A 71,818-nucleotide genomic window follows, 5' to 3' on the forward strand; every position below is an offset into this window, starting at 1 on the left:
TTTTGAACTGTTTCACTTCCAGGCGTGTAAGAAAAAGCATCTCTGGCCGACCACCGGGTTCACGGGCGGCGATTTCGTAGCTGTGGGGGCCGTGGTGGTTGGGGGAGCCGGACGCGGTCCCCGCGGGCCACTCGCAGCAGCGCCGGGGCCCGGGCTCGGGCCCGGCCAGACACAGGTGGTTTGGCCGCTTCTGGAGAACCCGGGCTCCGAGGGCGTCGGGCCGCCGGGGCTGGGAGAGAGGATGCGGCGGCGCTCCTGACTCGGGAGACCTGTTGGCCGCGGCGGAGCGGTGCTCGCGCCGGCCGCTCCCGCGGCGCAGAAGCGGGCGTCGAGACCGCGGGCGCGGGGCTCCCCGGGCCGGCCGTGCCCCGGTGCGGCTGTCGGCGCAGCCTCGCCAGCCCGGTGGAGCCGGCCGGCCTCCGGCCCCGAGGCGAGCCTCTTCCCGGGGAGGGGGCTGCGCGGCCCCGCGGCTCGGGAGGCGGAGGGAGCCGGCCAGGATTGATGTCTAAATCAATGCCGTTTCTAGGCGCTTCTCTCGGCTCCTCTCCATCTTCCTCAAAGGCAAATCGCCTTCTGAGGGTGATTTCCTCTCCCTTCGCGAAGTCGGCGTGAGGGGAGTGGAAAGCGCAGCCCCACGCGAGACCCTGCGGGGCCGGAGGATCTGGAACAAGCCCGCAGATGGAGCTCCTCGGCGGGGTGCCCTGCTTGTCCCCAGGCCACGCGCGCTTTCTCCCTGCCCTGAGCTCCTGCTCCTTCACGCGCGGCCGCTCTCCCGGCGGCGGCACAGGACGAGGCCTGTCCCCTGGCGGCCCTCCCGGCTCCCAACGGGGCCCCCAGTTGGATGGGATCTGCTGGGGGAGACCCCTCGTCTCCGACGCCAAGCCGGGCCCTGGCTCAGGCAGGCCTGGCTGCTTCTGATTTAATTATTCACTGATGAATTAGACAGCTGCAATTGTCGTGAAAAATCAGCGGTCGCTATTGATTCCCGGAGCGAGTGGGGGTGGGGAGACCGCGGGGTGCGCGCAAGGGAGGGGAGTCGGCCGGGCCCTCGGGTGCCCTCGACCGCCCTCGACCGGGCGCCCTGGCCTGCCTCCCCGCCCGGGCCCGGGCCGCGCACGCCGCAGGGTCGGGCCGCCCGGGCTCGGGCTCCTCTCCTCGAGCTAGGCCCGGCGGGGTCGGGGTCCGGGGCCCAGGCTGGGATCCCTCCTCCGGCCTGCTCTCGTCCCCTCGGGAGGAGACCGAGGGAGGCGAAGGCACCGAGCCGGGAGTGGAAAGAGGCTCCCCCCGAGGCCTGCCGGGCCACGCCAGCGGGAGCCCCAGGCCAGGCGCGGCTCCCCGGCCCCGCGCCAGCCTTCTGGAGGCGGAAGGGCGGACCGCGGGCGCTTCCGGTCCCCGCGCTCCGGGCGCGGGATTTGTAGGACCGCCGCCCCGCTCCAGGCCCGATCCCGCGAGGCGCAGAGGCTCTCGGGGCCGCGGCGTCCCCTGCGCGCGGGACGCCGGGCCTGGGACGGCGGGTGCGGGCACAGGCCGTCCTCCCCGTGCGCAGGGTGACCCGCGTTCGGTCGATAATGGTGAGTTCCCGCCACCCGAGCAACAAGTCTCAGGTGTCCTCGAGGTCGGAGCCAGGAGCCCCGAGGGCAGGGCAGGCGGCTTCCCTCTGCTTTGCTCAGGAGCTGGGTCGGGAATGTGGTCCTGAGAAGGATTCTCGGTGCGCTCGGAGCCGCGAGCCGACGCAACCGTGCGGAGAGAACATGCTGAAGAAGCCATTATGGTTCTGTAGACACAAAAATGTAGAAGGATTTGATGTATTCAGAGAGTGTAGGAAGAGCTCCCCTCCCCCTCCATCTAGATCAGAAAAGCACTGGAAGCCAGTTTGGTCTATACAGTTTAGGTTCTCCTCTTGGGTCGTCTTAAAGCCGTGTGGTTTACTTTACCATTTGAAATTGCTTTTTATACCACGTTTTAGAGGAATCACAAATTATACAGGGAATGTATAGGCTACGTAAAGCAAAAGTAATAAAACGTTTAACACCCCTTATCCCCCGTGTTTCATTTTTCTCTTTCTCTCTTCTTAAAACTACTTTGAAGTGTTTACTATCCACTTTTGTTTGGTGAAATGTGTTCTTCAGACTTTATCCGGGAAAGAGTTGAGCTCAGGCTCCCTGGAGACCAGATATAGAGTCAAAAAGGCACTACATTGCCTGCTTCATAATCCATGGGGCTGAGTATAGGTCACTGAACACAAAATGGCCTTTCCTCTCTTGCTTACTGAGATGGTTTAATGGATTTTGTAATGGTTTCCAACTATCAGCCAGGGGAGACCTGGTTTTGGGGCTTTGTGTTCACAGAAACCGAATACAATGCACTATGTTAATAGCACTTTGCCTGATCAACGGAAATTGGTAACAAGGGAGTGGAATTTCTCAGGGCAATTCTGAAACATCACATTTTGATACACCACGTTTCAAACATGGCTTCTAAGTATAAATGTGCAAAGTCTTTAGAATTTTCCATTTGGTTGATTCCAGGCGTGAAAGATTTCTGAAAATCCTTTGAATAATCATATACATCTGCTAGAAAACTATGATACTGAATTTGAAAGCAGTTTTCTGTATGAATCCCTCCTCCCCCTTCTTTGAAATCAGGGGATTTTGTGGGGGAAGGGATGAGTTCTGGTTGATTTTAGCTTTCAGTGGAGTAGAGGTGGGGGTGAATGGAAACATTTTTAAGAATTCACAAACCAAGTAGGTTAAATAGAGCCATCTGATTAGCAAAGAGTTTTGTGTTGTGAAGGGACACAGTTTTTGCCTTTGCGAATGCTGTTCCTTCCAAGTCCCCGAACTGTTTCCACCCACAGTGCCCCTGCCCAATGTCAGCTCATATCTGAAGTTTCAGTTGCCTTTTTAAAGACTTTTTTGAATCTATTTCCAAATCTAATTTCTTTTGAATAAAATTATTTCACTTTTTTCATTTCTAATACTCACACTTGATTTTTCTCCCTAGCTCTTATTTTAAACTTCTCTTTTAGAGGTTTTACATCATCAACTTACTTATTACTTAAATGGTATTACTCACAGTGGTAGCTGACACCAAGAGATATTATGGCAGACTTTGAGAAATGAAGTCTAACCCTTGTTTAGTTAAAAAAATTTTGTTTTAATTTGATTCTTGAATTAAGAAAAACTTGCCTCGGTTAAATGTCATAACTTAAATATTGGAACATAAATGCAGTTGCAACCAGATGCAGAATATTGGGGCGTTCTTGAAAACTGTAAGTGTTATACAGAAAATTACGATGGTGGTTAATTGCTTTATTAATTTATTTGTTCATTTTAGAAATATTTACTGAATGCCTACTATGTGCCTATTAGAGGTTTTGGTTATAAGCAGAATCTGCCTTGAACCAACTGAAGTAGAAAAGAACTTTCATGGCAAAAACCAGGTAGCTCACAGAAGCAGTAGGAGTGCAGTTTGGAAAGCAGTGACCAGGGGAGACTAGCAGACATTGTTGTCTCTGTCACTGCTGCCAAGAGTAACTTCTTTGCTATCCCTGTGTTTTTATGTTGCCTCCACAAGAACCATCTGGGGGCTGTCGTAACTACCAGAAGGCGAGAAGAGGGTCACTCATTCCACCTATACTGCCTACTGTAGGGAATTACTTTAAAATAAGAAGGGTATTTGGATCATGGGCAGCAAAAACCAGAAAACAAGCAGAAAGACCCCAGAAATATGTTACCACATAGATGCTGGGGATAGAGCAACGAACAAGTTAGATGTGGACCCTGCTTTCATGAATCCTCTACTTTAGTGGAATATTTTATATTTTCAAATATTTATACTTATAATATTTAGTATTAAATATTAAAATATTTAAAATATTTACACTTTAAAAACGTCTTATAGTTGCATACAGCTTTATGTTTCTTGTATAAAGGAGGAAAAAAAAATCCCAACTATTCAGATCTCATCTCGAATTAATAGATTTAACCTCCTTCTATTTTTACTTATTTATTTATTTATTTGTTTTCTTCTGTTGTCTTTTGGATATGGTTTGATGTTGGTCAAGGTAAGTCAGAAAATACTGATGTAGGAAGTGCTGTGTGTAGTCCTCTACCCTCAGTCTCAAGGTCAAGGATGTGGTGGAAACAAACTCTGGATCTGGAGGAAGAGCCCTGCGTTCTGGTCCCAATCCGATTATTGTCTCTTGTGTGACTTTGAGCTCCTTTCTGTAGACGGTCTCTTCAAGTCTGATTTGATAGGGATCCCCTTTTATCAAAATAGGGTCTTTATGATGATCGGGTTAATTTTCCGAGGGCTTTCTTTTAGATATTCTAAATGCGAATCCAAATAGTTATGGGGCTTATAGCCTTAAAAAGCTACTTCTTTCTTTCTTTCTTTTTGAAGATTGTATTTGTTTATCTGAGAGGGAGAAAAGAGAGAAAGTGCATGTGGTAGACACTTAACTGACTGAGCCACCCAGATGCCCCTTAAAAAGCTATTTCTGTTGGGATAAATTTGTAACGATTAACTTCATATTCCAAAAAGCTTTGAAGATTTTCATTTTCAAACTGAATTTTCTTTTGTTTCTAATTCCACGTGATCTAGTTCAGTGAATGGGCTTGTTGCTTTCAGTTTCGAATTGCATTCTGGGTTTTTGGTTTGTATTTCTAATGAATTTTCAGCCCAAGAAAGGCAGAAGGAATAGAAGACAGGATGAGAGAACAGAAACTGTCATGATTCAAAGTAATTGGGGAGTCTAGAATTGCTTCAGAGTTATGTCATTTTTGGGATATTTACTACAAGTTTTTGAACAGGTATTGCGTTTGAAGAGAATTTTAAGTTTTATGTGAAAAAAAATTACTTGATGTGACAAAATCCTTATTTAAACCCTATTTCCAGGTGAGAGGATGGTGATATTTACTATATCCTCAAAATGTCCTGACTGGAAAGATGTGGGAATAGTTTCAAGGGTCATGTTTAACATTAGGTTTGTTACACAATATAAGCAAACAGAGGCAACCCTGGATATTTTGTGTTTGTGGTATTCTGAAAAAAAAAAAAAAAAAAAAACTGGGTGTCAATCACATGAACCCATATTAAGCCAGGGTCACTTGCCTTGTATGTGAGCCTTATGTGTGATCTGTGATCCATTTTATTTTATTTTATTTTTTAACTTAAAAAATCTTAAAAGATTTATTTATTTTAGAAAGAGAGAGAAAAAGAGGGAGAGAGAGAGAGAGAGAGTGAGCAAGTGACTAGTGGGAAGAGGGACAGAGGGAGAGAATCTTCAAGACAATTCCCCACTGAGCACGGAGACCCACCTAGGCTCCAACTCATGACCCTGAGGTCATTACTTGAACCAAAATCAAGAGTCAGCTGTTTAGCAGACTGAGCCACCCAGGTGCCCCTTTACTTTTTTATTTCTTAGAGTAATCTCTACACCCAACATGGGACTTGATCTCACAACTCCAGGATCAAGAGTTGCATGCCTGCACCAACCCCAGGATCAAGAGTTGCATGCCTGCACCATGGACTAAATTAGGCAGGCCTCCCCTGTATGACTGATTTTAAAAGTGAGTAATTCCTTGGGAAATCAGTCATTTAAAGACATATATACTTAAGATATTGATTTCTGCACATTGGGGTTGGGTGGGTAGAGTCAAGTTGGCAGCAGGAAGAGTTACATCTATAGGAGTTGTAGATCCATAATGGGGAAAGATTGTTTCCTTTGCTAATTCCCCCATTCCTTGTGACATTTCAAAATCCTACTCATCCTTTAATGGTGGGTTTGTAAAATTTCTGGGTGAGATCATTAGTAGGAAATGGCTGTTATGTTGCAACTCTAGTACAGATATATGCACTTTCAGGAATGAGATACATCCTTTTTTTTTTTTTTTAAGATTTAATATATTTGAGAGAGAAAAGAGAGAGATAGAGCAGGCATGAGCCCACACACAAGGCTGGGAGGAGCAGAGGGAGAGGGAGAAGCAGACTCCACGCTGAGCAGGGAGCCTTGGGGGCTGTGCCCCAGGACCCTGAGATCATGACCTGTGCCAAAGGCAGATGCCCAACCCACTGAGCCACCCAGGTGCCCCTGAGATATATCCTTTTAAATTTTAGTTAATGTAAATTTTAGTTAAATGTAGAGCTCGGTGTGATGGTTCTGAGCTGTGTTGTTTTCTTCTCTGTATAGAATCTGTTTTTCCTACTGCTCATTCAATACCTGTCAACCAGAGCTTGGTATTATTATTTGTGTATGGACTTCATTGGCTATTTTAGATGGTAAGCGCTTGAGGATGCCATCCAGGAGGGAAATCTCCAGTGGCATGCCATAAGGCTATTGATCCTATCTTGTTCAATGTTTTTATTAAAGTCTTTACTGGAGGTTAAGGACTGCTCATCAGATTTGTAGGTGACACAGAGCTAGAAGCCATAGCTAATATACAGAAAGGTGAAATCAAGGTTCAAAGTGAAATGTAAATGTTGGAATGAAAACCAACATGATGTAAAACCCCTTTACTGAGACCGAAAAATGTAAATCAAGTGAGATGTAGAGATTGATATACTATAAATGCAAAACAATCCAAAAGAATCATGCTGCATACAAAAAAACACCCCACAAAAACTAATGTAATTTTAGGCTGCATTCAGGAACATGATATATAGCTTACAAGGAAGATAACAGGTTCCCTGCATTCTGGGCTCGAGATTTATGTAGCTCTGGCTACCTCGTTTTATTATACACATTGATAAGTTAGAGATTGGTATGGGCTCTCAGAATGTAAGGGAAGAGGAAACTATACCTTATGTGGAAGAGTTAGAGCAAATGTTTAGCCTAGAGAAGAGGCGGATGATTTGGTATGTGATCACCACTTCAAATATTTGCCTAGCTGTCACGTGACAGAGGGGCTAACTAGAGTAGTTGTTCCTGCTCCCCAGGGCAGAGTTAGGACTAAGGGGTAAAAGTAACAGAAGATCTGACTTTGATTCTCATACCTAAGGTTTTCCAAAAGAGCAGCAAGTTGCCACATGAAGGAGTGAATTCTTCACCCATAGGAGTATTTTGCCAGGGCTGAGTGACTGTCTGGATAGGAATCTATTCACAGGAATCAGCTGAATTAGGTGGCAGTTTGAAATAGATAATCTCTCTGGCTGAATTCCAGAATTTGCTGAATTGAATACTAAAAAAAATATTTTGAAAGTGATTTTAGATAGATGATTTAAAGAGAGTAATATTAATATTCAAACTTATAAGAACTTTGCATGTACACAGTATTTTTTATCTCAAGGTACTATGGACCCATTCCCCTTTTTCATGAAAAATACAACTTTATTTTCATCTGCATTTTTAAAATCCTAAAAAAGCTCTGAAAATCACAAGTTTTTTTGAATCTTATGTTGAAATAAACTTAACTGAACTGATGTGAGACTTTCCTGTTTATTCCCCTTAGACTGGACATTCATACACACTTCTGCAGAAATAATTATTGTGTTTGATTGCAGGGGGCTGTCCCAGGCCCTGCTGGGGGTTCTATAATATACGACTTTTACCATGAACACCTTTCAAATAAATGAAGCATTTTCAATTTTAAATCTGAGCTTCAAAGGATTTGGTTAAGGGATTGTTACTATTAGCTATCCTACAACCAGATAGGTCTTGTTTTCTCAGGGTAACTTGAATCCATTGGCCAGAAATCTACAAAAGCTACGTTACTCCTCCATGCTAGAATGATTCTCCATAACTATTATCTGGTCCCTAAAACTTGTCACAGCAGGAATTTGCTCTACAAGCCAAATTTATACTATATAATGAAACAAGTTGCTCTGCCATTTCCATATTTATTTTATGAAGAGATCAGTGGCAGAAATTTTCAGTGTCAAGGGTCTGCTCTCAAAGCACATTTGATATGACTTTGGGCTGGCTCTGGGTGACACATCACGCTTTTCTGGTCTAGGTGGAGGATACAGTAGGATCAGCTAATTAATGGCTTTCATTTTGCAAATCTTTTCTATAGCAATTACTCATTCTGTAGACATTTATGGAACACCTACTCCAGCCAAACCCTAAGCCCGTCAACAGTGTTACAAAGAAGAATGAGATGAAGATAGTAGCCTTAATATGCTCACACACTCATTTGATCCTCAAAGCCAATGTGTAAGATAAGCAGGGCAGATATCACTGTTCTCATTTTAAAGATGGAAAAAAAAATGGGAGGCTCAGGAAGTTGAGTGACTTGCTTAGGATCATACATTTAGTAAGTGGTAGAATAGGACTTGAATCTAAGTCTTTAATCCAGTCTACTTAGTAGTAGTAGTATTATTACTAGTCATATAGCACTTTAAAAAATTTATTTATTTTTATTGTTTTATTTTTAAATTAACATAGAATGTATTATTTGTTTCAGGGGTACAGGTCTGTGATTCATCAGCACTCACCACAACACATACCCTCCCCAATGCCACCCCATCCCTCCCAAGCTCTTGCATTCCAGCAACCCTCAGTTAGTTTCCTTTGATTAAGAGTCTCTTATGGTTTGTCTCCCTCTCTGGTTTCATCCCGTTTCATTTTTTCCTCTCTTCTCCTATGATTCTCTGTCTTGTTTCTCAAATTCCACATATCAGAGGGAGAGCATATGATAATTTTTTTTCTCTGATTAACTTATTTAGCTTAGGATAATACCCTTTAGTTCCATTCATGTCGTTGCAAATGGCAAGATTTCATTTTTGATGGCTGCATAGTATTCCATTGTGTATGTGTATATACATATATATATATATGTATATACACATTGTGTGTGTGTATATATATGTGTGTGTATTATATATATATATTTTTAAATATAATTTTCTTTACCCATTCATCTGTTGATGGACATCTAGGCTCTTTCCATAGTTTGGTTATTGTGCACATTACTGTTACAAACACTGGGGTGCACGTGCCCCTTTGGATCACTACATTTGTATCTTTAGGGTAAATACCCAGTAGTGCGATTGCTGGGTTGTAGGGTAGGTAGCTCCATTTTCAACTTTTTGAGGAAACTCCAGTCTACTTATTTTTCATATATATGAGAACCTGTTGTTTGTATACAAAATGTATCTTCTTACTTAACCCTTTCATAGATATTTACTTTTATCTGGCTGCTCAGAATTTGTAGCTGCCTTTTGTTTGGAAAATGCTGTGTGAAATGAGTTTTTATGGAAGATGGGTCTCCACCTCTTCTTATGAAACCCAGAATGCCGACTTTCCCCTTCATCATCCTGCAGTAGTTGGGACTCAGGAGCATCAGCTAAGCTCAGCCAATTACTTACACTTCTTTGGAGGGAAGACACCAAAGAACGAAAGGATGGGGACATCGTAGAATTCATGCCGTTGATGCTGGTGCAACAATAGCTCTTTATCAGCCAGGCTGGTTCTTTGGCTCTGACTCCTTATACTTGAACTTCATTGATTTTAGACCATTTTCTGGATTTGGTTCTATACCCTTTGTTCTAGTCTATGAGCCATCTGATATCCTTTCATTAAATTTGTGTGCAGTTTTAGTCCAAGACTGTTACTGTTGTTTTCAACCAAGAATTTTGACTAAGTGAGATCTATCTTATAGGTGAGGTGATGAAATTGGTCCTATTTTGGACATATTTGGAAAAGAAACTTGACAGAATTTGTTGAGGGGTTGGATATGGAATGTGAGAGAAAGGAAGCAAGGATGACTTCATCATTTCTGGTATGATTAAATGAAGGAAATCAGCTTGCTATCAGTTCCAGTTTTTTATTAACTACAAACCACTCCTAAACTAGTGGACTCAATCAATAATGGTTTCTGTTGTGTTTTAAAAATGTTACCAGCTTGGGCTTTTTACAGGATTACGGTTGAAAAGGAGATCTTCCTGAGGATGAACATTCCAGAACCAGGAAGAAACTGCATGACTCCTTATGACTGAGCCTCAGAACTCAAATAATGTCACTTCCCCCATATTCTATGGCTAGAATTATGCACAGGCTGGTCCACATTCAAAGAGGTGGGGGCATTGAGGTATCAAAGAACTTGGAGGCTTGATTTAAAACTATCATGCCATTTATTAGAGAGTTCTTAGAAAGTTTTCTTTCTTTTTCTTAGAAGCCCCTGGAGGAAGACAGGGAGAGGAACAAGTTGAGACGGAGGATCATGTGTTTGAATGTGTTAAGTGTAGATGTCTGTTCAGTGTTCGAGAGAAAATATTAGGTTGGCATTTGGATATGAGTCAGGAGTTCAGGTAAGAAATTGAGGCTAAAATTATATATTTGAGAGTTGTATGTGTATGAATGCTTTGTAAAGCTATGGGACTAGTTGAGAGAGATCATATAGAGATGTAGTTTTGTAATGGTTTGAAATCAGGGAGTGTGATACCTCCAGCTTTGTTGTTCTTGTTCAGAATTGCTTTGACCATTCAGGGTCTTTTGTGGTTCTGAATGAATTTTAGGATTCTTTGTTCTATTACAGTAAAAAAAAATGCCACTGAGATTATTATGGAAACCATTGAATCTATAGATCACTTTGGGAAGAATGGATATTTTAACAATATCAGTTCTTCCATTTCCTGAACATGGAATGTTCTGCTTATCTGTGACTTTTAAAATTTCTCTTGTTATTGTTTTGTAGTTTTTAGTGTACAAGACTTTCACCTCTTCTGTTAAGCTTATTCCTAAGTATTTTATTTTTTTCAGTGTTATTGCAAATGGAATCGTTTTCTTAATTTCCTTTTCAGATAGGTTGTTAGTGTATAGAAACATAACTAATTTTTGTATGTTGATTTTGTATTTTGTTACTTTACTGAATTTGCTTAATCTAACAGTTTTTGTAGAGTCTTTAGGGTTTTCTATGTACAAGATCATGTTGTCTACAGGCAGATAGTTTTACTTCTTCCTTTCTAATTTGGATGGCTTTTATTTCTTTTTCTTGCCTAGTCCCTCTGGCTAAGACTCCTGGTACTATATTGAATAGGAGAAGTGAGACTGGGAATTCTTGCCTTGCGCTGGATCTTAGAGGGAAAGATTTCAACTTTTCCTTGTTGAATATGATGTTATCTATGAGCTTTTTGTAAATGGACTTTATTGTATTGAGGTAAGCTACTTCTATTCATAATTTGGTGGGAGTTTTTATCATGAAAGGGTGTCGAATATTGTCAAGTGCTTTTTCTGCATCCATTGCAATGACTGTGATTTTTAGCCTTTGTTCTATTAGTGTGGTATATCACATTGATTGATTTGCATGTGTTGAACCATCCTTGAATACCAGAGATGGATGCTACTTGGTCACGATATATGATTCTTTTCATATGCTTTTGCATTCAGTTTACTAGTATTTTGTTGAGAAATTTGCATCATTGATTTATCAGGAATATTGATGTATAGTTTTCTTTCCTCATATAATCTTTTTTAGCCTTGGTGTAAGTTTAAAGCTGTCTTCATAGAATGAATTTGAAAGTGTTTCTTCTAATTTTGGAAGACTTTAAGAAGGATTGGTTCTTTACAAAACATTCTTTAAATGTTTGGTAAAATGCACCCATGAAACCATCTGGTATTGGGGTTTTCTGTGTTGGAGGGTTTTTTTTTTATTACTTTTTAAATTTCTTCATTTGTTTTTGGTATGTTTAGACTTTACATTTTTTCCTTTATTCAGTCTTGGTAGGTTGTATGTAGTTAGGAATTTCTCCATTTCCTCTAGATTGTCCAATTTGTTGGCATATACTTGTTCATAATAGTATCTTATGACCTTTTTATTTCCGTGGGATCAGTTACAATGTCTCCTCTTCCATTTCTGATTTTGAGTCTTCTTTTCCTCTTTCTCTCTCTCTTTTAAAAAAGATTTTATTTACTTATTTAGGAGAGAGAAAGCATAAGAAGGGGGAGAGCAGCAAAGGGAGAAGGAGAAGCAGACTCCCCACTGAGCAAGGAGCCTGATATGTGGGACTCAATCTCAGGACCCTGGGATCATGACCTGAGCCAAAGGGAGATGCTTAACAGACTGAGCCACTCAGACTCCCCTCTTCCTGTGTGTGTGTGTGTTTTTTTTAGTCTAACTGAGGTTTTGTTGATTTTTTCTTTTCAAAAAGTCAACTCTCAGTTTCATCAATTTTATTTATTTATGTATCTATCTATTTATTTATAAGATTCTTATTTATTTGAGAGAGAGAAGAAGAGAGAGAGAGAGAGAGAAATCATGAACAGGAGGAGTGGCAGAGGGAGAAATAGTTGAGCAGGGAGCCCCTAGCGGGGCTCAATCCCAGGACCCTGGGATCATGACCTGAGTTGAAGGCAGATGCTTGACTGACTGAAGCATCCAGGTGCCTCTCATCAATTTTTAAAAATGTTTCTCTATTTTCCATTTCATTTATTTCTGCGGTACTATTTATTATTTCCTTCTTTCTGCTAATTTGGTGGCTTTGTTTGTTCTTTTTCTGGTTCCTTGAGTTGTAAACGTAGGTTGTTTATTTGAAATCTTTCTTCTTTGTTAATTTAGGTGTTTATTGCTGTGAACATCCCTCTTAGTACTGCTTTTGTTGCATCTTATAAGTTTTGGTATGTTATATTTTCATTTTAGTTGAGATATTTTGAGCTGTTTTCCAATTTCTTTTTTAATTTCTTCTTAGGCCCCGTAGTTATTTGAGTGTGTTGTGTAATTTCCATGTGTGTTTGAATTTTCCTATGTTCTTTCTTTTGTTGATATCTAGTTTCAATCCATAGTAATTGGAAAAGATACCTTGAATTTGCTCCATTTTCTTAAATTTGTTAAGATTTATTTTATGACCTAGCATGTGATCTATCCTGGAGAATGTTCCATATGCACTTGAATGAATGTTCTGTTACTGTGAGGGGGAATGTTCTTTATATGTCTGTTAGGCCCATTTGATATCCAGTGTTGTTCAGTTCTATTGTTTCTTCATTAGTTTTCAGTCTGGATGGTCTATCTATTTTAGAGAGTGGGTATAGAAGTCTCCTATTACTGTAATGTGCATTTCTCTGTCTAGATCTGCCAATGTTTCCTTTATATGTTTATATTTAGGTGGTTTGATGTGTGTGTGTATACACACATATATATATATGTATATATATATTTATAATTATTATATCTGCCTATTGAATTGATTCTTTTATCATTATTTAATTGTTTTTATAGTATTATGTAATAGCCTTCCTGTTGTATTCACCCTTTTATCTTACATAAGGCTTTTGTCTCTTGTGGCAGTTTTTTACTTAAAGTCTATTTCATCTGATATAAGTATAAACACCCTGCTCTCTTTTCATTTCAGTTTGCATGGAATATCTTTCTCCACTCTTTCATTTTCAGCCTATATATGTTCTTCAGTCTAAAGTGAGTCTTCTGTAGACAGCATATAATTGGGTCTTATCTATTTTATCTATTCAGCTGCTTTGTGTCTTTTGATTGCTGAGTTTAGTCCATTTACATTTAAGGTAGTTATTGATAGGTAAGGACTTAGTATTGCTCTTTTATTAGTTGTTTTGTAGTTTTCCTGTTGTCTTGTCTTTCTTTATGGTTTGATAATTTTTCGGTGATATGCCTTGATTCCTTCTTCTTTATCTTTTATGTATCTAATGTACATTTTTTGTTGGTTACCATGGGGTTCATATTGACCACTTTATAGTTAAAGCAGTCTGTTTTAAGCAGATAACAACTTCAATTGCATACAAAAACTCTTCAGTTTACCCCCGCATTTACACTTTATATAATCACTATCAGATTTTACTTCTTTCTGTATTGTGTTGAATTGACAAATTTCTGTGGTTATAGTTATTTTTACTACATTTACCTTTTGATTTATATAACCAGTGTTAAAAGTAATTTATTTGCTACTACTGTAGTCTTAGAATATTCTCTTTGTCTTTATATTTACCATTAGCAGTGAGATTTTTGTTTTCATATGCTGTCATTTCATTGATTAGTATCTTTTTATTCATCTTGAAGAACTCTCTTTAGCCTTTCTTGTAGGGCTCACCTAGATGAGATAAATCCCCTCGGTTTTTGTTTGTTTCCTACATTCTTTTTTATAATTGTCTATAAGAAATGTACTTTATTTTATTTTATTGATTTAATTTAATTTAATTATTATTATTATTTTTTAAGTTTTTATTTATTTGACAGACAGAGATCACAAGTAGGCAGAGAGGCAGGCAGAGAGAGAAAGAGGAGGAAGCAGGCTCCCCGCTGAGCAGAGAGCCCGATGCGGGACTCGATCCCAGGACCCTGAGATCATGACCTGAGCCAAAGGCAGTGGCTCAACCCACTGAGCCACCCAGGTGCCCTAATTATTATTTTTTAATTTAAATTCAATTAGTTTACATATAATGTATTATTTGTTTCAGGGATACAGGTCTGTGATTCATTAATCTTATATAATATCCAGTACCCATCCTACATTACTTTTTATTTTTTTTTTAAGATTTTATTTATTTGACAGAGAGATAGAGAGAGAGCACAAGTAAGCAGAATGCCAGGCAGCAGAAGAGAAAGAAGCAGGCTCTCCGCTGAGCAGGGAGGGGCTTGATTCCAGGACCCTGGAATCATTACCTGAGCCAAAGGCAACCGCTTAATCACTTGAGCCACCCAGGTACCCCACATCCTACATTCTTAAAAGACAGTTTTTCTGGGTATAATATTCTTGGTTGGCAGAGTTTTTTTTTTTTTTTTAAGTACCTTGAATATAGCATCCCATTCTCTACTGGTTTGCTAGGTTTCTGCTAAGCAATATGCTTTATAGGGTGTGAAAAATTTCCCTTGTGTGTGACAAGTCTCTTTTTTCTTGTGGCTCTTAAAATTTTATTTTTCTTTGAAATTTTTTATAAGGATTTTATTTATTTGAGAGAGAGTGAGAGGGAGCATGAATGAGGTCAAGGAGCAGAAGGAGAGGAAGAAGCAGATTCCCCACTGAGCAAGGAGCCAGGCTCAGGGCTTCTCAGGACTCTGAGATCATGACCTGAGCCAAAGGCAGATGTTTCACTGACTGATCCACCCAGAGGCCCCTCCTTTAAACATTCTTAAGCTATTTTAGTTCTTTTGTATTTTCATATACATTTTAGGATAATCTTATTTGTATCTACAAAAATCTTCCTGAAGTTTTAGTAGGAATTGTGTTAAACTTGTATACAAATTCAGGACTAATTAAAAAAATAAATTCAGGAATAATAGACATCTTTATTATGTTGAGTCTTCTAATCCATAAACATAGTATGTCACAATATTTATTTATATTTTGTTTGATTTATTTCATTTCAATGTGTAGTTTTCTTCCGTTCTTTATGCATTTTGTTATATTTTCCCTAAGAGTTTCATTTTGGTGGGTGATTGTAAGTTATATTGCATTTTTAGTTTTGGTATACATGTGCTCATTGCTATCTATAAATCTATGATTTTTTTGTGTTTCTCTTGTCTCCTCCAACCTTGCTGAACTTATTTATTAGTCTTTTTCTTTAAATGGGGGAGTCCTTGGGATTTTCTATGTGGACATTTATTCTCATCTTTAAATAAGGACAATTTTATGTCTTCCTTTATGATCTATGAAAATTTTATTTCTTTTCTTGCTGTATGGTACAGGCTAGAACTTCTAGTAGTATGTTGAATGAGAGTTGTGAGAATGGACAGCATTGTCTTGTTCTGAAACTTAGAGGGGAACACATTTAGCCTTTCATCATTTAGTATAGCATTACTCATAGGTGCTCTTTTAAAGTTGAGGAAATTCTCCTAAATTCGTCTTTTGATAGAGTTTTATCATGAATGAGTATTGAATTTTATCAAGTAATTTTGTCATTGCTTGATATGATCATATGATTTTTCTTCTTTCATTTGTTAATAAGGTGGGTTACATTGATTTTCTAATATTGAATTAGAAATCATCTCTTGCATCTCTGGAATAAACATCACTTGATCATTGTGATGATTATATGTGTCATTATATATGTCAACTTTAGTGGACTAAAGAATACCCAGATAGTTGACAAAATACCCAGATAGTTGACAAAACACTATTTCTGAGTATGTCTGTGAGAGTGTTTCTAGAAGAGGTTAGAATTTGAATCAGTGAACTGAGTAAAGTAGATATTCTTCCTCAATATATGTAGGCATCATGCAATCCATTAAAGGCCCAAATAGAAGAAAAAAAAAAAAGCAGAGGAAGGGCAAATACTTGTTTAAAATAAATTAAAGAGGGAAAAAGAAACATAAAGTAGGCGGAACAAATAGTAAACAGATAATAAGATGGCTGATACAGGTAACATCAGTAATTGCTTTAGATATAAATGGACTTAATGCTTTAGCTAAAAGACAGCCATTATAAGACTAGATAAAAACCATAACCCTATGAAGTGTTACTCAGAAGAGATATACCTTAAACATAAAGATTTGAAGATTGAAAGACAAAGGTTGGAAAAAATATATATAATATTCAACAGACTATACTTTAGAGGAGAAATGTTATAATATTTCACATAGGCAAGATTTTTTGAAGACAAAAGGGTCAATCCAGTAAAAACATAAAACGGTACTGGGAAATTTCAACCTGTCTCTGTCAATAGTTCATAGTATAAACAGATTTAAAAAATCAGAAATCTTTTGGAAGACCTGAACAACATTGTAAAGAAACTTGACTTAATTGATATATATAGAACCCTGCATTCAGGAATAACAAGAATGAACCTTAGATTCAAGTACACATAGAACATTTACCAAAATTAACTGTATGCTGGGACAAAAGTTAAATCTCAACAGATTTCAAAATTTTAATCATCTGGAGTATCATCTCTGACCACAGAGGATTTAAGCCTGAAATCAATTATAAAGATAACTAGAAAATTCTTCAAAGTTTTGGGATTAGGCAGTGTGCTTTTAAATTACCTTGGATCAAAGAAGAAATCACAAAATGTTTTGAATTAAATGTTAATGGAAATAAGATTTAGCAAAACTTGGCAGAGTCAACTAAAACTATGCTTAGAGATAAATTTATAGCATTAAGTGCAAATCTTAGAGAAGAAAGACTGAAAATAAGTAATCTAAATATCCATCTCAAGATAATAGAAATATAATAGGAAATTAAGATCAAATAAAGGTGAAGGATTCACATGATAAAAGAAGAAACCAACAAAATAAGATTCAGGTTGGGCCTTCTAGGACATTTGCCACACCTAAATATACCTATTTGGAGGCAATTTTTTTTTTTATTAGAATTTTTTTTTTTTAAAGATTTTATTTATTTGTCAGAGAGAGAGAGAGAGCACAGGCAGACAGAGTGGCAGAGGGAGAAGCAGGCTCCCTACAGAACAAGGAGCCCGATATGGGACTCGATCCCAGGATGCTGGGATCATGACCTGAGCCGAAGGCAGCCGCTTAACGAACTGAGCCACCCAGGCGTCCCTGGAGGCAAATTTTTACTCATATTTTCAAAAAAAAAAAAAAAAAAAGAGGTCAAGTTAGAACACTTTGGCTTGATATAGCAGAAAGACTCTGGCTTAGACATTACCATGCCTGGCTTCTAATCAGGGTTCTGCTGTGATTGAGCCACCTGACTTCCTCATACCTCACGTTTATCTTTTTGTCAAATAGGACTATAGTACCCAACTTATTTCACTGGGTTTTAGATCTTGTTATATTGGGATACATCAGAAGACTAGGTAGAGACTTGAACCTAGAATCCTAGGTTCTAGCCCTGCCTGGGTTACTGACTGTCTGATGTTAAGTTACATATACTGAATGTCTGTTTTCATCTATAAAATAAGAGGGTTACACTCCTTTCTGGCTTTCTGTGTTAGGAAGAAAGATGTCAATCATTCCTATTTCGCAAGTGAGGTATTGTAAGATACAGAGAGATTAAGTCACTTGTCTGAGGGCATACAGCTTATTGGTCAGTGACGGGGCTAGAAATAGGTTTCCTGCTTCCTGGGCATCTCTCTCTCTTTCCCACTCCCTTTTGATTTATTCATTAATTTGACTAACATATAACTGTCTTTGAATTCTTGCAGAATGTGCTTGACAGAAAAGTGACCATCTTCATGGTATGATTTGAAGGACTGATGGTCTCTAAAGTTTTTGCTGAAAAATCAACTGTTTCCTTGGCTTGCCAATGGCATTTGAAATTCCCATATTTTTCATTTCTTTAAGTTCAACCACTGAAGACCTTATGAAAAAAGCAGTACGCCGAGAAGGCACACAAAATCTACCATCAAGACTTCAACACCAAGGCTTCCATCGCATTGTTCTAGAACAAAGCTGCGAGTCTGGAAATGGAACACAGCAAGGATGTGCGCCATGGCTGCTGGGCTGGCAATTAGTGTCCTCACTTAGTCAGGTAGGAGTGAATCTTACGGGTTTCTCATTTTGGGGTCAATGTAGCTCATTCATGGGAAGAAACGTCTTATAAAGAAATGAATTTTTAAAATTTGGCCATATGTTCTTTTGCAAAATGGAAACCCATCATTCAAACACTCAACGCAACTCAGTAATGGTAATTAGTAATTATTACATAATTATTAACACAGTTTGCATGAGAGCGAGTGGTTACTCGTGCCTTGCCCTCAGTCCTATGGCAAGGAACCAATGCTGAACTGTTCCTGGCCTGGCCTCCGGAGCACTCGTGTACATGGAGGAAATTCCAGGTTTCACAGAGGAGGCTGGGTTCTGGGGATTCGTGTGTACTCGGAAGGCCTAGGGAGGGAGTGAGATCTGAGGTGACTCTGGGGAAGAAAGCTGTTTGCTGTTCAGCTGAATACGCAGGAGAGGGACAAGGGGTTGCTAACCTAGTTAAAAAAAAAAGGCAGGGGGGAGGAAGGATAAGGAAAAAAGTTAGCCTTACTCACAGGAGAATATGCGGTTTCGGGCCATTTAAAGATGAGATTAAATGGGATGGATTGGATTGATGGAATTTTTCCAAATCATTTTGATCTGGCATTTGTTGGAGTGTTTTTTGGATTTTGGTCATTGTGTTTCCTCATAATATATGTGCCAGCGCTGAAGTGTTCAGTGGCGTGGGGAGCTGGCTTCCTGGGATCGCTCTAAGAAGACAGATAGACCTGGTTCTCACCGTGCAGCTATTTGGCCACAGTGAGGTCCCACTTAAGAATATTACCCGGATTTAAGATAATCCTTGGAGGATTTTGGTTCCATTAAAAATTTTGAGCACAGGATAGATGTAATCCTTGATTCCTCATTTAATAAAATATAAAGATAAATTGGTGCACACACACCAGCACCTGAAAGAAGAGATGATTAGAAATAACTCGATGGGAATACATTCAGACAGAAATACATTTCAGATCATGGGGCGGCGTTTCAGGGGCTTGGGGAAATGGAGTTCCCCCTCGTCTTTTACAATCTGATGCAAAAAAGCAAAACAAAACAAAAACCTCTCTCCCACAGGGTATTACAGAATTCATTTGCACTGAGTCCTGTCTGGCGAGTTAGGGAAAGACCTTTAGTACCAACTGACAAACACTGTGCTAGTGGTTTTGGAGGCAAATGAAATGAAAGAGCAGGACCCTGTTTTTTGGTTAAGAAGATAAAGCCTCTGGGAAGATGTAAAATATTGCCTATTAGCAATATTATTGTAATCATAACTGCTAATGTTTTCATAGCATGTTACAGTTTCAAGAAAGTTCTGCAAGCAACCTTGCATTTGATTCTTGCTGTGTATGGACTGTTTACTATGTTTCAGATATCATAAATATTCAATTAAATGACTTCCCTAAATTATTTGACCTTAATGACCTAGTTTCCCAATGCTTTTTTTCCTAAATTTTATTTATTTATTTGACAGATAGAGATCACAAATAGGCAGAGAGGCAGGCAGAGAGAGAGGGGGAAGCAGGCTCCCTGCTGAGCAGAGAACCCGACGTAGGGCTCAATCCCAGGACCCTGAGATCATGACCTGAGCTGAAGGCAGAGGCTTCACACACTGAGCCATCCAGGCGACCCCCGAATGTTGTTTCATGTGAACTTTCTGACTCTAAATATCTTTAAGTACTATCTTTTAGCCAAGTCTATTTCAGTCTTTATATCTGTAGTCCAACATTTTGTGTTGGAAGAAATGGGTTACTTTGTAACATGTACTTTGTACTCTTACTTTGTAATAGATTTTTTTTTTGCTAAAAGATTTTATTCTTATGTATTTGTAAATCCAACATGGGACTCAAACTCACAACCCTGAGATCAAGAGTTGCATGCAACTGAGCCAGCCAGGTGCCCCTGCATCAGGTGTTTTTTTTTTTTTTTTTTTTTTTTTTTTTAAATAATTTGTATAGTCTCATAGATTCAGAGTAAGACTTGAAGGGACAATAACTCACCCAGATTTGGGGAGGGCAGGTTGAATTGATTAAATGAACTCATTTAAAGAGATAAGAGCCAAAAGGAACAACTTCTGCTCAAGGTTCCAGTACAGTGTGTGTAGGCCATCTGATGGGGGCATCGCTTGAAACTTTGCCTTCTGGGAAGAGTGCTGTCTTCTGGGCTCCCCCAGAGTGGGCTGTAGTGCAACAGCAGCTAAGCCCCTTCCCTCTTATGTCTCTAGGGCCAGAGAATCTCCTTGCAGCTGTAGGAGTGGGGCTGGTGCACAGGTCCTGGAGGGCCCGTGGATTTGTGCCCCTACCTGACGCAGCCTGGCACGTGCTCTCTGAATCTGCTTATGCCTGATCCCTGTTGGAGCACTTTCATTTTTAACCAGTTCTTCTTTCTTTTCTTTTCTTTTTTTTTCCATTTCAAAAAGGTGATGGTACTATGCCATCTAGGAGAATTCAAAGACCTAATAAGTTCTGTATTTCCTGGCTTAAGGATTAAGCAGCAGTTTCCAAGAATAAATGCTGGTAACAATTGCCCATAGTTGAGCTGCATCTAGGAAATCTGGCTAAGAACTAAAGGAATTTCAGAGACAGCCAAAATACCTCCAGTGTCCAAACAGCTAAGGCTGGATAAAGCTAACTTGTGAAGGAAGCAGAGTTTGTTTTTTCTTTTTCTATAGTTTTGTACTCAAATGTTTTTGTAGTTAAAAATTGGAAGGTACTTAGATTTTGCTGTATAAACAGCCCAGATTAAAATCGTAGCTCTATTATCTTCCAGCTATATGATCTCAGGTAAGTCATTATTATTTTTCAAAACGTTGTTTGTTTGTTTATTTTCATGATCTCTATACCCGACATGGGGCTAGAACTCACAACCTTAAGGTCAAGAGTCACGTGCTTTACTGATTGAGCCATTTCTGGAGAGTGGCCATCATCATGCTAAACAAAAACCAAAAACCAAAAACCAAAAAACAAAAAACAAAACAAAACCAAAAAACCCCAACCCTGAAAAAAACAAAAAACCAACAGAATATGCATCTGTTGGGTCATTATCATGTGTCTCTTTAGACCTTCCAGCAAATAAACAAGGGAGTCCCTGTGTGGAGAACCTGAATTCATTTTCAGTGTGCATTTGGAGACATGATGTTGCTTCCCTGAACTTCAGTTTCATAAGTTGAGAATATTGGGTTTGATCCCTAAGGTCTTCTCCAGTAAGACAAGTACATGACTTTAGGAAGTAGGAGGGCAATAAATTATATGCTATAAGTTCTTTGCATGGCCGGCTCGGTGTCATTTAGGTCCCCTAGTCACTCTACCGTATGGCCCTGGATTTTAATTTTGGATGGTGATAAGTCGGAGAAAGAAACGGCCAGCCTTCCTCCCACCCTTCCTTCCTTTTTTCTTTCCTTCCTTGTTTATTGGTTCATTGTCCGCCTCTCTTCACTAAAATGTGAGCTGCGGGGGTTCAGCGCCCATGTTTTACCCGGTTGTTTCCCTAGCATCAACAATGGTGCCTGGTGTGTAGTCGGTGCTCTGTAAATATTTGTTTGTTAGAAGAATGAGGTCCATTAAACTGGATAAATCCAACTGTATTTGGACCATGAATAGCCAGACTCCTTGCCAGCAGACGAGTTGTAACAGTTCGTCCGGTCTTCTGTCTAGAACTGCACAGCACTGGGCAGGGTAAGTGGGTTTCCTCATGGCCTCATGAGCAGGAAGTGCCACCACGCCTTTAGTCGCTTAGGCGTTATGCTTGTCATGCTGTGCCTTTGGCCTTTTATGTCATGCGGTGGCTTCTGATAGCCCAGGCTTTAGGAACCACACATGATGGCGGCTCCCGTCTTGCAAATACTATTCGAGGATTTGTTTTAATTTATGAGCTCTTTGGACCAGTCCTTCCTTGCTTTTGAGAGCAAGTCTGGAGCCGTCACTTTGTGAATCCTCCTGATACACGTTCATCTCCCATCGGCTGGTTCCTTACACCATCTGGTTTACATGGTCCCCCCATGGGTTGTCAGCTCATTCGTATGGCGGCTGGTTCTGTCTACAGGGCATCATGGTTTTCAAAGAAGAGATAGTGTTCACCAGTGAGCATGGCGGCAGTTCTTGCTCTGCTGAGATTCTAGAGAGGAAACAGCTCCATGGACGAACGCTTGCTTAAGGCCCAGGGCTAGTGGACTTTCATGCCTTTCTGAGACTGAGTGTTTGGGGTAGGGGGTGATCGGGGGCAGCTGGGACCCCGAGGATGGAATTAAGCATCAGTCTTAGTCGAATCGTAGAGCAAGGGCAAGGGGAGGGTGGGAAGAAGGGCGAACGTGTCCCAGGAACTGTGCTGTGCACAATTATCTCAGTTAATCCTCTGGCAAAACAGGAGAAAAGCAGTGCTCATTGATTTGTTTATTTTTTTATTATTATTTTTTTAAAATTTGGGGCACCTGGGTAGCTCGGTGGGTTTAAGCCTCTGCCTTCCACTCAGGTCATGATCTCGGGGTCCTGGGATAGAGCCCCGCATCAGACTCTCTGCTCAGTGGGGAGCCTGCTTCCCCCCCTCTCTCTGCCTGCCTCTCTGCCTACTTGTGATCTCTCTCTCTCTCTCTCTTTCTGTCAAATAAATAAATAAATAAAATCTTAAAAATAAAATATATTTGACAGACTGAGATCACAAGTAGGCAGAGAGCGAGGGGGGAGCAGGCTTAGTGCTGAGCAGAGAGCTGGGATGTGGGGCTTGATCCCAGGACCCTGGGATCATGACCTGAGCCAAAGGCAGCAGCTTAAGGGACTGAGCCACCCAGGCACCCCAGGGGTCATTGATTTAAATACCTACAGTGAATGGCTGAGCTAGTGACTCAACACAGACCTGACAGACATCAAAGGCCGTGACTTTTTTCACCATACTGCACTGTGCCAAGAATAGTACCTGATACATCGTATTGAATGAATGAATGAATGAATGTTGACCAAGTTTGGTTTTACTTCTTTGCAATTTCCATTTTGAGGCCTTCTTTTTCATTCTATTCCAGAACTGCTGGCCACTTGGCCCCTCTCCCTAACTTTGGTGCGCTCTGTGGGTCTGCTGTTCTCTTACCTGGCTGATCCATTCTTTACCTTGCAAACTGGGCTCTCCACCCACCAGACCTTCCAGTCTTGCTCCTACTCTTTTCAGGACCTGTGCTAGGAGTTTGCCTCAGTGTTCATGGTGTTCATTGTACCCCTTGCAGGGTCCTTCTTAAAGACGTGCTTTGGCACAAGATAGATCTCCTGTAGCATCTGTTTTGGGGACAGTTGCCGGTCGATAGAGGGGGTAGATTTTGGGGGGGGGGGGAGGGAATTTGAATGTCTTTCAAGTTGTTGTAGGCCTTCTGCTGCTTCTACTTGTGCCGATGAAACAGAACTGAGAGGGGAACTCAGGTGTGAGGAGAGCCTATGGTTGGGAGCTAGAAGAGGAGATGGAAGAATATTCCAGCTGTGAGGAAGGAACCATCAGCGGGCAGACCAAGACCTTTAAGCTTCTAATGCTGCAGAATGAAAACAAGATCTGTACTCCAGACTTCTTCCCTAGATTTAATGAATTGGATGGGGGGTTTTGTTTTCCTACCTTTTAAGAAGAAAATGTGATACTGTATATAGCCATTTATCCTAAGAACCTACCCATCATAAATAGGGAGATTTAGGAGCAGAGCTTTGAAGCCTTACAGGCCCCCCAAAGACTGCATCAGTATACTCACTTCACTCCACCGCCCACCTTTCAGGGGCGTCTGCTCACGGGCAGCCCAGCCCCAGGACCTGAGAAGTCTAGAAGCTTCCAGGGCAGCCACATTAATTGTTTTCAGGTAGCAGGCTTAGGAAAGCCTCTTCTGTGACTTCCATCCTTCAGCCTGCCTGCGGCTCTGGGGAAGGGAAGAGATTCAGTGCTGGCGAGGCCCAGCTCCAGCTAGCTCAGCCCTCCGAGGGTTAATTATGCATGCAGCTCTGTCTGCAGAGGGAAGGCACGAGAGGCAGTGCAGAATTAAAGTCACAGAAGCAGCACCTTCTAGCTGACCGTTGTCCGCCCCACATCCCCAAACGCAGAAATGTGGGTAAAAGCTACAAATACGGGTCACTGTTTTTCTGTTGACTGTGTGGCAGATTCTCTGTGGCTGGGCTTCTGCATCTTCATTTGGAATTTTTGGCTCTATGTCAGCAATTCTAAGCACCAGAAAAATAACCCCTTCTTTTTAAATCTCTCTATTTGATGAGGAGTAGAGCAGGGGAAGAATCCCAGAGATCTAGATTGTTCTATAATTGATAAAGAAGAAAGAGCCTTCTGAAATTTTTTGCACAGTTCTCCAGTAAAATCACTGCACATACCGTAGCCGTAATCACTGAATTTGATTAGTCATCGATGATAGAGTCCAACCTTGAAATGCTCTCCCTTGGACACAGCGTCATTCGTGTTTAGTTGGTATTTACTGAGTGTCTACTGAGTGGATAATCTACTTGCTGCTTCTACATGGAAGGTGTTGTCTAAGCCACCTGTGGGTTTGAGACTGAGCAGGAAAAAACGTCAGTGATATTAGTCAGGTCATCATAACTGTAGCCGCCATTCATGGAGCGCCTACTCCTTAGATAGATACTACAGTATCTATCTGACTTATGTAACCGCTGCTCTGGTACCCCTCACGGTGACATCCTTGCCAAATGACTATTATCAGAGGGTCTGCAACCAGGATCTGTCAGAGTGGGGGCTGCAGTCCAGGCTCTTCTGACTGCATAGCCTTGGGTCTCTCTCCTGGAAGTCACCTTGCTTCCCCAGAGGGACGGGGGCAGGAACCAGTCATGAGGCAGCATCAGCAACTGAGTGCTGAGAACAAGGTGGTTCTGTCCGGTCCACACAGTCTCACGGAGCATGCAAATATCTTGTAGGGTGAGTTTAGTCTAGGCAGACATCATGGAGGCGGTGTCTCCTCAGCAAATCATACAAGGAAGGGAGAATTCACACTCATGGGGAAATCAGCCTGGGCTTGCCTCGGTTTTAATTTGCTTCATGATCAAACATAACTGACAAATGGAAAAGCTACTCTCCCTTTCTCCCTTCCTTTTTTCTTCAGTAAGGAGAAACTCTAACTTCAAGGAAGGGATCTTCCCCCTCTGGCTCTCTCTTTTTGCCTGTGCCGAGGTAGGAAAACCCATCTCCCTATTCATCTTCTTCTTCCCTCTCCCCCCAGACTGGAGTTCCTGTCCTGTACTTTGTGGTTTTCACTTAACGAATGTTAATGAGATGGCATTGTAATCACCGGATTTTATAAATATCTCATCCACAAATTGGACCACAAAACCCAAATGAGCCAGCTGAGCATCTATATTCCATGAGCCTGTGTTTTCCCCACAGTCTTAACCGAAGGATGTAAAACGTGTTCTTGCTTTGAAGCTGTTCAGGCCCATGGGTGTTAGATGCTGAGGACAACCGCTGTTTGCCTAGCCTGAGTCAAGTGGCTCGTTGGGTACGAGCCTTTCACAGAGTCTGGGGTGATGTAAGGGATTTAGGCTTGATCAATTATACCCTTTTCAAGTTAACGCTAGAAAAATGAGAAATTGATTTTTTTGACGAAACAATATTTTAGAAATTCAGGATATAAAAATGGGATTTGACCTCTCTTATCAAGTCAGCTATCATCATGATGATTACAGTCTACAATTATGCCATATTTTGTATGTCACGGCCTAACGCGATCGGCTTGTCAGATTTGTGCGGGGAGAGGGCAGAGCAATGATAAAGCATCCAGCTGTGCCTGCTTAGTGGCGTGAAGGGGAGAAACCTGGAAGATCCATCTTCAGCAGATTTGCTGGAGTGAGCGTCCTCAGGCGTGGACATCAGAGTCTAACCACCCTGCTTAATCTCTCAGCAGAGATCTAATAGGCAAGAGCTCCACGGGATGATTTTTTTGGTATTTCATGTTTGTACCTGGTATTTCTCATTTTAATGCTTCTATTGTTATATCTAAATCATCACCGAGCAGTAAGCGAAGCGGTAATGTATATTTCAGTCTGTTTCCTCACTGATAGGTTAAACAGCCCTCTGAAGGTGGGATTCAACCTTACGTATTTTGTATCCCCAGTACCTAGCACGATGCTTGGTCCACAGGAAGGATTGAAATCATAGTCACTGAACACTTGTAAATAATAGCCCAGCCTTAGAGCTGTCTGGAAAACTCCAGCCTTAGAGCCCAGGCTTCTCCCCTGCAGTAATAGAAAAGAAATCCCAGTTCTTTAAAATTTGCCCGTAAAAAATGATGCTTGCTTTGGATAAGGGATTGTTTGCAAGGTGGTTAGTTAATCCAGACATTTGAGTGGTGTGGTGAGTGAAACAAAAAATAAATATAATGGAAGGAGAACTTGAAAAATTTTGTTAAAAACAACCACCATCACCGTCACCTCCCTTCACATATGGGGACCTGAGCTGAAAGCAGAGGCTTTAACCCACTGAGCCACCCTGGCGGCCCCCAATACACTTTCAATTATAGAAACTCTTTTATATGTTTTAACTTCTGCCAAGGCTTGTCATTCATTATTAATCGTTCTTCAATAATTTTGGGGGGTTATTTTTGCATCGCTATTTTTAGGCTAAACTTAATAGACATATTGTCAAGTTAAGTTGTTCTTTTGCTTGCTCTCTGCCTCCCGTTCCCAAAATTTGGTTGGAATTTTTATAGGAACTGTGTTAAATCTATTTATTAATTTGTGGGAAAATCGACCAATTTATGATGTTCCATCTCTCCATTTGATGTTCTGTCTCCCAGTACAGAGGCAACACAGCAGCAGGGAAACAACCAGACTAAGAATCAAGGCACGTGGATTCTAGTCTCTGCCCAGTCGTAACTATGTACCTGTCAATGTTGTTTTCTTGTCTCAGATGTTGAAAATATAAACACATTTACATATATGCAACTTCAATACTTACTGTTTTAAAAATGATTTATAATCCTTTGATAGAATGTAGATATCCTCTCCTTAATTCTAGGTTTTTGTGTCACATTAAAAATGAAATTACAACTCTATTTCTAGAAGACTTCTAAGTCTGGTGAGGGGATAGAAAATTACAAGACACCATTGTTTCTACCCTGCAAAGGAGAATAAGCCAGATAAGCCACAAAATCATCACTTTAAAAACTCATCAGACATTATAGCAACCCAAGTATCCATGGAGGGGTGAACAGATAAACAAAATGTGGTATCTCATACAATGAAATATTCAGCCTTAAAAAGAAAGGAAATTCTGACACATGACAACCTGGATGGACTTTGAGGACAATATGCTAAGTGAAATAAGCTAGTTCCAGAAGGACATAGATCCTTGGCTCTGTTTGCATGAGATGTCCAGAGTACTCAAAGTCATGGAGTCAGAAAGTAGATTGGTTGTTGTCAGAGGCTGGGGAGAAAGAAAATGAGGAGCCGTTGTTTAATGGGTACAGAGTTTCAGTTTGGGAAGACGGGAAAGTTCTGGAGATGGTTGGAGGTGCTGGTGCCACAGCATGAATGTACTTAATGCCACGGAAATGTGCATTTAAAAATGAGTCAAGTGTTAAATTTTACATTATGTCTATTTTATTTATTTATGTATTTATAAAGATTTTATTTATTTATTTGAAAGAGAGAGAGAAAGCACGAGCAGGGGGAGGGGCACAGGGAGAGGGAGAAGCAGTCTCCCCGCTGAGCAGGGAGCCCAGTCGGTTCTCCATCCTGGGACTCCAGGATCATGACCTGAGCCAAAGGCAGATGATTAACCAACTGAGCCACCCAGGTGCCCAAGATTTAATATTCCTATCTAGGAATACATCTTAGATGCATACATCTAAGAAGAGAAGTTCAATATTATGATACAAAATTGATCTTTCTAAAGGGAAAAATAGACAAAGCTACACTCATAGTTGGTGATTTTTACACCCTCCCAAAACTAGTGATCCGGAGCTTCTAGATCTCTGGCTTGGTGTAATTAATTTTGGAAAGTTCTTGGACATTACTACTTCAAATATTTTTTCTCTCTTTCTTATCCTAATATTCTAATTCTCTTGGTAGTCTTCTTCTCCTGGTATTTTAATTACACATATGTTGTGCCTTTTGATATTGTCCCACAGTTTTTGGAGGTTGTGGTTCCCCCCCACACTCTTTTTTTCTCTTCATGTTTAGTTTGGGAAGTTTCCACTGACATATCTTCAGGCTCATTGATTCTTCCCTTGGCTGTGTCCAGTTTACTGATGAGCCCATCATGGCATTTTTTATCTCTATTTCTGTTACAGTGTTTTTGATTTATGGAATATCTTTTGATTCTTTCTTTTGCTTACATCTCTCCCCCCACCCACTTATTCTTGAATGTTGTCTTCTTTTCCATTAGAACCCTTAACATGATCACTATTGTTATTTAAAATTCCCTGTCTGACACTTTGACATCTCTGTCACATCTCAGTCTGGTTCTGACGATGGTTTATTCAGATTTTGGTTTGTTTTTTAATTTTTTCTTGAAAGCCACACATATTATTTTGGGTACTAGGAACCGAGATAAATGGGCCTTTAGTATGAGGATTTAATCTGATTACAATTTGGGTTGTTTTTATATGTGCCATAGCTCTAGGTGCCAGAAGTTGCAGCTTCTTCTAGCGTCTTTGCTTTTGTGTTCTCTTGACTTTGGGTTTCCCTAAATCTTCTGCTCCAGTGAGTACCTGTGGCTTGCAGCTCTTTCTTTCACTGGCATTACAGGGCATTCTCCTGGTATGGGTAAGGTAGGGGAAGGAGGAACATTCTCTAGTCTAAACCTCAGTCTTTTAGTGGACCTGTGTCTCAGGGCTGTGACCTTTACACCTGGTTTTCCAGTGATATTCTTTTTTTCTCTGACCCTTTACTCCCCTACCTGGATACAGCACTCCCAATCTTTTTTTTTTTTTTTTTTTTTTGTGCAGCTCTGACTCCTGTTTATTGTATTTCCCCCTTTTATGTGACACAGGAAGGCTGTAGGGGGCTGGAATGGGAGGAATTCCCTTCCTTCAGCTGGTACAGTGCTCTGCCAAAATCTGTTCCTTAGAAGGTGGACCTTTGTTATAGATGGCTCAGTGGGTTAAAGCCTCTGTCTTCCGTTCGGGTCATGATCCCAGGGTCCTGGGATCGAGCCCCACATCGGGCTCTCTGCTCAGCGGGAAGCCTGCTTCCTCCTCTCTCTCTCTGCCTGCCTCTCTGCCTACTTGTGATCTCTGTCTGTCAAATAAATAAATAAAATCTTAAAAAAAAAAGTCTATATACACTCTAGCTGGGTGTATTAGAAATGATTACTCTTCCTTTCCCCCTTCCAGAGCTGTAAACTGTAGGATCCCTTTCACATGAAGGCTAAGAGTGGGGAAAACAGTCTATGGTCCTAGAAATCAGGATGCTTTTGTCTTGGGGTGGGAGGATTGACTGAAAGGGAATAAATGAACATTTCAGGATTCATTGAAATATTTTATATGTTGTTTTGGGTGTCAAAATCATGGGACCGGGGCACCTGGGTGGCTCAGTGGGTTAAAGCCTCTGCCTTCAGCTTGGGTCATGATCCCAGGGTCCTGGGATCAAGCCCCGCATCGGGCTCTCTGCTCAGCGGGAAGCCTGCTTCCCTCTCTCTCTCTGCCTGCCTCTCTGCCTACTTGTGATATCTGTCAAATAAATAAATAAAATCTTAAAAAAAAAAAAAGTCATGGGACCGAACACCTACAATTTATGTACTTTGTTATATATAAATTATACTTCCATAAGAAAAAAAGAAAACTAGCTGATAGATATGGAAGAGCACAGTAATGTTAGCGAAGCGTGCGTGGTGACCGTGAGGATACAGATGAACGGTGATCCTGGTACAAGCCTAGGTGAATAGTTTGGGAGAGGCAAGTTGGTATCAATCCTTTACTTTGTGAACTTGCATCAGTCCCTTCACTTACCCAGGTTTGAGAATCCTCCTCTAAGAAAAGAAGTAGCTAGACCAGACGATCAGTAAGTAGGGTGATCTTACATATTGTCCATATCCCGACATTCTTGAGGGGGAGATGCAGCTCTCTTAATAATGATGCCAGGAGAAGAATAATAAAACCACTTCTATCCTGGGCTATGGGGATGAACCATCATCTTCTCTATAAGGGTCTCTAAAATGTCTCAGACCATGGGAGGTGGCAGCCTGGGTATCAGCAGAAGCAGAAATCTAGGAGCTGGATCTCATGAGCCCTTGTGGGTTCTGTTTGATCTGAGGACGTGTCAGAACCTGTCAGCCCAGCTACTTGTAGGGCAGGAAAGGGATTTCAGAAAGGCTTCCAGCGCTTCTGGTCAAGGACTGCTATCTTCCATGTCTGTGGATAAATATTTACTATCTAATAGTAAGACATTGACATTTCTAGGCTAAAAACTATTGTTGAAATGAAGCTAATTTCTCAATAGGATGAGAAATGGGTCCTGCTTTCTGCTGCTCTGATGATATGAGAATAATGGGTCTCCTTTACAGATTACCCCCCTTTTTTTCAATCTTCAAAGGCAGTTGATTAACTTCTATTTATTTATTTATTTAAAGGTTTTTTTTTTTTTTTTTTTTAAATTTATTTGCCAGAGAGAGAGAGAGAGCGTGCACAAGCAGGCAGAGTGGCAGGTAGAGGCAGAGGGAGAAGCAGGCTCCCCGTCAAGCAAGGAGCCCAGTGTGGGACTGGATCCCAGGACCCTAGGGTCATGACCTGAGCTGAAGGCAGCCGCTCAACTGACTGAGCCACCCAGGTATTCCAATTTATTATTTTTTAAAGATTTATTTATTAGACAGAGAGTGGGCAGGGGGAGGGGCAGAAGGAGAGAGACAGTCATAAGCAGACTCCCCGCTGAGTGTGCAGGGCTCAATCCCAGGATCTTGAGATCATGACCTGAGCTGAAATCAAGGGTCAGATGCTCAACCGACTGAGCCACCCAGGCATCCTTATTGACATCTATTTATAAAACTCATAGAGATTTTAAGGTATTAGCGTCATCTCTGTGCTGCCAAAGCTTTGAGGGGACTAAGAAGTTTCTAAGTGACTAGGGTTCTAGCCACTCTGAAATATAATAATGTAACGTTGGTGGAATTCACTTTACTAAGAGACATCTGACCAGAATCCACTCCTAGAAGGAATCTAGTGAGTAGTACAGACTTTAATCCAGAGATAAGATATCTAGGAGGTGACTGGAAAATGCTCCAGAAGTTAGTGAACCTCCCTAAGATCACAGGAAGGGAGTGGGATTTAGACAAAACAAAGTACTGTGCTCAGTTAGGTGGGACTGAGACACTTATATTATAAGTCAGTTTATTTATAAGTGAATCCAGTCTCCAAGATAGTGAGAGCAGCAGGCAGCTTCCAATCTGTATGGTGCTTAATAGGAACTCTTTGTCTGCACCCATGCCCTGGCGGATGTGTCCTGTGTTGAGAATCAGAAGGGGAGATTCCAGTGCCAGGTGTGCCCTGGGAAGGGCAGATTACCGGACAGCTAAGTGCATGGACTTCATTAGCATGACTTTAGCAGTTAGTAAACACCTTAAAGGATGATAGAGAGGTAAAGGAGATAATGTTTTAAAGTCCTTTAGTGTACTGACTGGTACATCATCCCATAAATTCCACTACTAGAAAGCTACTCTTGGATTCTGGGTGGTGCCTCTACAGTTCTTAACCCTTTGTGTGCTGCTGGATCTCTCTGACAGTAGAGTGAAGCCTGGTGACCTTGTCTCGATATTTTAGAAATGCAACTATAAATAGAAAAATGTACAGAAAAAACTGGAAATCTGTAAGCCAAAAAAAAAAAAAAAAAAAAAAGGAAATGCAGTTGTATGGTATATGACTATCAAAGTAGCAAAAACATTTTTGATTTAAAATATGTATTTCTTACATTAACACATTAAATAAGATTTAGTGGTATCTCTAATACCCATTCATTTCAAAGTAGTGATGAACATATGATATTTTAAGATGTCTGCTGAAAGTTGATATGAAAATATCTGGAATTTCTATTGTTGATCAGGGCAGTGATATTGCTAATATCACTGTGATTTGTTGCTTACTTTCATTATTGAATGAAATTTGTTAATTTTAGTTGGGGGTTAATCAAATTGAGAGGTAATTTGTTTCCCATCCAGATTCAGGGATCTCTTGAATTCTTTGTAGAATGAGTGACCGTTTCCCATGACTTAGGAGTTCTAATGCTAAAATTGGGACAGTTCCATGCAAACCTAGATAGTTGGTTTCTTAGTGAACCCAGCTTAAGCATCCCTGTTCTGAATGCTCCGTGATAAGATGAAAATTTCTTTCTCCAAGGCATCCTATTACCCCACTATTACCTTTTCATCTATCAGGAGGAATTAGAATTAGCTTCAGTGACCTGATTTACCAAGTGATATAGTTCCTTTAAATCTACTCTGTTTTAATTTTTTAAACACTTTCTTGATTTTAATTTTCAGTGGACTCCATTGTGTTTTTACTGTTGCTGTTGGAAGCTGGCAAGTTCATTACTAATTACAGCATAACAGTGGTTGTTTCAAATCTCTAAACCTGTGCCTTTTGATTAGAGAAGTCGGAAAGCCACATCCAGCACAGCTGTGCACATGGAAAAGCTGAATAGGGCCACAGTAGCGAGGGGTAGAGGAGGTGGAGGCCCACAGAGATGCAGGGAGGCCCTTTGTTTCTGATGTCCCCATGCTTTTTTTTTTTTTTTTTTTTTTTTTTAGCACAGTCATGCAAAGGGGCCCAGTGCTAAGTAAGATTCATGGGACTTAGGCTCCTGGCTTGCACCTGTCATTCACTGGCTGTGTGACTCAGTAGAAGTCAGATCACTCCTCTGAGCCCCTGAAATTCCTTCCAATGTCAGTATCTTCTGGTTGTCAATCTGAGAAGCCATACCTTTAGTGTCCATTCATCTGGGAAGTGTCATCCCTCAGCATCCTCTTTCTAGATGGAGGAAAGGAAATATACAAGAGCGCATGTCCCTCCTCACTCCCCACTTTGAGCCAGGTCTCAAAGTGCTATTGGTCATGGTTCATGGAGCTTCTAGCTCCTGGTCTATAGGCTCCCCTATAGGGAGTATAAGGAATGCCATGGAGTATTCATGGAGAACCACTGTTATTCAGCCCAAGTGGGTTATTTGGGACAGCTCTCTGTGGAGATTGATATTCCTCTGTATGGCTGTGAAAATGAGTGGGCCTAGGGGTTTTAACTGTTTAGCTTCTGATGGTTGGTTGAACATTTTATCTGATGAATAAAGACACCTCACTCTGGTTCCAAGTGCCTCATCTAGTCATGGCTGTTGCTAAGGGGTGGGGCTGAGCCACACCTAAGGCTTCCATATCCCATGAGGGATGTTTTTAATTGTATTCTGAATGGAATCATGGCATTTTTTTGGTGGGAAGAAGAAACAAAACAATCAAACATTTTTTTTTTTCAAGTCACAAAAAGAAATGTTTATTGGAGAAAATGTAGACAGTTATGAAAAGGTACCAGAATAGCACCATGCAGTGATAACCACTGTTAAGTAAGATGCTGGTATCTAGCCTTCTAGGTACAGATGTGAGAGAAAAGCCATCATGGAATATCTGAAGGGGTTTCTGAATGTATCTACTCCTGAAACTCTCTCTACCAGCCAGTGAGCTTCATTCTGAAATTAAGTAGTATGTGCTGACTCCTCAGAGCTGTTTATTTAAGAAGAAAAGAAATCAGTGGGGAACGCAAGCCTTATCAGAGGAGCTAGGGTCTGTAGCTGGATACGGGAATTTTCAATTGGGACACTTTCTGTTTGCACACCATCTTTTGGTGACATCTATTTGTAAAAGTGTAAAGTCTAGGGGTGCCTGGGTGGCTCAGTCAGTTAAGTGTCTGACTTGGGGTCAGGCCATCGAGCCTGGCATCAGGCTCCCTGCTCAGGGGACGTCTGCTTGTCCCCCTCCCTCTCTCTTTGCTCCTTCTCCCCAGTTCATGCTCTCTTTCTCTCTCTCAAATAAATAAATAAAATCGTTAAAATAAAATAGAAGTGTAAAGTCTAACATGCTGTATTAATTTGAGTGAGCTAGGTTATGTTTTGGTAATAAATTAACCCCCAAATCTCTGTGGTTTAACAACAAGAGTTGACTCACCTCACTTGAACACTTTTGGGAATGCAAAATCACAACTAGGTTTCTGAAGATGTCATTTTTCTACGAGGCTGTCAGGAATCTATCTGACCTCTCCGGCTTCCTTCATCTCTTTCTGTGGCCACTTTCTCCCTCTGCAGAGAGACTAAGTTTATTTTTCTCTCTTCATCACAGTGCTGCTGCCTGTGTGATCCCTTCAGCTTCTCCTGTGTGCCTCCAAACTGGCAGCCAACAAGGGCCAGGCTCCTCATTCCCAGCACCCAGGCTTATTCTCATAATTCTCTCCTTACATGGGCTGCAGCTTGGGGGCACCGTGGGCTTGCCCAGTCCTGTCCCAGGGAGCCCCATCGCAAGTCTGAGGCTATTACGGCTCGTGCATCTCAAGGGCAATCCCTGGTTTGAAACCAAGCGAAAGTCTTGGAGTTGGAATGAGGACACCAAGCTGGGAGCTGAGAAGGAGGGGGACCATGGGGAGTTGCCATGTGAGGAAGGTCATGTGCTCAGAAGGAAAGCAGATGGGGAGAACTTCCCTGAAGCAGCATGCGGAGACCATTTAAAGGGGCTGCCAGAGTTAACTCTACCCACAGCGGAGAAATAGCCTAGGCAGGTGGCAAAGGAAATATAGGGAATTACAAAGGTTAAAGAGAACGACAAAGTTCGCTGGTCCTTTGTCCCCGGTTGGTAGTTAGATGAGTCTCTTCTTCAGGGAGTAGCCAGGTCAACCCAACCCTCTTCCTTTTATACCAAGGTCTTACTGAACTTACCTCTTCCATCATTGGTTGTCCCTGCTTGAGTATTTGATCTACATGGAAAATACCCTCCCTTAGCTAGGGCTGGATCAGAGAGTGAGAACAGACTGGACTTGTGTGTTCTCTGGACCAGCATTTTCTGATCTAGGCCATCCAAGTTCAGGGCTTGGGAAAGGGGAGAAAGTCTCCTAACTGGGAACACTCAGCTCCCTACAGGAAACACCATTTGGGCCATTTCTTGTAAGAAGCCTTCACAATAGTGTAATTTTGTCTCCCAAGAATGCAGGCTCCAAGTAGTCATTCTGGTCCTGACATACTTAAAGCAGAAAACTTTCTTGTGCTGTAAATGTCCTATTTTGGAGGATGTAATACTTCCAAAAGGACAAAACAAATCTATGTGTTCAGTTTCTGACTTTCTATGTAACTCTGACTTTTCTCTCCTTTAAGTCGCTCGATCACCTGCCTTTAGATCCTCTCCATTTTGTGCATGATCGTTTCCATTTCTGAGAAAAATGTCTCCAACTAAATTTACACCTTAGTTGCCACCAGGCTTTGTTTGCTGATCAGGTCACAAAGGTTTCTGGAAGCAAAATCAGACATATTAGTGTTTGTGAGTAAAGTTGTTTAGATCTATATCTATGTATCTGTGATATCTGTTGCTAGACGAGAATGAGTTAAATTGATCTTTAAGTGTTGAACAGCTGTGTCTCCTGAACCATTTTAGACATTTCTTCTGAACTTATCACTTCATGTCATAGGTTGGTCAACTTCTGTATTTTCACTACACACTTTTTTTTTTTTTTTTAAACTTTCGATATGGTTGCATGTCCCCCAGCCAGAAAATTCACTTAGCACTGGATCATTTTCCCTGGCACTGAGCATCTCTAGGGTGTTGGAATGAGTTTTTGTATACGAGTAACATCTTGAGGATTTGTTGATTTTGGAGGTGATGTTTGATTTGTCTCCGAATCCATTGTTGGAAACACATCCATTTACTGTCTATAGACTAGAGAGCTTTATAAATGTAATTTGAGAACATAGCTTCCACCACCCAATAATGGTTTTGGACCTTTACTGTATGGGTTTGTTACCTTCAAAGGGGAAAATGACCCCCACAGCACATCTGAGTCTGCATCAGAGAATTGTGTTCCATGGTCCCTTCTCTATGGGTCCCCGGATGACTTGGTGGGCACGGTTATAATGTAAACAGATGTAGTGGGTTGAGTGAATGGCTCCAAAAGTTCTGTCCACCTAGAATGTGACCTTATTTGTTAAACAGGTCTTTGCAGATGTCATTGAGGTAAAGATCTTGAGATGAGATCACTCTGAATTATGGTGGGCCCCAAACCCAATGGCAAGCCCTCAGAAGAGAAGAGAAGGGAAAACAGATATAGACACACAGAGAAGGCCATGTGAAGATGGAGGCAGACTGAGTTATGTTCCTATAAGCCAAGGAACACCAGGGTTACTGGCAGGCGCCAGCAGCAAGGAGAGACACCAGGTGACTCTCCCTCAGAACTTCGAGAGGGAATCAACCTTGCTGATATCTTGATTTCAGATTTCTGGTCTTAAGAACTTTCAAGAATACATTTCTGTTGCTTTAAACCATGGATACTGTGGTAATTTATTATGACAACCCTAGGAAATGAATACAATGGAGGTTGTCAAATGAAATATTTAACACAAGGAACGTGTTACTTAAAGCAAGGGTTGGCAAACCATAATGCCATGGGCCAGATCTGGCTGCTGCCTAGTTTGTTTGTTTTTTTTTTTTTTTAAAGATTTTATTTATTTATTTGACAGAAAGAGATCACAAGTAGGCAGAGAGGCAGGCAGAGAGAGAGAGAGGAAGGGAAGCAGGCTCTCCGCTGAGCAGAGAGCCCGATGCAGGACTCGATCCCAGGACTCTGAGATCATGACCTGAGCCGAAAGCTGCCTAGTTTGTAAATGAAGTTTTATTGGCACACAGACATACTCATTCATTTATGTATCATTTCTGGTGCTTTTATGTTGTGATGTCAGAGTTGAGTGGTTGCGACAGAGACTGTAAGACCGACAGTGATTAATACATGTACTAATATTTTTTTGTGTGCAAATACAGATTTACTTAATAGAGGGACAGCGATGGGGAATAGGGAATTTTATAGTGATTTCCTCTCTTCAGCCACGCTTAACACATCTGCTTTGAAAGTCTATGTGTTCATATTTCCATTTACTTAGAGTCATATCTCTCCTATAGAAGTGGAGATATTGATTAAAAGAAAGTTCAACAAAAACAACTGATCTATAGGATTTGTGTAGCCTCAAGGTAGATTGTTAGTTCATCTCCTCATTTTGGGTTCTTGGACTTAATGTGAATTGGAAGCATTATTAGGTTGGTAGGATTGAGTAAGCAATAAACATCCTCTTGGAATAAGGGAGAGAGCTATCTATCATTGTATTGAAGGTTTGTCTTTCCTAGATAGTCCTGGGTGCTTTTTATTTGATTAGCAATGAAGAGCAATTGGATGGGCTTTCTCTCTAAATGTGTGAAGGTCTCCTTTCTCCTGAACAGGAGAGGCAGTAACTGAATTGAAGTAGCACACACCCATAGCTTATTTATTTATGCTAATATAGTACATAAAAAGGCATTACCGCTGTGTGAAGGAAGTCATCCTTGGTGATGACGTATGCTTTTCTCCTAACCTTTTTGCCTTTTCTAAGCCTTTTAAAGTTTTCTAGGGAAATAAAGGTTTAGAAAGTTGGTCATTGACCTTCCATTGAACACTTCTGACTGCCTTTCAAAAAGACTCTTCTTACAAAATTTTTTCATGTCTCTTGAAAATCTACTTCAAGGGATTATTCAGGGGAAATTATCGTGGAGGTTCAAACATTGTTACAAAGATGTTCATCAAAGCACAGTTTACAGTGATGAATAATGACAAAGAACCTAAACTTAAATTTGAAACAACAATAGAAAATGGGTTAAATAAATGCTTTCATGCTGTGAGCTTACCAAAGAATATTTAATGACAGAGAAAGATGCTCTTGGTATATTTTGAAGTGGGGAAAAGGCAGAAAACACATCAGATGCATGGTATAGAAGAAGCACACAGGTGAATCAGGTCAACGTTTTAGGTGTTTTTTAAAAATACTTTTGCTTATCTTTATTTCCTAATGGTTTTTCAAAGAATATTTTTATGATAAGAAGAAAAAAGAGTTAGCTTCAGATGAGCAGACTGTCCCATCCAATACTTCATTGAGAGTTAAGAATGTTGGTTGATAGAAAAGTAGTTTTCTTCTTTTACTTCCCAGAAGAGCTGAAAGTATTTAAATCATTGCTTGCTAGTAGAGTACCTTTGGACAAGTGACTTTCTCCCCTGAGTCTTGGTTTCTTCATCTGGAAATGAGAGCTTTGAATTCACTGAATCCGGTCACCTATGACTAAGTGACGTGACACATTGTTCAGATCAGCCTTTGTCAGGCTGACTCGCTCACTAAGAAACGCACACTCAAAATGGAAGATAGGTCAGTTGTTGAGGCGGGTGTCAGCCACCCCCAGCCCTTAGACCCTGCACAAGGCCTGCTGGGTGCCTGAGCCCTTGCTTCCACTGATGCAGAAAGCCTACTTCCTTGACTGGCTTGGGAATGTTGGGTCAGATTCGTCCTTTTATGAGTGGGGTTTCCTTAATCCTCTTTGTCTTGATCAAGCTGTGGCAATGCATTTTCTTAGGGAAAAAAAAAAATCTACTTTTAAAATTTAATTTGTACTAAGCAGCCCCAGGCAAAGAGAGCCTGCAATAAACTTGGTGTCAATTTCATGTTTTGCCAAAGTTTGTGAAGTGCTTTGTTTTAGAAGAACTTACCATTTCTCTGTTGGGGCAGGTAATCATCAAACTGGCAAGTAGTTTTCAGAAAATAATAGTTTTCAGAAAATAGAAGCCTTAAGTATTTACATTTGGCCTTTATAATTTTTATTGTGTTCACTTTAATGGGGCCATTCTTTTCTTTTTTTTTTTTTTTTAAGATTTTTATTTATTTATTTGACAGAGAAAGATACAGTGAGAGAGGAACACAAGCAGGAGGAGTGGGAGAAGGAGAAGCAGGCTTCCTGTTGAGGGGGAGTTCCGATGTGGGGCTCAATCCCAGGATTCTGGGATCATGACCTGAACTGAAGGTAGACACTTAACGACTAAGCCACCCAGATGCCCCTAATGGGGCCATTCTTTTTTTTTCTTTCTTTACTTTCTTTCTTTCTTTCTTTCTTTCTTTTTTTTTTTTTTTTAAAGATTTTTGTTCATTTATTTGACAGAGATCACAAGTAGCCAGGGAGGCAGGCAGAGAGGGGAGCGGGGAAGCAAGCTCCCTGCTGAGCAGAGAGCCGGACATGGGGCTTGATTCCAGGACCCTGGGATCATGACCTGAGCTGAAGGCAGAGGCTTTAACCCACTGAGACACCCAGGCGCCCCTAATGGGGCCATTCTTTTTTCTGTCTGCCCCTTTCTATGTCCCTTACCTGCATCCCAACATTCCCTGGCACTGCCCAGGATGAAAGATACTCTCTTATAATGTGTTGAACTGTAAGTTCTTTCGGGATAAGCATTGTGATGTTGTATCCTGTTCCTGTCCTGTCCATGTTGTACATAGTGACCAAGAAGAGCTTTCAGTGTGAATTAAAGAGGGTTACAGATGGCTCTTCCAGATGGGACCCTATTTCCTAAAGGCAGGGTCTTCCTAATGTGATATTTTTACCTTATACGATTTCTTGTTTTGCTTGAAATTATAATCAACGAAGTAAAGGAACAGGATGCACTTTGATGCATGAATATGCTGGAACATTCTTGATGTTGGAGCAGGAATGTTGAGAAAAACAGTTCCTAGGATGATTCATTCATTCAGTCAACACATAATATTCATGGCCTTGAGGCAGCTCAGTCAGAACAGAGTGAGGACTTTTGGTGTCTGTGGTGTAGGCATCAAGATGGGAAGGGAGATGAAAAAGAGAAGTGACATATAGATTCTGGTGTATCCATCCATCCATCCATCCATCCATGCATCCATCCAACAGAGATGAAGCGATAGCCTACTCAGCTTCCAGTACTGCTATCGGCACTGGGAGCAGGGTATGATTAAGACAAGCAAAGTTGCATACTTTGCAGAAGGCAGAGCTTATAATAAGAGGGAGATGCAGACAATGGAGTAATTAAATACTGTCATTTCAAACAAGGAAAGCAAATGCTGGGGCTCCTAGGTGGCTCAGTTGGTTGAGCATCTGACTCTTGATTTTGGCTCAGGTCACGATCTCAGGGTCATGGGATTCAGCCCTGAGTCAGGCTCTTTGCCCATCATGCTCAGAGAGTCTCTCCCTCCCTCTCTCCCTTGGCTCCTCCCCCTGCTCACGCACACTCTCTCTCTCTCTAAAATAAACAAAATCTTAGGAAAAAACCCAAGGAAAGAAAATCCTATGAAGAAAAATACAACCATGTAAAGGGATGGAGGCTGATGGGGACACTGAGGGAAGGCTCTGTGGGAAGGTGGCCTGAAGAGAGACTAGAAGGGGTGAAGAGGCAAGAGAGAACTGGCATCGGACTGCAGTCTCATTTTAACTCCACCACTGTCTGTGCGACAGGGACCAACTCCCTCAGTGGCCCTCCCACCTGACTCTTGGTGAACTTAAGTAGCGTGTGTGACTGTACACTCAAGACAAACGTATTATCATTAATAATGTTGAAGGCCTGTTGCATGATTTGCATCAGGGACCTATGGAAGGATGGTGCGTGGGGGTGCTTTTACTGTTTGCTGCTCCTTCATGGCTGAAGGCAGCCACGCCCAGCTTCCTGGCATGGTCCACCTCTCTGAGGAGAACTTCTCAAAACACGGGGACTGAACAAAAGGAGGGACACTTAACCTCTGCATCGGATGGAGCGTGTTCGTGTGGGGGCGGGGGTGGGAGGGTCTCCCAGATGGGACAGAGACACCCAGCCATGTTTCCCAATGCACACTAGAAGAGTTTATTCAAAAACAACGCATTCAGTACTGTGTTTGGCACATGAGGCAATGAGGCAGGCATATTCACACGGAACAGGTACATCTGGGGAGCCGTCGAAGCAGATCACTGCGTTTTTCTTCACACACTACAGTCACAAGGTACACACGATCACCTCTACAAAAGAAAGACGCTTATCCTTGTTTACCAAGAAGGCAGAAGCTATTTACATGTTCCTCAGTCCAGCAGCGCTGGCTCCTTTCAGGTCTCCGTGGCCCCGTCCGTCTGGCACCTTGTTTCTCAGGACCGCTGAGGCTGCCCGTCCCAGGGGAGGGTGTCTGATCCAAAGGGCTGCAGCTTCTCCCCAAGAGCAAGGATGCTTTTGATGTAGTTGAGAAGGAGCGAACTCCTCAATGCCAGTCTCTCAGCGTAAAACGGCATTTTCCAAAATAAATGCATCAAGTGTGTGAGGGGAGGGTTAGGGTTGTGACGGTATAGGAAGCCTTTCTTCTCCCTGACGCATGCTTCTTGCTCATTTCTTCAGTAACTTACATTCACTCTTCTCCCACCTTTTGGTTTCATCATGACTCTGAAAAGAGCTTTGTTCCTCCTTCTACCTTGGTATAACATTCTTTAAAAGGATGCTGAAATGAAGTGGTGAAACCAAGGAGGTCAATTGAGAGAAGGTATCACAAACATTCTTTTGTCTCGATCTCTGATTTATGCTTTGCAATGGATTATTAGCTTCCCGGAGGCAGCAAGGTGTGCTCAAGTAAAGTCCGCGGTTGGGGGACCCGGGACTCTAACTGCCGTTAACTAGCTGGGCGGGTAAATCATTTGCTACCTTCCCGACCTCAGCCGACTCATCACCGTGTTGAAGATGTCGATCTGGGATCTAGACCTGAGAAAATGTCTAGAGCTGGGACGTTCTGCTCTGCGCGTAGTTGACTCTCCTCTGTGAGCATACGAGGCTGCGTGGTGATGGTTCAGTATTTTTGTTCTGGGTCCTGGGAGGATGTTAGCACTAATTGCTGATGCTTGGTGGTTGGATCTCAAATCATCAATAAACCCCTCCCAGGGCTCTTGGCTGTAAGGCTGCTTTTTGCATAATAAGGGCTTAGATTTGGATTTTGAAATGTGGTTAAAGGGTGTTTTGACCTGGAGACCAATTATTCTAAGCCTTGCAAAATAACCTAGGTTCCAGATTTCAGAGGGAAACTTCCCCTTTCCTTTTTGAAAGTACTTCAGTGACTTCATCCCACGTCTGCACGTTGATCTAACCTCTCTTCTCATCTCATCTACAATTTTTCTAACCTACTTCCTTAGCTAAAAATATTGTGGGAGTGACTGGTTCCTCAAGGCTGGTTTTGCTGTGAATTTGTTCATAATAAAATGGGGCCTACTGTCAAGTCCTTTCTGCTTGTAGCTATGGACTTATCTCTCTGGTGTCCACAAAAAACAAAAAACAAAAAACAGGGAATGAAGGTATATTTTGTGCCAAGGCTACATGCAATTTGTTGAATACAGAAAAACCTCTGAGCAGGTACCTGATTTATTTAAAACAAAAGGTAGCTTATTCAGTACAAAGAAGCAAGCTTGTTTCAAAGACTGTTAAAGAGTGCAGAAAACAGAGGGGTACCCTGGCCTTTTAAACACAAGATAGACCGTGTTCAAGTTGAGTTTCAAACATCTAGAAATGCCTTACAGACCCTGAAGGATATTTTACTACAATAAGGAAAGTAGATTTTCTCTGTTACGATCTAATTTTGATTTACTACCTACAGAATAAAAGCCCATGTCCACTTATGATGTTTAAAGAATTATATCCATTCTTTTTCCAGTGTTGTCTTCCAAAGGATTAAATCAAATCTACCTAAGAATGATTTCCATCAGAAAAACCTTTAATTTGCAAACAAAGCTTGTCCTGTGGCTCACCAGAGTGTCTGATTTCTAAACACTCTGTTAAGTAGGGCATTCACTTAGAGCCAGCGGGAAGAAGAAGAAAATTTGTCGTACTACTGCTCAATGTTCAGAGAACGTCAGTGGCCAAATGTTTGTTGGTAGTTTTTCCCGGGGTCCAACCTTCCACTAGCATAGCTAAGGGCGAGGGTCACCTGATGGCTCCCTCTACAAAGTTTACCCATTGGTGGTCTTATTTGTGGTCTTTATTGTCCATTAGAAACTTTCTGTGGGCAAAAAACCCCAGCCGAGAGCATACTCAAACCTTGGGCCTGAGGCTTAGCAGATGTCCCTTGGTGGGACAGAGACCTTTAAACCATGGAGCCTCTGCAGGTGTGGTGGGGCCAGCTGAAACTACTGGATGGATGTCTGTTCTTCCCCTGTTCCCGTGCAGGCACTGATTTCTGGGTGCTGTGTCAGAGAATGAGGAGCAAGTGAACCAGGAACATGAGAGATTTGGGGAAACAGGCAATGGGCTATAAGATATAAGGAAAGATCAGCCAAACATGGTTGGAACTGGCAGTTAAATTAAAGAACATTTACCTGGAAGCTCACCCAAAGGACGGAGTGGTTTGTTGAGAGGTTCTTAAGAGTCACATGGCTAGGAAATATTTTGCACACCTTAGAGTCCTTAGCCTCAAGGACCCAATAGTATACTAAAAAGTAGTAGATTTAACCGGAGTAGAAATACCTCCTTGCGGGGAGGGGGCACTTGGGAGTTTCTCCAAAGCCGCTGCTAGCCTCTCCTGTTTGGTTCTTTCTGACTCAGAAGATACTCAGGCAGTCCCGGGCTTGCGCCAACTCCTAGTGGCTCCTGAAAGCGTGTTGTTACATATTCACCTGGTTAACAGTAAGTTCATAGCTTGAAACGGTCAATGCCGAGAGTATTGATACCATGGGGATCAGCAGTGCTGTAGGTCAGGGCTCCCCCTTCTCCAGAGCCAGCTGTTACGTGGTTAGCAGCACGCCAAAGAGCTACAATCGTCTGAGTTCCCCAGAAAGAAAATCAAAGGAGCCCTTTAGTGTCTCTGATGATGTATAATTTGAAGGCTTTGCATGTGCACAGCTGGCAAAAGGAGCCTGACCAAAGCTTCATTAGCACGGTGGCACCTTATCCAGCAGAGGCTGGCCCAGGGCAGCCAGAGACCGCTAGCTCAGCTGCTCCTGGAATTTTATACTCATTGGTCTTAGAATTTTAACTTTCTTGCATTTCCTTTTTTTGATTGGTTTTGTTGTAACCTGAGGATCTTTGCATTTGGGGCATTACCTGTCAGTTGAGAAATCAGACCCCTTCAGGAATAGTTTAGGCTCTGGGAATGACATCCAAAGTAGAATCTGAATGAATCATTTAACATCCCTGTTTCTTAGTCTGTTTGTAGAGTTGAATGACCTGAGATCTGCCTCTTCATCTGAAATATCAAAAGTGAACTATAAACTGCTGGCCTTGGGGCAAAGTATATTAAAGCTATGTCCCTCACTCCAGCTGTCTTGAGGCGTGTATCCATTCTGACTGAATTAACCAGTTACTGTTTGCTTACAAATTAGTGACAGGTCAATTCAGCCAAAACAGTTGAATAGTTGAGTCACTAAGACTGTATCTGTATAGCTGTGTATTATGATAACTTCAAGCAACAGATGTGATACTTAATTGCCTGAGGAGTGATAAGCATTCAGCTACTCTGGTCAAAACTTGGTCTATATGATTTCGCTATATATTATTTGTTTCCAAATGCTGGCGACATCAGAATCACCTGGGAATCTTTGTAAGCTTAGCTTATCCCAGGACATTCTGAGTCAAAGGTCTGGGGTGGGGTGCCAGAGTTGTGTCTTAAAGAGCTCCTCGTGTCCTACAGCTTTGTTTGCTGGTGGATCAGCCGCATAATCCAGGTCCTAACCCCATAAACCCATTGTAATCTCAGATTGGAGTCAGCTTTTCTGCGACAGGCTCTTCACTGTGATTCCACTGTAATTAACAACATGAGAATGGGCTGCATTGAGGATAAAAACATCTATTAAAATACATATCTTCAATAATAAGTCAACACAATAAAAACAAATTTTAGGAAATACTGTGCAATACAATAATAACATTCTAAAATGTTTCCCATTTCCCATGTTATGTCTATGTGGCAAAGCAATCAGAGCAAGAGAGGCATATTTAGTCATTTTGGTCCTTGGTGTCAATTCACCCGTGGCCTTGATTAATTGGGCCACAGAGCCCAGATAGGTCAGGCAGGTGGCCCAGGGGCTTTAAGTCTCTGGCACCTGTGATGCTCCATCTGGGTTTTCAGCCACATACACACAGTCCCAACAATCTTCGTAAGCAAAAGGACAGTTCTGCATATTCAGGAAGAAGTAGAGGCTGATACTTTTGCCTGGCACATTTAAACAATCAGAGGAAAAGGACTTAAGGATCCAGGTTTATACAGAAAATTGCTTGGTCTGTTATTTTGCACATGAAGACTCAGCTCAATGTCATTCACTATTATTTGCACATCTTCTTAGTATATTGAACTAATGCAATAATGCAAAATCTGCTGTTGAAATTACAATGTGGAAAGCATTGACAGAATGTATTCCTGATCTTAACGGACACCCACTGAAAATAATACACATGGAACAATGCAACAAGTGAACTGTTTGGGGGTGTTTTCCAGCTTAAATAAGCTGAATAAAAATTTTAAAAAGAAGTACATGACTATTCTTAGTATTCAGCTTCAAATTATACATCCATATTGCTAAGACAAGGTTTGATACGGTGAACACTGAATTACTGGATGACATTCCAGCCGTCAAATATGAACTGTTAATAACTAAATTGTGATTTACCAGAATCATGATTGACCAAGGGAGTTTTCTCTCATTTCAGGCGAGAACGTAGGTGATTACCAGTGGGCTGTTGTATGCCTAGGCAACAAATAAATACTGCTTTACAATGACAAATAAATACTTTTTTTCTAGGGTGGGAAGAAGAGAATACATTTTCCTCCTTTACAGTCTGACTTATTTTCTGTACCATGAGTACCCCAGACTATAATACATTCTTTTTGGGCCCACCTTCACTTAATACTAATATGGAGGAGATGAGGAGTCACACTTTTTCTTCTGATAGTCTGTGCAATCTTGGGAAAATCACTTAGACTCCCTATTTCTCCATATCTCATTTGTAGCATCAAAGATTAGGACTAGAGAGGCTGAAAGGCTCCTTGACTTCCCGTATCCTATGGTTCTACAATTCCATCTCTGCTTCCTCCAGCCCCAGGTTAAGCTTTCTTTGTGTCTGAGAGTTCCTAATAACTACTGCTTAGCCCAAAGTCAGAAAAAAAGCTCTTCCCTTCTTTAACTTCCCCACCAAATTAGGTTAGTCATGGCACTCACATTCGTGGATAACTAGAGGCCTGGGCACAAGGAGGCCGAGGAACCTCTCCCCTTGCACGTCCTGGCTGGCAGCCCCATGGTCACATGCCTGACATCAAGGTCACAGGCAAATGGTACAGCAGTCACAGTCAGCCCTGCTAGGCACACAATACTAATAAACACAGCACTTTTCAATGGTCAAGGACACTTGAGACGTGGAAGCAAAGGCAGAGGAACTGTAACTTTTAATCAGCGAATGTGGGGAAGATATCTGGGTGTGGGAGGAAGACTTGGTGTCTCATTTTAGCTCTCTATCCCCTGGTTTAAATGTCTGCACATGACTCTCAGAACAACCAATGAAATATGGTTGAGGGACTGGCATTAAGCTGGTCATGAAATGTGGGCTTTTTTCTCTCCACAACTGATCTGGTCATTTGTATTGTTATCATACATACATGGTCTTGAGGGTTCTGTAGTGAAATTTATCGCAAGAGCTGAGGGTGAATTCTGCTGTGAGGATCCCAGGCAAAAGGATGCACTTAACCTAGAACAAATAAAGCAAGGGCAATACACAAGCCAGGGGTCTGTATCTGGGTTGAATTGGGTGGGGGTACTTAATAGTCCTGTCTGCCCATTTCACTGCTCTTAACCACACAGCCCCGGAGTTCTGGTTACTTATACCACCGCCTTTTGAATCAGGACTCATGGGACCTGCCAACTCTTTTGGTGGCGACAGTGGTTATATAGGTTTGATCTTTGAAACAGTTTTTAAAAACAAGAAGAGAGAGCGTATGATCAGCTAGAGGCTGAGTTTCTCTGTGCTGGAATTATAGGTCAAGGGTACAACGAACAAAAGAAACAACAGCAAAAGCTGCCATATATTGAGTGCTTACTACATGCTGAAAACTGGGATAGATGCTTTATTAACACTCGGGGTCTAATTTTTGCAACAGGAGGGATATAGGCTGTGCAGAAAGAATTTATAAGGTATGAGAATTGTGGTTAACCACTATGGCATGGCCGGAGGCTTTCTTCAGAGATCTCTGAAGAAAAGGGAAGGGTGGTCTTTTGGATCAGTTCCAGAAAGTCATACCTGGAAACAGGATAAGCCTGATCTCTAAGCCCTCTGGTTCTGGGAAACCAGCCTGTTCCCTCAGTATTCTGAGTTCTTGTGAAAGCGACAGATGAAATGATGTTGGAAGATGGAAAAGTCCTCTCACTCTGATGTTAAGACGGAGCCAAGAGCAGCGTGAGATGTTAAACATCTTCCTGAACTTGAAAAGACAAAAAAAGCCCAAACAAAACAAAAAACAAAAAACCCACAAACCAAACAAAAAACCAAAACAAACCAAAACAAACAAACAAAAAAAAACCCCAAAAAACTGCAAACCAAAAATGGCATTATGATGAGGTCTACTTTAAAAGTACAATAAGCTGTTTTTAGGGATTTTGGTCTTTTTGCTCCTTCAGTCTGCCTGGTTCAAGGTGTCTATATATTTATATTTAGGGAAATCTAATGGGCACATTGGGATTAAAACTCTAGAGTCAGGATCTGGCCTGTGTAACACTGGCATTTATATCACTTAGCTGTAACCAAATGAACTAAGTGCTTAGAAGAGCCAACTAAACACTTCTGTCAGTTATCAATCTTGCAGTGATCCTAACAGAGCACAGCACAGGCTCTGGAGTACTGTCCTCTTCACAGTGACCGAGAACAAGCATGGGGGGGGGGGGGTTGATGCCCATCCAATGATACCAGTGAATTTAAAAATGTTTTTTACTGTCTCCTCTTCCAATTTTTTCAGGTATTGAGCTGTGTTAATGTTTCCCATTTTGAAACATCCATTCCTCTTTTTCCTGTCTATTTGGATTACCATTCATACAGCCTTTTAAGGTGTGTCCCTATTGGTAACACATTCAACCCTGTACAGTTTTTCTTTCACTAGTTACCATCTGGACCAATGGAAGCTGCTCTGATGAGCTTTCTGAAAAACATGAGAACAAGACAGCTGCCCTTTCGGACCAGAAGGCAGATGAGCCTAAGAATGATGCCTTTTCTTACTGTATGCGGTTTAACTTTGGGGATGGTGATACCTTCCCAAAGAGGGACAGTGAGCTGATGACAGAACTAAAGCAATTATTTCAAACAGGTTTGTAACATTACAAGCAATCTAGAATGAGATTTCTGGAAAAGAACAAGCTACTCCACCCAGATGTATTACAAATGTGCTTGACTGGCATTTGGAAAGAAGAAAGAAACTCTTATTAAAATTTAACATCAACTTGGCCAGACTTTGGGCTGAACTGGAACAACCAAGTGCTGCTCAGTGAAAAGCCAGAGATGGGAGTGATGTGATTTCTACTTCTGAGGCGGATATAATAAAAGAAGAAAATGGCCAACTAATTTCCTTCATGCCAGGGCTAGACAGCTCAAATTCCAAGGGTTATTTTGTATCAAATCCTCCTATTACCCATTGTTTTTTCCTATGAAATGCTTAATTTTTAGATATATAGATTTAGACATGCAGATTCCAGTGGGAAAAGGGAGTAGCCACAGTCTACAAGTGTCTTGCAGGGAACAAAAAGTTCTGAGAGGTGCTGGTGGACACAAGGATGCTGAGCGTGACCTCACCTCAGCCTGTTCACATGGGGCCTGTCCTGGTCAACTTCAAATCTTCTCTTCTGTTCTAACCCACCTGCATTTCAAAGACTCTGAAAGGGCACCAGGCTTACAAGGCTTTAGGGTACACGGGATTCCATAACAACTTCTCAGCGTTCTTCCTTTTCCTCTATGTGTTCCAGACTCTTAAGCTGACTCATTGCCTCTATGCTCAGAGAGAATTCCCGGCCCAGCGCTTGGGCTGAGACTGTGGGAGGCACCAGACTCAGGCTGGAATGTGCTTGCAGATGTGGCGATAGAATGATTTGCCGTAACGGCACTAACGTCAAGAGTCGCAATGCCACCCACGACATGAATTTTCTTTATGATAGGGAAGGATGCACTGATTTCTATGCCACTCACCACGGAGGGACCGCTCTGCAGTGGAATGACTGTGCAGGCCACTGAGAACTTCATAAGAGGCATATCTTATCAAAGTCATCCTAAGGGGATCCAGCATGATTTTGTCAGTCGGTCATGAAACATCAAAGTTACCCAGAGCTTTGAACACATCAAACAAGTACAGATGCAACACATACAGGCAAAGCTAATTTAATAGGATTCCTAGCAAATTATTAAACTCCGCAGTGGTGGGGCAGTTGGAGGGTTGTAGGGAAAGAGATGGAGAACAAGAGTGAGAAAGAGAGAGAGTGAGAGATGAGCGATGCAAACGATTCTTTTGTTTGTCTGTTTCCATTTTGAAGAGTCCGATCCCACCCAGGCAAAACTGAAATCCTGCCCAAACTATGAGGACCATATCTCAAGGCTGCGGAAACTACAGCTCTCATCCTCATAAAAAAACGGGAGGCCATTTATTATCAAAATACAAACACGAAAATACTTCACACCATTTCGTTAGCAGCATAGTTCCAGATGCAACATTCCCTTTATCAATCAAGTTTAAATCATGTGGCTTCAACTCGTTTGTCTTGCCAAGACCCTTAAAAGAGCAGTGCAAAAGGAGGGAGAGACGCCATCTTTGCTTTTCAATGGCAGACAATCTTTATAAGGAAATCTCTAGGGTTCTATTCTGAAGACTATTCCATTTGATTTGGGGCACTTTTAAAATGGCCGTTTGGCACTTGCTGTTCCGAGTCTTAGGCACAGTGTGACAGAGTCAGCTTGGTGAGCCCCTCCCCATGCATTCGGTACAGCAGCTGGAATTCGGCAGGCAGCTGGTGGGACTCCTGCCACTTGGTGGTAAATTTGGTTCCTTTTTTGTCATAGTAATGGTATGGAAGATCTTCCCTTGTGTTGGGGTCAAATCCAAAAGGCCAAAATCCATACAAGTGGATCTCTTCACATATTGCTGATGCCAGGGTGTACATGAGAATGCCTGTGCTCAGCCGTTTGGGTGACAAATGTTTGTTTTTCCAGTACCTGCGGAATAATAAGTACATGTGGTTTCAGAGGCCAGTGTTGGTTCCACTCCGAGAAGGTCGCCGTGACTGGGCTGGGAGGTGGATTTGTACAGGGAACTTAAATAGTCCTTGCCTTTTTCTCCTCCCCCAGAAATAGTACCAGCCTAGAGTCTGTCTTTTAGACCACAGAACAACTCGGGGCAGGACTGGCTACATAATTCGTGAGACCCAGGGCAAACCACTGAGAATTTCAAGGGGGCGGTAGCTGAGCATTAAACCAGGCCCTGGAGCCTCCTGAGCACAAGCTTCTGTGTGACCATGTAGGCCGTTCCTGCTCCATGCCAGCCCTTACCCCCGGCTGTCCTCAGGAGCCGTGGCTCTGCCTCAGTGGTGACAGCTCAGAAGGCCAGCACTGAGAATGACTCTGCTTCTCATACACAAAGGGCCCTTGGAAGTGGGGAGGAGGTTGTTTAATCTAAGAGCACCTCCTGTGTCCCTTTCTTCCCCAAATCTAGAGATTAAATCCTTCTTCTTTGGTCTAGAAAGAGTGTGGGGACTTATGTTTCCGTACCTTCTTATAAAAAGTCATGTTCCCTGTTCTGTTGTTGTCTAGCTAGGTGGTCCTGAGCCCTCCTTTAGCACGGCAGGGCCTAAGAAAAGTATTTGAGCCCTTTCTGAATTTAAAAAAAAAAAAAGCTAAATTATGGCTATTTTTTCCTTCCATATTTAGACAGTAGCTTGAAGCTTCCTGCCTATACCACCACATATTTGAGACCGCAGGGAGTCTGTGTGTGTGTGTGTTTGTGTATCATTGACTATGCAGCAAAATGAAACTATTCATGAATCAGGTTTCTATGGACTGTATTTCCTTCGAGTTTTCATTGAACCAATGTGTTTGGTTCAAGCCTGAGTGGCTGGGAAGCATTACCGCTAACTCCACAGCACTTTGGGAAAGCTGGGGGCAGAGTAGGCCACACCAGGCCCATTTCCTGAAGTTTCTAAGCACATGTAGTTCCTTCTTTACTACTGAAAAGCTTCACACACAGATCATTCCCCATTCCAGTTGAAATTTAGAAGTTTAGTCTCAATCTTCTTACCTAAGGAGTAAGAATGACTTCTGATGATTCTTTTGGTATGGCCAAACTTAACTACAGCAAGAGGGATGCAAAACGAGGAGGTCAAAAGACCACAGGAGGACAGGTTAGCAGGAAGCCTGGCTTCAAATTCTGTTTTTGCCCATTTGGGGCAGTGACCTGTTGTAAATAACTCCTTTTCTTCGTATCTCAGTAAACTCATCTTTAAACTTAGGAGTTGGGCTATATTACCTCTCAAAAAGATGACCATACATTCCAGGAAGTTAGGACAGCCCCAAATTATGTTTGTTATCCTGCTGTAATTATTAATAGCACCTTCTTTCTTGCAAAGACAAAATTCCAGTTTGGGCTGCACATTATGGTCCTAACCCTACCTGTTAGATACATACCACTTTATTAGATGATGATTCGTCCTTCTGTGAGAGGTCAACTAAACAGATCTTACGTTTGGGAGGTCTTAGAGGACTACAGGATGGGGACAAAAATTCTTTGAATTCCCTGGTTGCCAGTCCTCCCAGAACCCACTTTAACTTTTAGGATGATCTGGACAGTATGTTAGGACATGGAGGCTACTTACACAGGGGATATTAGGATTGAGGTAGTTTCCCCAGATGGTTTAAAGGAAAATGAGTCTTACAATTAATTTTGCTTTATAAAATGCCCTGGATTAGTGGCTCCCAATTCTGACTATATATTAGAATCATCTGGGGAGTTATTAAGAAAAGCGGGAACCTGGACCCTTCGCCTCCTACCTCCAGATAAAGTACATCAGAATCCCTTGAACTAGAGCCCAGGCAACAGTATTTTTTTTTTTTCTTAAGTTCTCCAGGTGATTCTAGTGTACATCCAGAGTTAAGACTCATCAGAATAGATGAAAATATTGTCTTTCTGGTCAATCTCTCTATCAAATTATAAGGGATACCAACAAGCTCATAAAATACCCTTCACATGTTTTGGCACTGAAATCCCAACTGATAAAGGCTGATTATATAATTTGTGATCTACCTAGGTGTTTTTCTGATCTTGGACATCGACAAAACTCCCAAATATCAATTAAAAAGAGGCATTTTAAGTCAATTGCATCTTTTTTTAGAAAACTGCTTGGTTTGCCTAATTTCGCCGTCGACATTATGGGGACCTAGCCATCCATTTGAAGAAAATTCTTGATTTGGGGGGATTTCTATGACTACCTGTTAGGCTTGCCACCAAGGGAGGGAGACAGGGAATAGAGAGGGGAGGCTGATGAAACACCAATCCCGCCATTTGGCACTCGGTTACCAGCTGGGGGTAGAAGATTACACTTCTTACCTAGAATGATTCATTCTTTCTTTACAAAAACGTAAGAGTTTGCCCTAAAGTGCTAAGCTAACCACAGGTAACTAACCGGATACCTCCCACCCCCAAGAGATTACAATATTCATTTGCCATCTGGTGGGGTAAGACTTAAAGGCAATAAAATATACACACCTGTTGACATGTTGCATTATATTTCCAGGCCAAGCCAATTGGACCTTTAACTGACCTCTGTGTTCAACAAAAAAGTCAACTAATGTCCTGGTAACAGTTGCTGAAGTATGGAAGAAAAACGCAGGGATCCAAAGAATGGCCCCATCGAGCTTTTTTAAACTGAGGAAAAAGTTGTTACGGTCCTGAATGGTCAAAAGATTGTTGTAATATTTTTCCAGAATGCTGGGGTTGAAGGTGGTAAGGTTGGTTTTCCTTCCAACATCTCTTTGGAAAGCCTCCGTAGGGGCGAAATTGCAACGGAAAACAAAATCTGACTTATCTATTTCTTGTCCACACCGGCTCCCTGTCAGGATCCCACTATTTCCAACCACAGCACAAATATTAAAATGCTTATTCACAATGGGTGACACGTCTGGAAGCAGTGATCGGAAGTTATTGCTAATAGAGAAAACGTATTTATGGCTGGAATAATCATAGTGCATCAGTTGTCCAATCCGAACACTATTCTTGGTCAAAGAAAAATTTTTTATTACATCGACATGCTGAAGAATTTCTTGCCTAAAATGAAAAGAAATTCATTAAATGCATCCCATTCAAAAGAATTGATTTTGCATCTTATGTCTTACACTGCCATTTCATTCAGACAAGAATCGTAAGTACATTGTATCCAAGAAAGATTATACATTCATAGTAATTGTGGTGGCTAGGGGAAGGACTGCTTCAGAATGGACAGACGTGCTAATCTCTCAGGCAAGTTCTGGTTATAATCCTTCAATCCTTGTAAATGTTCTAACTCACAGTTTTAGCTGCCATTCTGCGGTTTTCTGTCCTACATGAAAAGTGTATTTGATCGGGGTTGGGGGGGCCTTGGCCGAACTGTGTCAGAAAATACAGGGAGACAATTTACACAGGCTCCAAAGAGCTCACATTAACGTACAAACATTAGTGACTTAGAGTTTGTAACTAGGGACTACTTGTTTGCTATTGGACTGCAGTGTTCAAGGAATATCAGATATCGCTGGTGTCCAAATAAGAGCCAAATAGATATGAGTCACTATAGTACTATTATTACAATATGGAAGTGGTAGTATCAGTGAGTGTAGCTGAATATTTAATAGAAGTGAGATGATAATCTCATTAAGGTCCTTTGAATAATGAAACAAGAACAGTTTCCTACTTGATTATATAGAAACACAATTTAGTTGGAGTAAGTTAATCCTTAGAAAAAAAGGCCATGATAAACCCTGAAAGTGTATGCATAGAGGATATGCATAGAGGATAAACAAGGCAAGGGTGATACTTAGCACCAGTTTCAGGTTGCTTTCATGTTGAGCTTTAGGTAAAATTAAGCATTTCCTCTTAAAGTTTCAGCTATTTAAAATATTTAAGAGAGACCAGTAACATGTTACTTTGCTACTACTTCTAAGAAATCACATTGTGAATTTCCAGTGGGTTTTTTTTCCCCCTAAAAAACAGCAGGATTGAAACTAAAGGTGTGTATCATCACTTAACCTGGAATTTTATTTTAAAAAATTACATGTTTGTCAAAGTATAAAGCCACATAAGCTGAAAGCTTTAATCTAGAACTTCCAAAGTTACCTATGTTGTCTTTACAAACTATTCTTTGCCTACTATAAACGTAAAGTAAATCTAAAAGGATACTGGGAAAAGTAAAGACTTTCTAATAACTGGATTGAAAGGAAGGAGGTTTTGAGAAGGAAATATCATTCTGACTGGTCATTTGGGTCACATGGCCTAGTGTAGGAAGAAAATTTTTATTCAGTTAGGAAGATGTTTTAGGGTAAGTAAAATGTGTACTATCATTAAAGTTTTCAGGGTTGTCTGTAAAATTAATATTGGACTAAACCCCCATATTTTAAAAGAAAGCCACTTCTTTGGTTTTCATATTGGTCATTGCCATGGAGTAATTTTTGATTAAACAATTCCAAAAATTTTAATACTAATCACATGGCTATATCAGCTTTTCAAGTAAACCATATTTTCATGACACCTTAGATATTTAGTGACTTTGTTTTAATTCTGTCATTAGCTTAAAATAAAAACAAGTGTGGTAACTACAAATGCTAAGAACAAACACAACCCTATAAATGAGTGGTAAAATGAGTATCTGTAAAATAAGTATTCACACCCCTAATGAATACACTAGATGGCTCACATTCCATTTAGCAGCATAATAATCCCACCAAGAAGGAAGGCGTAGTGACTTATCTGGGGTTGTGAAGAGGAAACCAGAAATCACTCAGGATAATAAATTTGAATAAATCTCATCCTCCCCCCACACACACACCGCACAACATACATACACGTGAACTCCCTCATGTATAAATGAGGCTGTTACAAGACAACCTATAAAAATGATGTTAGGTAGCTTTTACAATATGTTAAAGCCTGTAAAGGTTTAATGAAAACAAATAGGGAAACCAAAACAAAACTGAACTTCGATACCTGCATATATTTGGGCCAAGATTTTTCACTAGTAATTGATAGGGATAGATTATAGTATTTGCTGTGTATTTCAGGGTGAAGCAATTCTATTTTATTTCATTTTTAATTTTTTTTCCTCGGAAGGAGACTGAAATGTATTGTTGAATGGTCTTGAGGCAATTAACTTTTTAATTTATTTTTAACGGATTCACTTTTTTTAGTAGATGGCTTTGGCAGTATTACCCGTGCATGTTAACTATAAATTATTGTGTTCAATTAAGGCCAGGTTAGGGGGGATATTGGAAATATCTTTTTCTCTTACATTCATTTGGCCTTCTTGATGTTTTCTTTTTGAGGGGACACTACATACATAATAAAGGGTTCCCAACCTGCCTTTGTGCAGTCAGGCCAAGAAGACAATGCAAATAACACCTCGGGGTGGGGGATAGATTTTTGTTGTTTTGGATCATTTTGTTTTGTTTTTTTGAACTCCAGAATTCAAAAACACCTTTCGGATCGTTTCCCCTATCCTACCTTTGATGTAAAAACGCTGTCCGATTAAATGTCCACTTAGAAGGTTTCTCTTGGAGTTCGTGGGTCAGAGAATTCGTAATGGGCACAAATGACGGATCTAGAAACTTCAGCGCAAATTGTGACCTGGAGAGGAGCATGAGTACACAGACAAACGTGCTGGCCTTAGCTGGGGGAAGCAACGTAGCCATTAAAGCCCAGGCGGCTGGGGGCTGGAGGAGGACACCTGGTACACGCACTGGTTCCATCCCGCCTGAGGCTCTCTCATTTGGTCCACTCTCCGCTCCCACACACACCCAGGGGGGAAAAGAAAACTAGGGAAATCTGCCTCCATTGTCCATCCCTCCGGGTCCGGGAGAGACCATAAAATGGCCGTCTCGCGGAGAGCAGGGGCGGGAGCCCGGCACACTGCTGGAGAATGATGCGCCCTGAGGACTAGGGAGTCAGCACCGCGGACAGCGGCCGCGCCTCCGCTGTCCGACCCGCGACGCCCCGGCTGTCCTGGCGAATTGATTTTTGGAGAAAGGGCAGAGGAACCCGGAGACTCAAGAGAAGACTGGGGAGGGCTCCTGCCTTAACCTCTTACTTCCCAAGCCCAGTCTGACTTCACTCCCTGTCCCCTGGCTGGGGACCCCTGGAGGCCGCTGGCCAGCTCCACTCTTCAGCCAAGGTGGGGCTTCTCTAGGTTCCGCACCTCTGGCCCGCTTGGACCACAGGTTGCAGATAGTACACCTGCCCCTCAGGAGGTCCTCCTGGGAGAGCTCCTAAGGGTCACTGGTAGAGGCAGCGGTTCTCGATGAGTTGCGCCAAGCTGAGCCGTGCGCTTTCCCAGTCCAGCCCCTCGCCCGGAGGTGAACTGGACTAGTGGCGAGGGTAGGCGGCCCTTAGGAGGCTCGCTTCCCGCAGAGGGCGGAGGAAATTCAGAAATCCCGGAAAGGGCGGGGGGGGGGCGGGAAGCGGTGGTGGCAGCAGGGGGAAAGGATCGAGGTAAAATACCCCAGGGGCTTCAGGAGAATAGACCCGCGCATCATTTGATGGGGTGGGGCGTGGGGGAGAGGAGTGAGGACGGCGCAAGGGGAATCCAGCGCCTGCGCCATTAAATCGGCCCTGGACCGCCCGGAGTCCGGCGGTGGAGTCCGCGGACGCTGCACCGGGTAGGCGCTCACCTCACGCACGTCCATCTCCGGGTTCAGCGCCCCCTCCCACCCGCCCCCCACGTCGCCTCTCCCTCCACCATCATTCTCCTTAAGCCCTCCCCCATTTTTGAAATGGGGGAAGGGAAGAATACGAGAAATGCAATCACATCAATTAGGACAACGGCTTTTAGGGGCTTGGGGTTAAAAAAAAAAATAAAGGAGAGGGGGAAGGGAGAATCAGAGAGAGGAGTGGAAGGACCACGCAATTATCGTGCCCAAAGTGTCTGGGAGAAGCCCAAACACTCCTTCTTACCCACCACCCCCAGAAGCCAGATACCCGAGGGCGCTCAAATAGAGGCCCGCACTCACCGGAATCCCGCGTGGAACATGTACATTCGGGGCGCCCCTGGGTTGGCGTACTTGGGAGTGGTGAAGATGTTCTCCTTTTTCAGGGACACGTAGCTGATGAGCGATAAAATCAGCAGGGCGACGCTGAGCATGACCAGTCCCAGCACACTGGCGACCCGGGCCATTTTGCAATTTCTCATCCCAGGCTGGGCTGAGATCAGGGGAAGCAGGGAAATCGGTCCATTGAGCGGCCAGCAGCTCGCTGGCGTGTCAGTGTGTGTGTGTGTGTGTGTGTGTGTGTGTGTTCGCGCGCGCGTGTCAGCGTGTGTGGCGGGGGAGGGGGACCGGGCTGGGGAGCCGCGGAGGCCCAGGGGGGATGGTGGGGAAGGGCAGGAGCCCTAGAGAGAAGCCGATCCCCAAGACAGGGCAGAGCAGGGCCAGGAGGCTGGGCAGGAAGATGGAGGGTCTGCGCGGCGGCGGCGTGGGGAACGAGCGCGCTGTGCGTCCCCGGCAGCCTGCTCAGGCTCCCCCGCGCGTTTCCAGCGAGGCTGCCATCTCCTCCGCCGCCTGTAAGATAAATGTGATTGGAATAATGTTACAGTTCGATCTAAGCACAGGATTTAATTAATGAACTCTAATCTCCCAAATAAGCGGGGGGAGGGCGAGAGATGGAGGAGGGAAGAGGGGTAGCCGAGGGAGGGGAGTCGAGGCTGGAAGGCTGCAGCCCACGTCCACGGGCTCCCCGGGCGAGGCTTCGCGCGAGGAGGTGCCCGGGGGGAGACAGAAGCCCAAACTTGGCTCAACGGACCGTTCATTACTTTATAAATACATTACAGGATAGGGTGATCAACCACTGGGCTTGCTCATGGAGGTTCTACACCAGCTGCGTGCTTCTCCTAAAAGCAGAGAGAGTGGTTTTAGGAAGACAGACCTTTAAAGTTACTCTCACCACCACTGAGGCACCGCCCTGGTCCCCACAAGGTAGCACGTGTCCCAGCAAGCCAGCACCCCAGCCAAGAAGCTCTAACAGCTCCTGGGCCAGCCTGCCTTGTCAGCCCTTAAAACCTCCCCAGAATTTTCCAGACTCTCTCCCCTCTCCACTTGGAATGCCCACCACATACATTGTTTCTCACTAAAGGGTGGGTAGTGCCTAGCACAGTTGGGAGGTAAGCTGTGAGTGTGGAGGGCCTGGCTTCTCCTTCCCTGTCTTTGTCCCAGCTCATAGCAAGTTGTCAGCTGGGCAGTGGCCCTGAGTGGACCAGGCCTGGAGCAATTCTCCCTGATTTCACTGTACACTGGCCACTTTCCTGACCTGTTCCTGGGACCTGGACTTGGGGATGGGCCACCTACTTAGCCCTGTGTGGCCCAGAAGCTGAAGGCATTATAAACTTTATAAATGCACAGAACTCTCTTTTGAAGGAGCCCGAGAACCAGGCTGCCCCTGAGGGTGGACGGAAAGCTCACTGCCTAATGCTTTGTATTGCTTGACCTTCAGCTTGTTTCAGAATATTCATATGTTGCCTGTTTTAACACCCATTGGAAATAAAAATTAATAACTTTTCAGGCCGGCTGCTGGATTCTTAGTGGCAACCTGCATGTTTCTTGAGTTCTGTTGTTTGCAATTATCTTGTGGCTTTTTCTACCCTAGTCTTTTCTTGGCCTTGTTCTCCCAATACTGGTCCTTAAGCACTAATGAAAGAAGCTGGAGGTGAGACATTGGCCTCTGAGAACCTTTTCCAATAAAGCAAACTGATACTTTCCAAGGTGGTTATGATTTATTTCTCTCCTGAACTTCTTATCTTGCAGACTTCGGTAGACCTGAGGTTATGGTCTTTCTGTGGACCTCAAATTCCTCAAAGGGGTGAACTGCTGGATTGTAAACTTCTAAAAGGCCAGGGCCATATCTTCTTCCTTACTGTTTGCACGTACTGCCCAGCAACTGTCCCATGTAGGGGACATGCTTAATAAATGTTTGAGAACTGAATGAGGTCCCTTGTAAAAAACATCTGTCTGGTGGTGGACAGCAGCATGCAGAATGCAAATGTCTATTTCCAATGAATGACGAAGGGAGTCATTCATTTTGTACCCACGAGGACATTTTATACTCAATTCTAAGAATGTGAATCGGAATGCCTGGGTGGCTCAGTTGGTGAAGTATCCACATTTTTATTTTGCTCAGGTTGTGATCTTGGGGTCGTAGATGGAGCCCTGCGTTGGGCTCCTTGCTAGGCATGGATTCTCTCATGCTAGGGATTTCCTCTCTCCCTCTCTCTCTGTCCCTGCCCCCACCACCCATCCACTACACCTGCATGCTCTCTTAAAAAAAAAAAAATTAAAATGTGGGTCAAGAGGACACAAATCATCTTTCTCTCATGGGACTTTTGTTATTTAAAAAGTGTTAGAAAAGGCTTGCATATCTGTATATGATGAATACTTGACTCCTATTTTTTGAATAATAACTATAGTTTCTTTTAAAGAGAAGGTCATATGAATACAGTGCAAAATGCTAAAAGGAGTAAGATCTTCTCTTTGAGAACTGTCTAGGAATCCCATGTACTGGAAAAACTCTCCCTGAACACAAAAGCAGGGCACATGGCATGAAGCTCAGAGTAATGGTTACACATTCGGACTCTGGAGCCAATGAACTTGACTTCAAAAGCTGGCTCTGGCACCCACAGCTCTGTGACCTGGGCTAAGTTATCAGCCTCTTTGTGTTCCAGGCTCCTTAGCGGCAGAATCAGAATAAAAACCTTCCGGGAGTTGGGAAAGATGATGCAGGGCATGTGAAGGCCTTGGCAGAGCTCCGGGCCTGTATTTAGTTGTTAGTAAATATGAGCTGCACAGCTTGGGCAGTGTCTTTCTCTGACCCCATAAATGACCCCCTACAGAATGCATGGGAAGGGGTGTACTTGGTGAGCCATCTTCGTACAGAAAATGGCAGAGATCAAGAAGCTCCTTGGTTCTCTTTTTTAAAAGAATATAGTAGGCTTTCCTGGGACTTAGAAAACCAGACTCATTCTGCCTGGATTTAAAAGTTGATAGATTGCTTATGTTTTGCATACCTTTGTGAACCTTCTAAAGAAAGTTCTAGTAGGATGATTGCCATATTGCATCTGGGTCACTGAAAGTCGTATGATGTAAAGGAACCAAAGTAGCCAGAAAATAACCCAGCGGACAGGAATCCTGTGCTAGGCCTAAAGGCGGAAATGGCAGTTACCAGAGGGAAGAATCCTGGGGATGGTGCTTCCCAGAGCAACTGCAGTACTGGGTATAGGATTTTTTTCCAAGCCTGGCTTGATAGCTACTTAGTAAATTAAAAAAAAAAAAATTAGGACATTTCTGCAGAATATCACTTAACAAATTTCATTAAGAATGAAACCTGTGGGGCGCCTGGGTGGCTCAGTGGGTTAAGCCGCTGCCTTCGGCTCAGGTCATGATCTCAGGGTCCTGGGATCGAGTCCCGCATCGGGCTCTCTGCTCAGCAGGGAGCCTGCTTCCCTCTCTCTCTCTCTCTGGATGCCTCTCCGTCTACTTGTGATTTCTCTCTGTCAAATCAATAAATAAAAATCTTTAAAAAAATAAAATTAAATTAAAAAAAAAAAAAGAATGAAACCTGTACGGGAGAATAGGAGAGTGTGAACAAGAAATACAGAGAGGAAAGACCCCTCTGACTTGGGTTTTTCTCGGGGAGCTGTTATTTTGGGGCACAAGTGCTTCCTTCTCTCACCTCCGTGACTGCCTACCTTTTGCAAACCTGTCCGGCTCCTCACAAAAACCTACCAAGAGTAGCTTCCAGGCATTTTGGATGGCAAAGCTGGGAAGGAAGTCTTTGCTTAGGGAGAGCTTCATGCAGGAACACCGGGGGGGTGCTGTCGGTTGAGCGTCTGACTCTTGGTTTCAGCTGAAGTCCTGATCTCAGGGTCGCGAGATCGAGCCTCACATTGGGCTCTGTGCCCAGCACAGAGTCTGCGGGAGATTCTCTCCCTCTCCCTCTGCACCTCCTGCTTGTGTTCTCTCTAAAAATATGTAAATAAAACTGTTAAAAAAAAAAAAAAGAGTGAGCTTCATTCAGTTATTTCTGTTTTCTTTCATCAGTTTATTAAATAAAATGTGTGGTTATCAGACGCCTTGCTGGACAGATAAAGGGTAGCAAAATTATCCTCGCCCTCCTAATGCTTATGGTCTTGTGGGCGAGAGGCGCAAGCATCAACAAGCAGGTGCCCAGCAGTCCTGGCCAGCAGGCACAGTGACAGTGCTGCCGGGAGGTCAACAATAGAAGGCTGATGGGAGGACCAGGCAACAGACTGTGACAGGTTGGCAGAGTTCTTCGCAGAGGGCAACATCTGAACTGGGTTGTAAAATAGGAGTAGGATTCATTAGGTAAAGAGGTTAAAAAGCACATTCTAGGGAGTGCCTGGGTAGCTCAGTGGGTTAGGCCTCTGCCTTCGGCTCAGGTCATGATCCCATGGTCCTGGGATCGAGCCCCGAGTGAGGCTCTCTGCTCAGCGGGGAACTTGCCTCCCTCTCTCTCTCTCTGCCTGCTTCTCTGGCTACTTGTGATCTTTCTCTCTCTGTGTGTCAAATCAATAATTTTTTTTTTAAAAAAGGACATTCTAAGTAGGGGAGAGGAGGAGGCAGGGAAGATTACAATGAACTTGAGGAATGCCAAGACACAATGAGGTGACAGACAAAAAAAAAAAAAAAAAAAAAAAAAAAAAGCGCCTAGAAAGGGAGCGAGGACCAGATTGTGAAGGGTCCTGGTAGTCCTAGTTTGGAAGCTGCTAAGAAGCTGGCTGTATCCTTGGCAGCTCTGCTCCCAACCTGCCCAACATTTAAGAGAGGAATGGCTCAATCTGATTTGCACCGAGCGGATGGAGGAGCTGCTGGAGGCAGGCCTGTGGGGAGATGGAAACAGCAACTGCTCAGGTGGACATCAGCTGGCGTGTCCTCTTCATGTGCAAGATGCACCAGGGCACCTTAATTTATCAATGAACCAACTGACCAGTTTCTGTTCAGAGGTCCTCACTCCTGAGTATGGCACCAGGGAATCGACTTTTGGAAGGGCCAGTGACCTTCCTCGATGACATGGAGATCATAGTCCGGGGAGCTCAGGGACAGTGCACTGGGAAACCACTCTTTGGCCACACGTGACTGGAGTTCTTCCAGCACATATTGCCTGACTTAGTTTCTAATAGGTCTAACAGTGGCCACAGAAGGAAAAGACTTTGGGACTCTGGGGGGGTTTCTACATCCTATTTTTCCATGGAAGATACTTCATGAGCTCAGAGATGGGAAAGCCATTGTAGACAAAGAAAGCTTCACAGAAGCCCTCAGATGGGACTGAAACTAAAAAAGATGCATGGAGGCAGAAGTGGTAGCAGAGGGCAGGGCAGGCAGGGGCAACCAGGCTGAACAAAGATGTGGAGGCAGAAGAGAGATAGGCATTTCGGGACCAGCAAATAGATAGGCCCACTTGGAATAAAGTGAAAACAGCCAAGATGTAGCAAGCAGTCATTATATGCCAGGAGCTTTATACATAATCTGCAATCTTTATCCAGTCTGTTAGAGAGGAAGGTAGAATTATTTTCACTTCATACCTGAAGACACTGATGTTAATGATTTTGTTCAAGGTAAAGCCTTTTTGACTCTAAAGCCTACCCTTTCCGCTATTCCATATGCTTGTCAGTGGTTCCTGAGACAGAGCTGAGGAGGAGGAAGAGGAAAAAGAGGAGGAGGAAGATCATGTCCTATGACATGTATTGCGCATCTGCTATGTGTTGGGTATTGTGCTACGCATTTTAACAACCGATCTTGTTTCCTCTATTCCCCCCCTCTGAGGGTTGGCCAGTGTTTCAAGAATGAAGGAACTGAGGCTCAGCGAGGTTAAGTAGGTTGTGTCTGAGGCCACACAACTATTGTGTTCCAGAAGAGGATTTGGCTCTGGTGGGTTCCAGGGCTCAGATGAAGAGGGGCTTTGACTTCCTCTCTTGGTCACTGTGTCTCAGGATTACTGATGAAGAGAGTACATAGCCGCATTGAAAAAGCTATTTACTTGTAGGAGTGGAGGGCCAGGGGCAGCCAAGGAAAAACCAGATGGATTCATCTGAAGCCCGGTGGTCTGCTCTGCAGCCAGAGGAAGCTTGGGCAGGGCTGGTGCCTGGGTCTAGAGGGCCAGCCATCCTGCTGCAGTCAGCCAAGAGACAGCATCTCCCTTTCATTGCCTTCTTTAGGGTCAGCACGACACTCAACCCAGCTGATATTCAGTGTGGGAAGAAGGCAGGGAACCTCTCTGCCCGGGAGAAATTTGGTCTCCAGCACAGGTTGTAGAGAAAGATCATACACCGGGAGGAGAATGGATGAGTTGTCTTACCTAGTGAAGAAACCATGTTTAAAGAACTTAATTGTATCAAGCTAGATCAATGATAAGGCACGCACACAGTACAAACTATAAAGCACAGGAGAGAGGCACTGGGAACACTGAGACTCCTCCAACCCTGTCTCCTTAGGGACAGCCACTGCTACCACCCGGAGATGCTCTACACATTCACGGGCATGGGAGTATTAATTTTTAAAACATAATTGATGAGACCAGTTTAAAATGATATTTATTTCAAGGTTTTTGTCTGTGTCTTTACAAGAGACATTTTGCATAAAATTTTAACACTTCAGATGTTTGCAATGATTACGTTTTCTAGAAGCTGAGGAATTACTCATTTATGCCTACAGACGAATGCTTCTCTTAAGGCTCAGTGGAGCGTCTCTATGTGAAAGGAATACAAGAACTTCAAATAGCCCTTTCTTCATTGAATAAATAAAATATATTTGGAAAGCCGTCTTCAGGCTCTTTGTGATCCAGTCCCTAGGAAATGGTTTGGAAGGAGCTATTATGTTCAATTGTGTTGATCTCCTGGGTCCTTGCATAGAATTTTCACTTTTCAAATGTTTGCAGTGATCATTTTTTTCTAGAAGCTCAGATATTATACTTGGAGAAGCTACTTGAACAATAATCTTACAGTTAACTTTTAAGCTATTCTTATGTCTATTATGTCTTTTTATTGCATTGACTGTGGATGTAGGAAATCACCCACGGTTAGAGCTGCCGCAGTAACATTACCTACAGACCGTCAGAGGAGTTGTTCTAAAAATAAATCTAATTTTAGCTTTCATCTCGAGTTTTGGGGCAGATTTTGTCCCTTATGCTTCTAAAATGGTAATTGTCAACACCGTATCTTTGAGTGGAAAAAGGAGAAAGGAGAAAAAAAACTTTTGTTTGTATATTATTATAGCCAAAGTCTGTAAACTTTCTATGTAATTATTAAAAATACACTACCACTTGCTGATTTATCGATAGGTACTGCTTCCACAGAGGAAATGGTAGGGATTGTCGATGGATGGATTACTAAGTATCCCCCTCCCCTGGGTTCTGGACGCCCCTTCCCAGTTATAAGCATGCACCTTGGCTGAGATTTCTTGTGTTCTGTTTACAGGGAATTCACAGGGATAAGAGGTCACTGGACCTTCTGAATATTGAAAAATCCAGTCTCAGCAGGGACCGTGGGGGAAGAGACAGCTGCATGCTGTATAGGACAGATGTCCGTGCTCTATATCAAGTCAAGTTCACAATAATGCTATGGGAGAGCATTTTTATTCCCTTCCATAGATATGGGAAAAAGAGACTCAGAGAGGTTAAGTAACTTGGCCAACTTCACAGCAGCTTTTTTAAAAAATGGAATTTTAATATAGGGCCATATGACTGCACAGTTATTGCTCTTTTCCGCAAACCTTGTTGCCTCCCATGCTAGAAGCTTCGGGTTTGTACACTGGGGCATGAAACGTTCTTCTTTGAAGTGGATGTTTCTTATTAAAACAGGGGCCAAGGATATGGTACCCGCCGTGGTTTCTGGACCCTTTCTCCTCATGGTTAGCTTTTTATAAGGACGTTTGAGGGCGCCTGGGTGGCTCAGTGGGTTAAGCCGCTGCCTTCGGCTCAGGTCATGATCTCAGGGTCCTGGGATCGAGTCCCGCATTGGGCTCTCTGCTCAGCAGGGAGCCTGTTTCCTCCTCTCTCTCTCTGCCTGCCTCTCTGCCTACTTGTGATCTCTCTCTGTCAAATAAATAAATAAATAATCTTTAAAAAAATAAAATATAAGGACGTTTGAACACAAGGGAAGTAACTTCTCAATGGATGAGAGGATTAATATAAACTTACGGAGAACCTCTTATCTCTTTGTTTCAAAATCCTGTCTTGTTCTGTTGTTGTATAGTTTTATTGGCCAAAAGGTCTAAATCCTGTTGGAGGTGGGGTAAGATGAGGGACTCTCTGGCTGCGGGTGTCTGTACTTCTGTTTTGAGGAGGGTAGTTTTGAAGCCAGCGTTCTTGCAGGTGGAAAAGGTTGGGTGGAGAGTATCAGAGGAGTAGCAGGCAGATGGAGAATGTAATTAGCACCTTCTCCCTCATTGCACCTGGAGTAGAAGGAGCCAGACCAGGCTCAGAGGCGAGAGCAAGGTAACCGATCTTCCCCAAGATATCTCCGAAGCCTACACAAGTTATCTGACACCTGGCTCAGTTCCTAGGCAGGAGGTGGCCTGTCTTTATTCTTGCTCTGAGTTCAAGCTACTTATTAGTTTCCTTGACAAAGAACTGTAGTTCTTGTATTTTTACTGGAGGAAGACAACAACCAAGAGGGAATATCGAGCATGTTACCATACTGCGCTTCCCGCCTGTCATCTGGGGGTCTGTTGGACCTTGGTCGTCACAAACAGGTACCACTGCTCCCCTGGTACCAGGTGCTACCTCAAGGGCAGTCAGAGAGTGGGAGATGGTTCCCCATGTCTTGGGGATCAGGTATGACATGTTACAGAGACAGGTATATTCAACGACCTACCTGAAGTAGACCCCAAGGTGGTCAGTGAATGCTTTGACCACCTTGGAGTTTTGGCTCAGATCTTGGGTAATCTTTCCCCATCTGCCAGGGGAATTAGGCTGCTCTGATCCTGCAGCATTGACCGCTAGCACAGACGCCTCTCAGTCTCTCCTCTGCCTTCCCCATTCTCTGTAACGAGTAGGACTGACAACTAAATGGAAACCTTATAACATTAACCTTAATTTTTAATTTTTATGGCAGCATGTTTCACTCTTGAGTTTTATGTTGGATGGTTGTGTGATTTAGCAATATTAGGTAGGATTTGCAAGACTGTGGAAGTGGCATCTATTCTAGGTCCTGTGCTGGGCCAACTGTGAAAAAGAGAGAGCTGCAAACAGCCTTAGACCTTTAGACAGTGGCTGTGAGCACTTATCAAAGGATGCTTTCTTTGTGAGCTCAGTGGAAAGGGATGCTGGTTCCACGTGGGTCTTTATAGTTGATAATCACTATCTTTAGGGCCATCTTTGGGGGAAAAAAACTGACAACCATATAAATCTTACATTTTTATAGCACTTCAATCTTTTTTCAAAGTACTCTCACATCTATTATCCCATCTTGACCTCCCAAGGAAACTGTGAGTTGGGCACAGCAAGTATTTCTATCCTGATTTCACAGATAAGACACACGGAGGTTAAATCACACAGCCAGGCAGGAGGAGACTGAGGCTAAACATCCATGTCTGATGTTAAGACTGCTAGTTCCACTACTGAAAAAAAAAAATACCCTCTTTTCTATTCTGTGCAATCTAGCTTCTACTGCTGAAATCCCTTTCTTTAAAGCAACGTTTCTCAACTATTTAAGTTATTTGAACAACTGAAGAATAATTCCACAACCCAGGCCCCACCCCAGACCAACTCTATTAGGATCTTGGGGGTTGCTCTTAGCCATCTGTGTGTCTTTAAAGCTCTTCAGGTGATTCTGATACCCAGTGGGGATCAAAAACCATTGCTGGAAGCTGAGCAGTGGCAATCTTCATATCAAGTTCAGTGGCTTTCTCTTCACTACCAGCCTGGGCCCATTGGACATTAAATCTTCTTCAAATTCACTCCTTTTTGGTTTTAATGAAATGATACTCTCTTGGTTCCCTACTCTTCTCTACTGGTGTCGTCCCACTATTTTTTTTTTTTTATTTTCTGCTTCACCACCTTTGTTTTGTCTTCTCCACTTACATGACTTTGACTTTGCTCTTTTCTCTTCATGGTCACACAGCGTACAGTGAATAATGTGGGAGGTTGTGCAATCAGTCATTTATTTGCAAGGGCTTGGGTAGAACATAGGCCACGTAAGAACAGAGGCTTTATTCCAATTACTGGTGCAGCTCGAGAACCTAGGACCATTCTAGAACCCAGGACAGACCCATGCTCAATGACTGGGTGAATGGTTCTGCTTGACTGAATCTCATACCTGTGTGTACAGTCCTGACTTGCATTCCAGTCTTGCCCCTCTAATGCTATCTCTTAGATGTGCTACCTTCTTCTCACCCCAACCTGTTCAAAACAGCACATCTCCCTTCCTTCTACAAAATAGGAAAAATGTTTTCCCTTCCTTCAGCAAAATTGGAAAAATGTTCTCCAACCACATGCCTGTTTCCAATAGCCTCATCATTTCAGTCCTGGAAATCAGCTTTGAATCTTCTTTCTCCTTAATCAAGGCCTACATCATGGTCTCTCCATTTGGCTGACACTGCCCTGCCCTTGGATCCAGATGGACAGTTGGTGCTAGGCTGTGCTCTGGGCACTGACTGGACCAGGAGTGGATTCGTCCATCCCTTGGCCAACTGTTCAGGGAGGAAGGCTCTCAGTTCCCTTGGAATGTAGAGGGAGAATATGGAAACTGTTAATGGCAGATATGGGGGAACTCCCAGATGAACTTCGTGAGTCAACTTGCTTAGACACCAAATTGCTTTCTAAATTCAATTCCAGGTCCTGTGCATCCTTTATAGAAATTAAATTTTTCTTAAGGTTGCTGACACGAGACTCTTCTGGCAACAGCTATCCAGAAACAATTATATTGATGTTAGTACTAGTATTTCTTCCTTCAAAAATAATGCACTTTTCAATGTGCCTCTTTCTTTGTGTACCATCTAACCAGGTCCTAACTACCTCCTGCCTGAACCAGGTAATGACTTTCTAGCAGGTGTACTTGTTCTGTCTGCCTAGACTTTCTGCCTCTAGTTAAAGCATCTGGGGAAACTCAAAGTTGCTCCTTTGAAACACTTTTTGCAGGATTAGGGATGTGGAATGGCCTAGGGATTAAGTAAAAGAATGGATCTGTAATCAGGCTGCCTGGGCTTGAATCCAGGGATCAGTAAACTAAATTGGTGACCTGGAAAAAGCTACTTAATTTCTCCGTGCCTCAGTTTCTTTTTTTAAAATAGGAAAGAGTAATAACTATGTCAAAGGGTTATTGAAGGGATAAAATTTAGTGATTTATGTAATGCACTTAGCACAGCGCCAGGTGTAGAGTAAATGTGAAAGTATGTTGGCTTTATTATTGACATCTCCTCTGAGAAAGCTTTCCGGTTTCCTTTTCCTTTCCCGCTCATCTCCCAGTCCCCACAAAGTTAGAATTAGGAATTTTTCTTCTTTCATCAGTTACATATTATCCTATTACTTTGTAATTTAGGGCTATGCAATCTTTTCATATACTGAATTTCACGATGATTATTATATTGAAATTTGGGTAACTTTGCAACTACCCTGGAACACAGTGAGACTCCCAACTAGCACTGTTGGCAAACTCTACAAACTCTTCTGCTCAAGAACAGTTCTTCATCAGTTCTGCTCTTGAGCAGAAATGATCATTCCATTTTCTTGCTACATTCTGCTTTGAGGGAAGCATGAGCTCCTTCTGGCCAATGAGACATGAAGAGAAGTGTCTCGAAGGATTTCTGAGGAAGATTATTACCTCAGTTTTAAAATGATTCTTAAGGAAGAATGGTTGCTCTTCTTCCCATGGACATTTTTGTGTTTGCTGTGAGGTTTGGAATGGTGACAGCCATCCTGTGACCATGAGGGGAGATAGTTGAGGACAAACCTAGTACTGGGGATGATGAAGTAGAAAGACAGAAGGAACTAGGTCCTGAGGACTTTGCAAAGAATTGATCTTGCTGACCTTAAAGCATCCTTTTGCCATGACCTCTAGCTATGTGAGCAAATGCATCTTCCTTCTTGCTTAAACCAGTTGAGTTTGGGTTTAATTTGGCCAAAGGCAACCTAACTGACATAGTGCCCATGGCACATTGTTTAAATTCTGATCTTCATTAAAAAAAAAAAATCTGGTCCCTGGTCTTAAGAGAGATTTTTTCTGATAGTGCTGGATGAAGGCAATACTTCAGTACCCATGAAGGAAGATGAAGGAAATGTGAGGGGAGAGAAAAGATAATGGGGAAGGAGGCATAAAAGAGTGAGGCTGCTTTGCATGGCTCCCTACCCCCTCTCAGTCTATGAAGGACAGGTCTGCAGACTTATAAGGGCTCCTAGGGGATTAGTCCAATACCTCCCTTGCATGTGGACTCAACTCTTCTTTCTCATGGGCCACCTCTTGTCAGTTACTTGCTAAAACAACATAAGGTATCAGGTTTGTTTATTTCTCCCTTATTATTGCTTAAAGAACCTCTCTCTTCTAATATGTTGCTCTAAAGTATCTTTGAGCTCAGCTGAATACTATGCCTTCATTCACTAAATATTTAATGAGAACATACTGTGTGGCCAAGCAGTGTTGCATGCTCTGGGGATCTAGTGGTGAGTGACAAAGACAAGGTTCCACTCTCATGATACTGTGCAAGTGACAGATAATAAGTGAGTAAAATTATTTTCCATGGTTCTGGGTGCTATGGATGTGACATTTGAACTGAAGCCTAGTAGATAGAGAGCAAGGAGATAGCCAGATGGTCCGGGAAGAGAGAACAGCAAGTCAGAGGCCCAAAAGTTGGACTTAGCTTGGTGTGTAAGAGGTACATAAAGGTTAGTACAGGCATGTGGTATGAGGGAGGTGGGCTCCTGAGCCCCATAGGCCCTTGTAGCTGATGGAGTTGGACTTGATCACGGTTGCAGTGGGAAGACTTTGGAAGGTCTTCAATGGTAGAGCAGTAGGGTTAGATTTATAGTTTTAGAAGCCGCTCCTAATACCATGGAAAGAATGTTAATGGAGGGTGGACGGGTAAAGGTTGAGGATGGCTAGGAGCCCCACAGTGGTCCAGGTGAGAAGAGAATGGTTGACAAGATGAATAGGAGCTCTGTCCTCACAAAGCTCATTGTCCTGGTAGGGATATGGTGAATAAACTGGAAATTCTGCTACAGTATGTGCTACGAGGGGAAATCTTACAACTTGTATCCTATAGTTTGCTTACTATGCTTCCTGGTGCTATGGGGACCTGGTCTATAGGGGACCAGGTTGGACAAGTGACCCAGGGATTCAGCAACTGAAAAGCAGTTTTCTCCATCTAGTAAGGAGAGAAAGAATCATTAAGCACATGCAAGGCACTTCTCTTGGTTTTTGATGTACATATGCCTTGACTTTTCAAGTGAGACTTTAGGTCCTTTGTAGTAAAGTGATGCTTTTTTGCTTTTTTGTAACCTAACTGAAACCTGGTATACATTAACTGCTCAATAAATATTACTCAAGTGTTTGTTGATGATTTCTGTACTCAGTTGAGAGATGAAACAAGAGTCTGTTACTTAGTAGGAAAGAGAACCCAGGGCAGATCTTGTGAAAAAATAGTAGATACCACCAAACTGGGCATTAGAGAGCTTAAGAAAGATGTAGGCAGGACTTAGGGAACAGTAAGGAGTGGTGAAGCATCATGGGGCTAAGGACAGTGAGGAGCTCTTCCTCCCCTCCTGAAGGGCAGGAAAACAAGAGGCCACCAGGACTTGGGCAGGGTAGGTGAAGAAGAGGACAGCCTCCAAGAGCTGTGATCATTAGTAGATGGATGTAGCCAAGCCATGGCAAACAGATGCATGACCTCACACTCCTTCCAGTCGCTGGTCTCCAGCTGGAGTCTGGGGTTAACTGAACCTAACACGGGAGGGCAGGGAGACCAGTTGATACAGTTCAGATCCAGGTCTGCATCCCAGGACAGGATCTGGATGAGAGTGGGGAGTGGCTCTGCAGGTGCAAACAGAGGACAGCTGGCATAGGTGTCTTGCCTCTCCCCATCTCCCTTGAACTTTTGGAGCATACACTTGAGAGTTGCTGAAGCTGTGCCCTGTGGGAGTCTGAGTAAAGCTATCATCATCATCATCACCACTTCTCCTTACAGAAAAGGAACCTGAATAATTCAGTTCAAGGTAACATCGTTCATGTGCAAGTGCCAAGATCTCACCCCAAGCCTTTAGACTCGTTCAGTACTTCCCACCATCACACTCAGTGTCTCCCCAGCCCCCGCTCCTGTCTGG

The 71,818-nt window shown here is 42.6% G+C and overlaps 1 protein-coding gene and 1 long non-coding RNA gene across 3 annotated transcripts; one reads left to right on the forward strand and one right to left on the reverse strand.

Annotated features, from left to right (window-relative positions):
* The first annotated feature begins 1,121 nt into the window (after positions 1-1,121).
* LOC131811457 (uncharacterized) lies at positions 1,122-53,202 on the forward strand. The gene is made up of 3 exons (XR_009345949.1): positions 1,122-1,571; positions 18,144-18,330; positions 53,064-53,202. It is a non-coding gene; the product is annotated as an uncharacterized LOC131811457 (long non-coding RNA).
* Positions 49,771-58,296, reverse strand: ST8SIA3 (ST8 alpha-N-acetyl-neuraminide alpha-2,8-sialyltransferase 3). Of its 2 annotated transcripts, XM_059140041.1 has the most exons (4): positions 57,517-58,290; positions 56,015-56,137; positions 53,036-53,593; positions 49,771-50,493 (listed from the first exon to the last, which is right to left on the reverse strand). In XM_059140041.1, the coding sequence occupies exons 1-4, from the start codon at positions 57,693-57,695 to the stop codon at positions 50,211-50,213; spliced, it is 1,143 nt and encodes a 380-aa protein (XP_058996024.1). In that variant the 5' UTR covers positions 57,696-58,290; the 3' UTR covers positions 49,771-50,210. The 2 variants fall into 2 exon arrangements, with proteins under 2 accessions (XP_058996024.1, XP_058996025.1); XM_059140042.1 differs by lacking the exon at positions 53,036-53,593 and having other exon boundaries at positions 57,517-58,296.
* Between the last annotated feature and the right edge of the window lie 13,522 nt (positions 58,297-71,818).

Source organism: Mustela lutreola, chromosome 11 (genome assembly GCF_030435805.1).
Source record: "Mustela lutreola isolate mMusLut2 chromosome 11, mMusLut2.pri, whole genome shotgun sequence".
Lineage (NCBI taxonomy): Eukaryota > Metazoa > Chordata > Mammalia > Carnivora > Mustelidae > Mustela > Mustela lutreola.

Bases quoted from the DNA above. Each gene is read 5' to 3' on its own strand.
- ST8SIA3 (XM_059140041.1), bottom strand. From the start codon at position 57,695: ATGAGAAATTGCAAAATGGCCCGGGTCGCCAGTGTGCTGGGACTGGTC. The intron at 56,138-57,516 runs GTGAGTGCGGGC...GCTCCTCTCCAG, and splicing joins ATGTTCCACGCGGGATTCCG to GTCACAATTTGCGCTGAAGT. The intron at 50,494-53,035 runs GTGTGTATATTT...ATTATTCCGCAG, and splicing joins ATAATGCAACATGTCAACAG to GTACTGGAAAAACAAACATT.